Raw genomic sequence first — 71,611 nt, 5'->3', positions numbered from 1 at the left:
TGGAATGTCTCTGATTGAACAAATGTCAACAAGGTTAAAACAAAAGTCATCTCCGATTTGTTTGTTTTAAAGCCTGGATTTACTTGTTGAATATTTCACTTCTACTAGCATGACTTGTAGTAGTTTTCTTCAGGGATTCTAACTATTGCTATTAAAAATATGTGCATAGCTACATGGTTTTTTAAAAAAATCAATTTGCAATGAAAGCTTTCACTGAATAATCTGTTAGTAGTTATTATTTGAAAGTGAAATCTTTTATTTTTGATTTATTGTTCTCATACATAGTGTAGACAGTTTCCACAGGGCTCATAAAACTAACGATTCTGCCCTTGTGTGAATGTTTTGCCTTTCACAGTTAATTGCACCATTTTGTGACTGGCTTCTTGACACTGCTGTAACCAAGCTCATAATGTACATTATTTCTTATTTTACACTTACAGACATTTAAGGAAGTCCCCATTTTTTGTTTCCTGTGATAACTTTTTCATGCAGACTTTTTTTTTTTTTTTTTTTTTTAAGACAGAGTCTTGCTCCGTCACCCAGGCTGGAGTGCCAGGGCAGGATCTTGGCTCACTCCAACCTCTGCCTCCAGGGTTCAAGAGATTCTCCTGCCTCAGCCTTCCTAGTTGCTTGGATTACAGGCGTGTACCACCACATCTGGCTAATTTTTGTATTTTTAGTAGTGACGGGGTTTCACCATGCTGGCGAGGCTGCTCTTGACTTCCTGACTTTACGTGATCCACCTACCTCAACCTCCCAAAGTGCTGGGATTACAGGCAGGAACTACTGAACCTGGCCATGCAGACATTTAGGAGAAAGAATAGGATATCTGGAGCATAAAGCCAAATATGAGATAGTTATTACATTACAGAGCTGATGATAAAGTTTGTTTTTTTACAACTGTGTATGACTTATGAATCTGATAACTTTCTGGTTTTAATTAAAATGTTATCCACATTGATGCCCATAAAATAAATAAGAATATAAAATAATATATTTGTTATTTATTTTTTAAAATAAATAACATAAGCCTTTATAACTTTACAAAATCAAATTTTCAGAAATGTTATATATATTTTAAAGAATGTTTCAAAATAGGTTTCATTGAAAAATTTAAAAAATTAAGCATGCAGTAAGAAAAATGACACAAAATTTCGTTGAAACACTAAATTTCATGTTTTCAATAACTAAAAATATGAATGTTTCACTAAAAAATAAACACTTAAATCATATAAAAACAAAATTATTTCATTTTTTATTATATTTTTCTAAACTCTTAGGTTCAGGTGCACATGTGCAGGTTTGATATATAGGTAAACTATGTGTCATGGGGATTTGGTATACAGATAATTTTATCACTTGGGTAATAAGCATAGTACCCAACAGGTATTTTTTCTGATCCTCTCCCTCCTCTCACCCTCCACTCCCAGTCTGTTGTTCCCCTTCTAGTATCCATGTGTTCTCATTATTTAGCTCTCACTTATAAGTGAGGACATACGGTATTTGGGTTTCTGTTCCTGTGTTAGTTTGCTTAGAATAATGACCTCCGGTTCTATCCGTGTTGCTACAAAGGACATAATCTCATTCTTTTTTATGGCTGTACGTATTCCACGGAGTATACGTACCATATTTTCTTTACCCAGTCTATCATTGATGGGCATTTAGGTTGATTCTATGTCTTTGCTATTGGGAATAGTGCTGCCATGAACATACACGTATATGTGTCTTTACCGGTAGAATGATTTATATTCCTTTGGATATATACCCAATAATGGGATTGTTGGGTGGAATGGTAATTCTGCTTTAATTACTTTGAGGAATCTCCACACCGTTTCCAACAATAGCTGAACTAATTTACATTCTCACCAACAGTGTATAGCTATTCCTTTTTCTCTGTAACTTTGGCAGCATCTGTTATCTTTTTGACTTTTTAACAATAGCCATTCTGATTGGTGTGGGATGGTATCTCATTGAGGTTTTGATTTGCATTTCTCTAATAATTAGTAGTGTTGAGCAGTTTTTAATATGCTTATTGGCCTCATAAATGTCTTCTTTTGAAAAATGCCTGTTCAAGACCTGGATTTGTTTTTTTTTGCTTGTAAATATGTTTAAGTTTCTTATAGATTTTGGATGTAGACCTTAATATTTTCTCCCATTCGGTAGGTTTTCTGTTTATTCTGTTGATAGTTTCTTGTGCTGTGCAGAAGCTCTTTTAATTAGGTCCCATTTGTCAATTTTTGTTTTTGTTGCAACTGATTTTGTCATTTTTGTCGTGAAATCTTTACTGAGTTCTATGTCCAAATTGGTATTTCCTAGATTGTCTTCCAGGGTCTTTTTTAGTTTTAGGTTTCACATTTAAGCCTTTAATCCATCTTGAGTTGATTAGAGGTGTAAGGAGGGGGTCTGGCTTCAATCTTCTGTAAATGGCTAGCCAGTTTTCCCAGCATTATTTACTGAATAGGGAGTCCTTTCTCAATTGCTTGTTTTTGTCAGGTTTGTCAAAGATCAGTTGGTTGTAGGTGTATGGCATTATTCTGGGCTCTTTATTCTGTTCCACTGGTCTGGGCATTTATTTTTGTATCAATACCATGCTGTTCTGGTTACTGTAGCCCTATAGTGTAGTTTGAATTTGGATAATGCGATACCTCCAGCTTTGTTCTTTTTGCTTATTGTTGCTTTGGAAATTGAGGCTCTTTTTCTGGTTTATTTAAAATCATTTACTATAAAGTAGGACTGCTGGGCCAGATGCTCTAGTAGGAGTTGCCCACCTGGCTATTGGTGGTGGGAATGAGTAGGGTCACCTGCCTTGCTGTCTGGATGTTTCCTGGGACAACAGGAAGCTGTGCCTGCTGACTGAGTTCACACAGAAGTGGGGCCTCTGGGCTGGAAGCTCTAGCAGATGTTGCTCACCTGGCTACCAGTGACGGGGTGGGTGGAATGTCATGCACCCTGCTGTATGGGTGCTTCCTAGGGCTACAGGAAGCTGTACCCTCCAGCTGAGTTCACAACGAAGTGGGGTTACTGGGCTGAAAGCTGTAGCAAACATTGCATGCCTGGCTAAAAGAGGTGAGGACAGGTGGGTTGCATGCTGTCTGGGTGTTTTCCGGGACAACAGGAAGCTGTGCTGTCTAGCTGAGCTCACAAAGAAGTGGGGCCACTGGGCCAGAAGCTCTAGCAAGCATTGCCTGCCTGGATACTAGTGGTGGGTGGGGTTGCATCCTCTGATGTCTGGGTGTTTCCTGGGACAACAGGAAGTTGTGCCCTCCAACTGAGTTCACACAGAAGTGGAGCTGCTGGGCCAGAAGCTCTACCAAGCATTGTTCACCTGGCTACCAGTGGTGGGGGTGGATGGAGTGGCTGTCCAAATTTGGGCTGAAGTAGGAATCATGGGCTGGAAGCTGTCACTGAGCCTCCTCTAGCAAGGGGTGGGTGCAGAGCAATCTAACTGCTCCCAGGCACAACAACTATGGCCTCTACTGGGGGTATGGCACCTGTGCTGGTCTACTCTGGGGCCCATGACTTGTAGAGATTTTCTTGGACTCAAGAATTTCCCCTGCAAAACATCCAAGGGGCTTTTCTGTCCCAGTCTAGAAGTGGAAAAGGAGGTGTTGGGGGACAGGGAATTCTCTAGTTCCCAGTCTGGCACAGGTTCCTGTGGAGCCCGTGAATCCTTCTGGGGTCTCTCAGTCACTCACCCTGTCCATCGTTGGAGAAGTTCTCCTGGCTCTGAGCAGAGCCCAGACAGGCTGGTGGCCGGCTTTGCTCCTCTCTGCGATCAGTGTTCCCTTGCTGCTGTGATGGATCTCGACGTGGGGTCAGCGTTCACTAGCTTTTTTGCTTCCTCTCCATGAGAGTGGTGCATGTGAGCTGCTTCCAGTCCATCATCTTGGCCTTGGCCCCACAAAACTATTTTAAAAACCAATTTGCTGAAGGTACAAAGAACAAACAGCCCACTTTAATTAATTAACTAAATCTCATTTTGTTAAGTGACTTTTTACTTTCAGAAGATCTCATTGTGATATTCCGTCAACAATTAGACTTTGGCAGATTAATATTAAAATTGACAATATGCACACATGTGTGAACTGGGCTGCAATGTAAAATGTATTTCCACACTGGGTTTCGGTGAGAGAGGGGAAAAAAAAACAAGATTGAAAAGCACAGATCTATGTTTATGACAAAGCTCCTGCCTGCAGGCGCTATTCTTTTCTCTCTCTCTTTCTCTCCCTCCTTTTTTTTGAGATGGAGCTTCACTCTTATTGCTCAGGCTGAGTGCAGTGGCACTATCTTGGCTCCCTGCAACCTCCGCCTCCTGGGTTCAAGCGATTCTCCTGCCTCAGCCTCTGGAGGAGCTAGGATTACAGGTGCTCACTACCTCACCTAGCTAATTTTTGTATTTTTAGTAGAGACGGGGTTTTATCCATGCTGGCCAGGCTGGTCTCGACCTCCTGACCTCAGGTGATCCACCCACCTCGGCCTCCCAAAATTGCAGGTGCTATTCTGAGCTCAGAGCTCTGGCAGCCACAAGTCCAAGGTGTGGTCTCCAACATGCGGCCATTCAATATCATGGCGCCCTCTACTGGTCCTGGGAAGTGCAGCTCTGCCAGCAGCTCCAGCAGGGCACAGCTGCAAGTCCTGATGTTCAACAGGTGATCAAAGAGCAATTTCTGGACTCTCTAGCAGATAGGTCCTCTCTGTAGCAGGACTCAGGAGAGGGCAGGGGCTGAGGTTGGCTCTTTAAGAAGTTTGTGACGAACCAAATGTGTGCATTCATGAAACTTCTATGAGTAAGCAGGTGAGTAGAGTTGGGTCATAAAAGGTCTTGGGGTCTCACTGTAGAGCTGGACTTGCTGTGTAGATGGTGCAGAGCCACTGAAGAGTTCTACTTGGGGGAGGGTGCGATTGGGTTTGCGTTTTAGGAGGATTTCTTGGCCAGAATTAGGTGGCCAGCCAAGAGAAGGGAGTGGCTACAGGTGAGTGTGCAGTTATGGGCCAGGAATCCAGGTAATAAATGGTGTCTCCGAGCTTCAGTTGAGGGTGCCAGGTGTCTCCATCTGCTCTGTACCTTTGAGACTGGCCTTATGGGCTGCCTTAGTGGTCTCTTGTCCTCTATCTCCTGGTTGGGCTCAGGCAATGGGAGAGCAGAGGGAGGAAGGAGAACTTGGTTAGAGTGTGGCCCGTGCCCCTTCAGGTTGGCAGTGCCCACATTTCCTTACAGAAGGCCACAGCTCCTGTCAGTGGCCCTCCCACAGTCCCAGCTTTCTCAGTGGGCCAGCCATCTCCCCATCCCTTGCTCCCTTTATTTCAGAGAGGGTCGTGGATTTCCACTGTCAGTAGTGTCTGCAGGTCCACCATCTCCTGCTGCTTCCTCTGGACCTGCCTGCACTTTTATAAATAACTTCTCCTTATATTACCCCCCGTGTGCACCTTTCATGTGTATACTCTGCCCCCTGTCAGCACCTGACTCATGCCAAAGAGTTTAAATTTTTTTTCTCCAGGCAATGGGAGGTCATTGGAGGGTTTTGGACATGGCAGCACTGAGAACAGAAGTATGTTGTGAAAATATCTGTCTGACTGAAGTGAGCAGGATGGTTCAAAAGAGTGACAATTTGAGGCAAGGAAACCATCAGCAGGCTGCAGTAGAAATTCAGGTCATAAATAGGGAAGCTGAGGGTCACGGAGTTGGGTCTGGGAATGGTAGAAGGAAGCCAAGCAATTCCATAAGCATGTCAGTTGCACATATTACTTGATAACTAATTTTATTTTTATTTTTTGAGACAGAGTCTCTCTCTGTTGCACAGGCTCGAGTGCAGTGGCATGATCTCAGCTCACTACAACCTCCACCTCCCGGGTTCAAGTGATTCTCCTGTCTCAGCCTCCCGAGTAGCTGGGACTACAGGTGCGTGCCACTACATCGAGCTAATTTTTGTATTTTTAGTAGAGACGAGGTTTTATTGTGTTGGCCAGGCTATTCTGAAACTCCTAACTTCAGGTGATCTGCCCACCTTGGGCTCCCAGAGTGCTCGGATTACAGGTGTGAGCCATCACGCCGGGACGGTAACTAATTTTAAAAATAATTTGAAGTCGGGTAGCGTGATGCCTCCAGCTTTGTTCTTTTTGCTTAGAATTGACTTGGTTATGCGGGCTCTCTTTTGGTTCCATATGAAGTTTAAGGTAGTTTTTTCCAGTTCTGTGAAGAAGGTCATTGGTAGCTTGATGGGGGTAGCGTTGAATCTATAAATTACTTTGAGCAGCATGGCCATTTTCACGATATTGGTTCTTCCTAACCATGAACATGGAATGTTTCTCCATCTTTTTGTGTCCTCTCTTATTTTGTTGAGCAGGGATTTGTAGTTCTCCTTGAAGAGATCATTTACATCATTTGTTAGTTGTATTCCTAGGTATTTCGTTCTCTTTGTAGCAATTTTGAATGGCAGTTCGTTCTTGATTTGGCTCTCTTTAAGTCAGTTATTGGTATATAGGAATGCTTGTGATTTTTGCACATTGATTTTGTATCCTGAGAATTTGCTGAAGTTGCTTATTAGTTTAAGGAGGTTTTGGGCCAAGACGATAGGATCTTCTAAACATACAATCATGTCATCTGCAAATAGAGACAATTTGACTTCCTCCTTTCCTATTTGAATACCCTTTATTTCTTTTTCTTTCCTGATTGCTCTGGCTAGAACTTCCAGCACTATACTGAATAGGAGTGGTGAAAGAGGGCATCCTTGTCTAGTGCCAGATTTCAAAGGGAATGCTTCCAGTTTTTGCCCATTCAGTATGATATTGGCTGTTGGTTTGTCATAAATAGCTTTCATTATTTTGAGATACGTTCCGTCAATACCTAGTTTATTGAGGGTTTTTAGCATAAAGGGCTGTTGAACTTTGTCAAAAGCCTTCTCTGCATCAATTGAGATAATCATGTGGTTTTTGTCTTTGGTTCTGTTTATATGGTAAATTATGTTTATGGACTTGCGTATGTTGAACCAGCCTTGCTTCCCTGGGATGAATCCTACTTGATCATGGTGGATAAGCTTTTTGATATGCTGTTGTAATTGGCTTGCCAGTATTTTATTGAAGATTTTTGCATCTATGTTCATCATGGATATTGGCCTGAAGTTTTCATTTCTTGTTGAGTCTCTGCCGGGTTTTGGTATCAGGATGATGTTGGTCTCATAAAATGATTTGGGAAGGATTCTGTCTTTTTGGATTGTTTGGAATAGTTTCAGAAGGAGTGGATCCAGCTCCTCTTTGTATGTCTGGTAGAATTTGGCTGTGAATGCATCTGGACCTGGGCTTTTTTTGGTTGATAGGCTATTAATTGCTGCCTCAACTTCAGCCCTTGTTATTGACCTATTCAGGGTTTTGACTTCTTCCTGGTTCAGGCTTGGGAGGGTGCAAGTGTCCAGGAATTTATCCATTTCTTCCAGGGTTACTGGTTTATGTGCATAGAGTTGTTTGTAGTAATCTCTGATGGTGGTTTGTATTTCTGTGGAATCTGTGGTGATATCCCCTTTATCATTTTTTTATTGCATCTATTTGATTCTTCTCTATTTTCTTTTTTATAAATCTGGTTAGTGGTCTATTTTGTTGATCCTTTCAAAAAACCAGCTCCTGGATTTATTGATTTTTTGAAGGGGTTTTTTGTGTCTCTATCTCCTTCAGTTTTGCTCTGATTTTAGTTATTTCTTGTCTTCCACTAGCTTTTGAGTTTTTTTGATCTTGCTCCTTAGCTCTTTTCAATTTTGACAAAAGGGTGTCAATTTTAGATCTTTCCTTGCTTCTCATGTGGACATTTACTGCTATAAATTTTCCTCTAGACATTGCTTTAAATGTGTCCCAGAGATCCTGGTATGTTGTGTCTTTGCTCTCGTTGGTTTCAAAGAACATCTTCATTTCTGCCTTCATTTCATTGTTTATTCAGTCAACATTCAAGAGCCAGTTGTTCAGTTTCCATGAAGTTGTGTGGTTGAGATAGTTTTTGAATTCTGAGTTCTAATTTGATTGCACAGTGGTCTGAGAGACTGTCTGCTATGATTTCCGTTCTTTTGCATTTGCTGAGGAGTGATTTGCTTCCAATTATGTGGTCAATTTTAGAATAGGTGTGACGTGGTGCTGAGAAGAATGTATATTTTGTGGATTTGGGGCGGATAGTTCTGTAAATGTCTATTAGGTTTGCTTGGTCTAGGTCTGATTTCAAGTCCTGGATAGCCTTGTTGATCTGTCTAATATTGACAGTGGAGTGTTAAAGTCTCCCACTATTATTATGTGGGAGTCTAAGTCTCTTTGTAGGTCTTTAAGAGCTTGCTTTACTTCTCTGAGTGCTCCTGTATTGGGCGCATATATATTTAGGATCATTAGATCTTCTTGTTGCATTGATCCTTTTACCATTATGTAATGCCCTTCTTTGTCTCTTTTGATCTTTGTTGGTTTAAAATCAATTTTATCAGAGACTAGGATTGCAACTCCTGCTTTTTTTTTGCTCTCCATTTGCTTGGCAGATCTTCCTCCATCCCTTTATTTTGAGCCTATGTGCATCTTTGCATGTGAGATGGGTTTCCTGGATACAGCACACCGATGGGTTTTGACTTCGTATCTGATTTGTCAGTCTGTGTCTTTTGATTGGGGCATTTAGCTTATTTACATTTAAGGTTAATATTGTTATATGTGAATTTGATCCTGCCATTTTGATGCTAGCTGGTTGTTTTGCCCATTAGTTGATGCAGCTTATTCATTGTGTCAATGGTCTTTACCATTTGGTATGTTTTTGGGGTGGCTGGTACTGGTTGTTCCTTTCTATGTTTAGTGCTTCTTTCAGGAGCTCTTGTAAAGCAGGCCTGGTGGTGATGAAATCTTTGAGCAATTGCTTGTTCATAAGGGATTTTATTTCTTCTTTGCTTATGAAGCTTAGTTTGGCTGGATACGAAATTCTAGGTTGAAAGTTCTTTTCTTTAAGGATGTTGAGTATTGGCCCCCATTCTCTTCTGGCTTGTAGGATTTCTGCTGAGAGATCCGCTGTGAGTCTGATGGGCTTCCCTTTGTGAGTAACCTGACCTTTCTCTCTGGCTGCCCTTAGCATTTTTTCCTTCATTTCAACCCTGGTGAATCTGATGATTATGTGCCTTGGGGTTGCTCTTCTTGACGAATATCTTTGTGGTGTTCTCTGTATTTCCTGGTCTTGAATATTGTCCTGCCTTGCTAGGTTGGGGAAGTTCTCCTGGATAATATCCTGAAGAGTGTTTTCCAGCTTGGATTCATTCTCTCTGTCTCATTCTAGTACACCTATCAAATGTAGATTATGTTTTTTCACATAATCCCCTATTTCTTGGAGGCGTTGTTCACTTCTTTTTTACTCTTTTTTCTCTAATTTTGCCTTCTTATTTTATTTCATTGAGTTGATCTTCAATCTCTGATATCCTTTCTTCTGCTTGGTCGATGCAACTATTGAAACTTGTGTACGCTTCGCGAAGTTCCCTTGTTGTGTTTTTCATCAATTCATTTATATTCCTCTCTAAGCTGTTTATGCTCATTAGCATTTTGTCAAACCTTTTTTCAAGGTTCTTAGTTGCTTCTCATCAGGTTAGAACATGATCTTTCAGCTCAGAGAAGTTTGTTATTACCCACCTTCTGAAGCCTGTTTCTGTGAATTCATCAGACTCATTCTCCATCCAGGCTTTTTTCCTTTGCTGGTGAGGAGTTGTGATCCCTTGGAGAAGAAGAGGCATTCCGGTTTTGGGTATTTCCATCCTTTTTGTGCTGGTTTCTTCCCATCTTTGTGGATTTATCTACCTGTGGTCTTTGTGGTTGGTGTCTTTCAGATGGGGTCTCTGAGTGGATGTCCTTTTTGTTGCTATGAAGTTATTTCTTTCTGTTTCTTAGTTTTCCTTCTAACAGTCAGGCCCCTCTGCTATAGAACTGCTGGAGGTCCACTCCAGACCCTGCTTGCTTGTGGATCACCTTCAGTGGCTGCAGAACACTAAAGGTTGCTGCCAGTTTCTTCTTCTGTTGTCTTTGTCCCAGAAGGATACCTGCCAGATGTCAGCCTGAGCTCTCCTTTATGAGGTGTCTCTTTGGTTATATGGGGTTCAGGGAGCTGCTTGAGGAGAGAGTCTGTCCCTTATAGGAGCTCAAGTGCTGAGCTGTGAGCTCCGTTCTTCTGTTCAGAGCTGCTTGGCAGGTACATTTAAGTCTGCTGCAGCGGAACTCATAACTGCCTTTTTTTTTCCCAGATGCTCTGTCCCAGGAAAGTGGGGCTTTATTTATAAATTCCTGTCATTCTGCTGCCTTTTTTCAGAGATTCCCTGCCCAGCAAGGAGGTAGCCTAGTCACAGTCTGCCAGCAGAGGCATTGCTGAGCTGCTGTGTGCTCTGCCCCACTGCTGTGTGAACTTCCTTGTAGTTTTGTTTATGGGGGTATAGTTAGAACTGCCTCGGTAATGGCGGTCTGCCTCAGTAATGGCGGACTGTCTGTGTTGTGGCAGACTGCCTTCGTAATGGTGTACTGCCTTGGTAATAGTGGACTGCCTCAGTAATGGCAGACTGTATCTGTAATGGCGGACTGCCTCAGTAATGGTGGACGCCCTTCCCCCCACAGAGCTGGACCGTCCCGGGTCCAGCTGTGCTTGCTGTGAAACTCTCAATCCAGAGCGTTTCAGGTTGCTGGTCTTTGTGGGGGTGGGACCCACCGAGCCACATCACCTGGCTCCCTGTTTCAGCTCCCTTTTTTTCAGTTGAACGGGTGACTCTGTCTCCCAGGCGTTCCAGTCGCCAGTTGAAAAAGCGCCTGGATGTGTGAATTTTTGTGTGGAGACCTGCTGCGCGGGCTGAAACAGCTGCACTGGAGGCTCATGGTGATTTTCCATCTGGGAATCTCCTGGTCTGTGGACAGTAAAAATTTGTTTGGAAATGTGGTGATCACTCATCCTCTGTGTTTTCACTGGGAACTGCAATCCAGAGCTGTTCCTATTTGGCCATCTTAGATCCTCCTATGATTTTTTTTTTTTATTTTATGCAATGTATAATCTGCTATTAATCCCACCCAGTGTATATTTATCTTAAATTTTATAGCTTTCAACTCTAAAAGTTCATTTTGGGTCTTTTTGTTTCTTATACATCTCTACTTAATATGTTCAATTTTTCCTCTCACTTTTTGAACGTATGGAGTAAACTGTCCTTTTCTGTTGATTATAGTATTATTGCAAGTTTAGGTCAATTTTGAAGTGTTGATTTATCTCCTATTTATGGGGCATATTTTACTGCTTCTTTGATGGCCTGGAAAATTTCGATTGAATGCTACACATTGTGAATTTTACCTTGTTGGGTGCTAGATATTATTTTTGTGTTTTTAGATATTAATATTTTGTGTTTCCATAACTAGTCTTGAGCTGTGTGCTAGGATGTAATTAATTATTTTAATACAGTTTGATCCTTTCAGGTTTTCTTTTAAGTTGGGTTAGTTGGGAACAGTCAGCATTTATTCCTCTACTAAGGCAAGACTCTGTGTACTCTGCCAATGCTCCATGAAATATGAAGTTTTCCCACCTGATGGTGAAAACAGGTACTGCACCTAGCCCTGTGTGAGCAGTGGGACTTTCCCGTCTCTTTTTAATGTGTTTATGCTCTTCTCTACCTTCTTTAACATATAAAATAAATCATAACTATTTAATGTCTGCTAATTGTATCACATGTATAATTTCTAGGCCTATTTCTATGGATGGCTTTTTCTCTTCATCATGAATAATATTTTCTTGTCTGGTAATTTTTTTATTGGATGTCAGATATTGTGAATTTAACCTTGTTGGGTTTGATAGTATTTTATTATTTCTTTAAATATTCTTGAGTTTTATTCCAGGACACAGTTAAGTTACTTGGACACAGTTTCATTCTTTTGAGGCTTCCCTCAAAGCTTAGACAAAGTGGGAAGACTTTAGTCTCAGTTAATTTGAACTTATTATTGAGGAAATATTCATCTGAATTTGCTACTCCATATGCATTACAAGGTTGTTCCACTCTGGCTGGTGGAAACACAGATTATTCCTGTCCTTGGGTGAGCTTTGGACATCATTCCTTCTGTTCTTTTCCACATATTGAGTAATATCCTCACATGTATACACTGATCAGTAATCAGCTAGTGACTTCACGAGAATCTTCTGCAGGTCTCTGGAGCTCTCTCTCTTTCTCTGTAAAACTCTCTTTTCCCCTTCAACTGTCTCCTTTCTGATACCCTTGCCTACATATCTAACTGTGTTACTGTTCCTAAATTTTCGACTTGGATTTTCCTCAACTCAGGTGAATACCAGTCTCTGTTGGGTTCTGCTTCCTTGTGCTGCAACTGTGCCCTTACTATGCCCCATAGTAAACTGGAGCACTTCTAAGATTCACCTCATTTCCTCACTTTTCTCAGACATCACTGTCTTGTGCTGTCTGTTATCTAGTGTGTAACAACAAATGCTTTGTATATTTTGTCTAAGTTGTTCAATGTGGACAAGCATATCTAGCCAATCTAGCCTTTGCCTTTTGCTGCCTATGTAAGTGTCCACAAATAATAGCATGGTGTTTAACAGCATGGGCTCTGGTTACTAATTTGAGCATCACTTCTTCTTATTTATGTAACCTCTTCTTAATCTGTACCGTGGAGCTAATAATTATATATCTTCATATAATTATGACAGGGAGCCTTTGATCCAACTCCTAAAAATATAATTAGCCTAGTGCCAGGCCCACAGGAAGTACTCAACAAATGTCAGCTTTTATTAATAATTAAACACTTTTACATAATTGCTCTAGATATTTTTCAAAAAGCATCTTAATATGTTGGTGGGTTTTTAAAATGCCATTACTGGGCCAATGCTTGGCTATTTTTAATTTTTTCTATTCTTTTGCTTTTGGATCTTTAAAAATCTGTGGCTACTAATAGATGGCAGGCAGCCCTGCATACCTATTGTCACACTTTCACCTGTTGCCTTCAGCCAAGCAGAGGCCACGTTAGTGCTTCCACTGACTGTGCTGCTGGTTAGGAGGGAAGGGGGCAGGTGGTCCATTGAAGGACAGGGGCTGGAAAATCAAGTGTGAAACTCAGAGTCTTAAGCAAGTTTGTCAACTTGGTCATTGGAAGACAATCCTTTGGTGGTTCCCAGCCCAGGCTGCACATCAGAGTTACTCAGGGGGCCTGCCATTGGGCAGCAGTCCCATTCTAGGAAAGTCTGAGTCAGAGGTAGGAGGCAGAATCCTAGGGTCTGTGCCCTTGAAGCACCCTAGATGACAGCCAAGTCTGCCTTCTAACGATTCCTCACACCTGGTAGCACCTTGTATCTCTGTCCCCACATCCCATCTCAGGATCACCAGGAGAACTTTAAGAAATAGCAATCCAGAGGCTCCATTCTCAGGGATTCAGATGAACAAGTGCTATAGGTGATTCTGAGGAGCAGCTTGAGTTGACATCCATTTGTATGGAGCAGTTTCTCAGGCTTTAACTTCCATCAAAATCACCTGGAAAACTCTGTTGACAGAGATTGCAGGGCCCCATTCCCAGAGTTTCTAATTCATACATAGCTCTGGAGGACCTGGTGATTTGCATTTCAAACAAGCTTCCAGTGATGCTGATGTGCTGGACTGGTGGATGGCACTTTGAGATTTACTGGTCTGGAGTTTTAGAGTTCACAAGGCACTTGTACCTTCATTTTCTCTGTTAACCCTGAAGTCAAACCTGCCAGGAGGCACGATGAGCCCTGACTTATGGGAGCAAGGAATAGAGGCTCAGGTGAAGTCACTTACCCAAGCTCTTCAGTGCTTCAGCCAAGGACCCTCTCACACTGACAGGGCAGTGACAGCATCCTAGTGCAAGGAACTCAGCTTAAAGTGCTAACACTGCAGGTGGCTGTGGATGAACTTGGCACTGTTACCTGTTACCAGATAATCCAGAAATCTGCTTTCTTCCAGAAACTCAAGCTAGGAAATTCTCCAGATTACCATGTTGGTGAATGTGGCTAAATCCTGGCCACCTTCCCAAGGAGTCTGTGCTGCCACTCCTGGTATGTTCCACCCAATCCCTCCTGGGCCCCTTCAATCCTCTTCTCTGTCCCAGCCCATATTGGAGGCTCATTCATCCTTCATGCAGTTAAAAGTATGCATTGGGGCCTCACTCTGTGTGCCCTGGTCCAGGAATGTCTGTCCTGTGTACATCTCTGGAGCCTTCAGTGCAGCCAACACTGGCTCCACTCTGAGAGGTGAGAATCGCTGCTGTACCCCAGCCTAAGTGGAGGAGGATGGGGAAGGGAGGGCAAGACCCACAGAGATTTCATGCAGCAGTGGACATTTAAATTTAATAATCCTTCTCAGTTTTGAGGTTTATTGGCCATGAGTCTGTGTATTGTTTTTATAAATGTGTGTGCTATGTTGGAGGAGGAGGGAGTATGATTTTCCTCAGACTTGCAACCTTGCTGCTGCTCTCTGTCTTTGAAAATGAGGGTGAAATTCATTATTCTCTTTATCCTTATTTGCATCAAACACCCTGGCCATCCTCATCTCTTGCACTATAATTTTGATATGGCTTTTTGCATCTTCTACTCCAATTCCATCCACTTCTCTCCAACTCCAGGGGCTCTTCCAGGGTGTATCTGGAATGCTTGGTTCATCCTTAGCATGTTTCTGCACCCCTTCTCTAACCCTTCCCTTCACCCACCTGCTTTTATTGAAAACTGGCTCTGCTGGAGGGTGCTGCTTTATCTTAGTCCTTTCCGGGGGTGGCTGTCTTTTTCCCTCCCTCGACTCCTATGCCACAGGGCCCAGGGATGGAATAAGGTTTTCCTTGATGCTTCCAGATTATTCTTCCTCCTCCAATTCACTGCTGTAGCTCCAACACCCGCCACCCTCTAGTGTTCCCTCTTAAGACAGTCGTTTACTGTCTTCCTGTTCCTCCTCTTCATTTCTTGGAGGGTCACTGTCATTTGCTTCAATAGAATCCTGTCCCAGTCCTTGATGGTTCAATACATAGACATTGCTTCTAACAGGGCAGCCTCTCAGGTCTTTAACTTTCTTCCCTCCATTAACCTTGTAATGACCCCCTAACTTAGCCACTTACTGTCAGATCATTACCAGTAACTCCAGCCCTCCTCAATTCTAGTTTGTAATATCCTCATTTGTGACCTCACCTTCCAACTTCTTCATTCTTACCCCGAGTCAAAAAATCCTTTGATTTATGCAATCCATGAAGTCATCTGCCTTTCACCATTCTTCACCCCACTAGGGTTCTCATTCCTTTATTACCCAGTTGAAATTCCAAGGCCTGTTGGAATCACTCCCTCACAGCCACTGTCAACACTTCTGCCCCTTTTATTTCATTGTCCTTGTGTGGCAAAACCTCAGCCCTGATTGAGTCCAGCCTTATCCCTGCTCTCTGCCAGCACCTGCACAGCATGGCTGATGGAGGTTGTAAAAATCCACACACACACACACACACACACACACAGGGCATTACGTGTCAATATGCTTTTCCAGTCTCCAGACTTGCATATGCCCCGGTGCTGCCTGGCAACACATTATGCGTTTTCCTTAGTTCCTTCAGTCTTCTGGGTCCCTAGGTGAGTATCTCACAGCTTCTCTCCCCGCTAACCTCCAACACCGCCACGTTGCTTTCAGCTGATGACCTTGTTTCCTATTTCACTTGAAACACAGAAACAACCAGAAACAAATCCCATTTGCTGCCACCACTCTGCCCATCTGGCAGCATGGTACCCCCACCCTTGGCCTTTCCTGCTGTCACTTGGGATGAGCTGACTATGCCCCATCCAAGTCCTTTTTACTTATGCACTCATCCTGTACCCTCCCACCTGCTCAGGATGTGCCTGCCTTCAGCAAGTCCCCTCATGCTCCTGCATCATCACAGTTCCTCTCCAGCAGACCAGTTATACTGGCACAAAGCATGCAGCTGTCCTCCCATCTCCACCACCCTCTCCATCTCTCTTCCATGTTGCTCTACACCTAATTATAGCAAAACCCATGGAAAGTGTTATAGAGACCCACTTTCTGTAATTTTTCCTATTCTATTTTAAAGTCACTCCCAAAGTGCATGCCAATGTGGCTATAGTCTCCACCACTGCACCTAAATTGCCCTTGCTGAGGCCATCACCAGCCTCCGTGTGGCCAAACCCAGTGCTATCTGTCTCTGCTCTCCTCTTATTTGACTCATGTGAGCACATAAATGATCCAAACTGCAACACTCCTAATAAATGAAAGGAAGCATATTAGTTGTACCTAGACAATAGATATAAATTGGAACTGTTTTAGGAAAGCAGATGTGCAGCCATCCTACCTTTAGGCACTTGCTGTTGGATGTAATTGATCACCCTCTCTTCCGTGGGACCTTTCATCCCTTGGCTCTACTACCTGCACTCTCTGGTTTCCTCCCCTTTGGCTGCTGATTTTGCTGAATCCTCTGTCCTCTGAATGATTGCTTCTCCACCACGGGTGGTTTTGCTCCTCAGGGGACATTTGGCAATGTCTGGAGATGTCTGGTTGTGTTTGAGGGTGTTGCTACTGGCATCTAGTGGGGAGATGCTAGAGATGCTGCTAATGCCCAGGACAGTCCCCGTAACACAGAATTATTCAGCTCGTAATGTCCACAGTGCCAAGATCAAGAAACCCTGCTCAAAGAATTAGCATGTGCTGAAGGCCCTTCTCTTTCCGTAACCAATATCTACCTCCTTAGGGATCTTTCCTAGTCTCAGTGGTTTAATATTTAAAATCCCAAATTAGGCAATAAATTGGGTCCCAAACTTCATTAGTATAAAATGTAGAATTGTGTTATTAGGAGGTTAATAAAACGACCTGGTGAGCACCTGCAGCTGGCCTGTGAGCAATTCTGGGGACCACTTGAGAGGCAAATCCATCTGTTCCCTTGCTGTAATGTGGCGCCACCTTGTGGCAGTTGTTTCCTCAGGTTAAATATCTTTGGGGATGCAGCTTGACATGGTTAAAGGCTGTGTGAGGCCAGTGCGTGGTGATAAAGGAATTTATCAAGACAACATTGAATTTAGAAAGGCAGACTTATTTAGAGAAAAGGAGAGATACGTTGCAAGGGAGCAATGGGCAATACAGCAGAGGGAAGGCTGTCTGCAAAGAGGCAGGGGCTGGAGGGGAGTTTTATGACTTTAGGTTGCTTAGGCTGAATGCTTGCAGATAGGATGCTTGCGTGCAGGTGGGCTGTGGGCTGTGGGCTGTGCACTGAGTGCTTGTAACTGGATGCTTCGGTGCTAGTGAGCCATTGGCAGTTGACCCTATTCCCTGGAACATTCACTTCCTTCTACTGCTGTTTCTGTTCCTGCCAGCTGGAACATTTTTGATTTGACTCCTTAGGGCTCCACTCAACTAGCTGAAACATCTACAATTTTTCATTAATTTCCAGTGATACCCATAATCTCCCAGTTGGTTGTCATTTGTTTCATCAGCAATTCAGGGAAATTAGACCGGAACAATGCTGGAGCTGTGAAGGGTATCCTGAGACCTGATCTCTTCTGGCTACCTCTTACTGCATATCAAAGCACTTCAAAGCTCACTGGCGTAAATCACAAAATGCACCACCATTTCTCATGTTTCTGCAGGTTGATTTGGCTCACTGGGGTGGTGCATCTTGGGACCTTATGCACTTGCGGTTTGATGGCAGTAGGGCAGCGTCTCCCGAAGGCTCTGCTGGGTGGGATATCCAGGACGCTTTTCCTCCTTACCTGGCTGGTGCTTCAGTGATGCTTGGCCTCTCTCCAGGTGACTTGGGCTGCTCATTATCTGCTAGTCTCAATTACCAGGGTATTTGTGATTTTTACAAAGTGGATAGATTCTGAGGGAAGAAATAGAAGCAAAAAGACCAGAATATAAGAGAATTCCACCATGTTCCACTGATCAGAGCAGTCACAGAGCCTGCCTACATGAAAGGGGATGGAGAAAGAGGGCTCCAGATCTTGAAGAGGGTAAGGCAAGGCCATACCACAGAAGAACATGTGGGATAAGGACATCGTTTCGGCCATCCTTGGAAAATGCCGTCTGCTGCAGGAACCTATTGTGTCTAAGCTCAGCCTCCCAGTTTCCCTCCACATTTCTCGCCCAAGCTCCTTCTCTTCAGAAGATAACTTTAGCTAATCTCCCTGTTTCTAGTTTGAAAAGTAGGGTGAAATGCAGAAGGGAAACCAATTACTAAAGATGTTATATTAAAACAGTGTGATGGGCAGGGGCAGATTATCACGTGGTTTTACTGGCCACCCTTGTATTAGCGTGCAGCCAATAATACAGAAACCGCTCTAGGCTCTTATCTTAGTTCACTGGGGCTGCTAAAACAAAATACTTCAGTTTGGGTAATTTCTAAGTGATAAACATTTATTTCTCACTGTTAAAGGGAAAGTCCAAGATCAAGGTGCCAGCAGATCCAGTGTCCAAGGAAGACTTACTCTTTGCTTCCAAGATGGTACCTTCTTGCTGTGTCCTCATATTGGTGAGAGGGCAAAAGGGATGCTGTCAGTGTCCTAATTCCTTTTATAAAAGCACTAATCCCATTTACCTAATCACTGCCTAAAGGTTCTACTTCTTAATATTTTTGCACTGGGGATTAGGTTTCAACATGACTTTTGGAGGGACACATTCAACTATAGTAGTGTTTTATGCTGGGACGTCTTTACTGCAGGGAATTTAGGGTGTTGGAAAGAAGATGGGGAAGGTACCTCCCTTCCAACTCTCTGAACCTGGTCCTGGAGCTGCTAAAGAGGGGCCACCATGGCCAGTACTTAAACCAGAACGGTGTCTTATTTACCTCAGGTAGTCTCACAATGGCAAGTTCTACTGGAGGCAAAACAAAAACAAAAACAACAAAACAAAAACTAGAAAGCGACTAACACATTTCGTTTGAAGTTAACAAGTTCTTTGGGAAGAAATTAGTGAAGAGGAACAAGAAAGCTAGGGTAGGGGTACATACTCTCAAATTTCAAAAAGGTGGTGTGGGAGGCAGGAGGCTTTGGGAAGAGTTTGGCCGGCTTCCAGTGATACAGTACAGGGCAGGGTAAGTAGGACCAGGGTAGGCTGGAGCCAACAGAAAAATAACCAGCACAACTTGCAGATGACCCTAAGCCTGCGTCTCTGGCTTGGACATCTCCCTAGAATTCCAGACTTGCGTAGCTAAGGGCCCCTTGTGCATAGCTAAAGGCCTACGCACCAGCGCTCCTTGCATGCCCACCAGACATCACAAGCCAAGCCCGCCCCAAGCCACCAACCTGCTCTACCTGCTCTCATCCCCATCTTCTTAAATGCCACCTCCATCCTTACAGTTGCTCAGAGACCAGAACCCTTGAAATCATCCACTTCTTTCTTATATCCGACTTCTACTCTAAGGGCAAACCCAAGTTTTGCAGGTGAAAGACATTTATTAAGGACCAACTCCCTTATGGATGGGGAGGAAGCAGGACTGGAAGAAGCAGCTCTATGGCCATTCGAGCCCAGCAGACATTCTGGATTGGGAATTGTCCATCAGAATATTACACACCAGGCTCAAATAGCCAGATCTTTGATGCCCCACCTTGCTCAAGCACAGAGTGTGGGCAGCCCCCGGAAGGAGGGTGCTGTCTGCGGCGGAAGCTGATCCCGAGGGAACTGACAGCTGGAGAATGTCTGCTGACCTTGATGCTCCAGGGACTAGGCAGGGAGCTCTCCCTGAAGAGAGTGTGGGCAGTGGGTACCTCACCTGTTGTCCACAGCAGGCGAGCTGCTGCTTTAGGGCCTGTGCATCTGCTCTTTTCTCGGCCTGAAATGCACTTCTCCTAGTGTTCACGTGATTTTTCTCCCTCGTCTCCTTTTAGTCTTTGCTTAAATATCACCTTCTAGGGAGGCCTTCTCACACGACCTCTGAGATTTGAGAGTGCGCACCCCACCCTCGCCTTCTTATTCCTCTCCACTCCTTCTTCTCAAAGTGCTTGCTATTTTCAAATGAAATACATTCGTTATTTTCTAGTTTTCATTTTACTTTTTTGTTTACTTCCTATCCATACCCATGTAATCACTGGAAGGATGTTTCTTTTTTTTAATTGTACTTGAAGTTCTGGGGTACGTGTGCAGATCTTGCAGGGCTGTTGCACAGGTACACACATGCCTTGGTGGTTTGCTGTCTCCATCCGCCTGTCACCTACATTGGGCATTTCTCCCAGTGTTATCCCTCCCAACCTCCCTGCCCCCAACCCCACTGTACCTCCCCTAGCCCCCCGCCCCCCATCCTACCCCAGTGTGTGATGTTCCCCTCCCTGTGCCCACGTGTTCTCATTGTTCAACACCAGAATGTTTCGTTTTGTAGTGTATTTCTAGCACCTATAATAGTACTTGGCACATAGCAGGTGTTCAAAAGTATTTGTGGATTATATGCTCAAAGGGCATGGAGTCTCAGAAGTTTGAGAACACAGTTTTAAGCACAGCTGTTTAGAGACTGTGGATGATGCTAATGTCTGTATTCCCAGTAGGTGGGGCAATTTTCAAACTGACCTGGAATTCTTGCGACTTGGGGACGGTCATCAGGCAGGAGGCTCTGTGGAGAGAGCTGTGCTGGTGTTTAGAGAGGAGAATGGCATCCTGGGGGACTCGGCCCCAGAGCTTTCCCATCCCAGTCTCTTCCCAACTGAGTCCCAGAGGCAGGAGGCCTTGTCTGTGGCTGGTCAGTCCTGTAACTGTTTCCCTCCCATCTACACAGATGCAGAAGGCTAAGAAAAGCAAGCTGTCAGGTAAGCAGGGGCCCTGACTCCTCCGGAGAAAGCACTAAGAACTTCCATGGGGCAACTGGAAAAAATGTTCTACTTCCTCACCAGCAGCTGTTGCTGGGGAAAAACACAGCCTGAGCCCCTATCCTGAGCTGAGGACCTTGCTGCCATTTTCCATATGCTACAAGATTACATCTGTAGTAATGCGTTGAGACAGGCATCGTCACCATTTTATAGATAAGAAACTTGGAACTCAAGAGAGGTTTAGTAATCTGCTCAAGGTCATAGGACCCTTAAGAATCAGATCCCAGCCAGGTGCGCCTGTAATCCCAGCATTTTGGACGGCCAAGGCGAACAGATCACCTGAGGTCAGGAGCTCAAGACCAGCCTGATCAATGTGGAGAAACCCCATCTCTACAAAAAAAAAAAAAAAATTAGCTGGGCGTGGTGGTGCACGCCTGTAATCCCAGCTACTGGGGAGGCTGAGGTAGGAGAAGTGCTTAAACCTGGGAGGCAGAAGTTGCGGTGAGCCGAGATTGTGCCATTGCATTCTGCCCTGGGCGACAAGAGAGAAACTCCTTGTCAAAAAAAAAAAAAAAAAAAAAAAAAAAAAAAGGAATCAAACCCAGAGTTCAAATACAGACAGAAGTGCCTGATTCCAAGGCCCCATTTCTTGCAGACCGCTTTGGATGCTCCAGTACACACCAGGGGATGTGGAGACAGGGCTGCTGAAGCCTGGGCCTGAATGTAGAAGAGAGTAACAGCACAGGGTGGGAAGCGCCTTAACAGAAGGAGCGCCGAGCACACAGGGCACAGCAAGCTGAGGAGGTGGGCAGTGTCCCTTCCTTTGAGTCTGTGGCCTTGCCCTGCTGGTTCATTGTGGCCCCTGTAGTGGAGGCCAGCCTGCTTATGCGACATCGAAACTGGAGATCACACACAACAGTGATTGTAATTTGGATATCCTACAGCATTGAGCCCTTCTGGAGATGGGTGGGGTGGAGAGTTCATTCTAGTTTTGAACTCTCTACTTCTTAAAGTGCTTCCATGTATGTATCATCTCCATGTCATTGGCATGTCATTGGCATGCCATTGCAGGCTGGCCTGCCTTTGTTTTCTCTGATTTAAAAGAAACAAAGACTTGTATGATATTTGAGACATAAAATCTGGGATGAATATTGGGTGGGAGAAACCGATATCAGGTTCTCCAACAAACTTGGATCCAGATGACCCCCACAAGGAGTCAAATGCAACCTTGTAGCATATGGAAAATGGCAGCAAGGTCCTTGTGTGGACCATGCCCAGGATCTAAACTAAGACAAGACCTCAGAGGGGCTAAGTGACATATGTCTCCAAAGTTTCACAGCTAGTGTGTGGCTAAATCTTGACTCCACCCTCTCAGGTTTTAGCATAATCACAAAAAAGGTTGAAATAAGAAATGTTACCTCTGGGCAATTGCCTCTTTCTGTTCCTTGTTTTATCTACTGATATTCTAGGCTTACCCTCTAGTCTGTAATCCTCATTGAACTGACAGGTCCCACATGGCCTAAATGGTTTTCACACGGGGTTGATGAGGCTCTCCCATTGCCTGTCCTACTATCTGAGCTACCTGCTGCTTGACTTTCTTTTTAGCAGCTTTTGAAACTTGGTATCCATGGCAGAGGCTTAAAGGGCATGTTCCAGGTACTTTTATTTCCAGATTCCCCAGTGGCATCAAGGAAATCAACATCTCTGGACAGCTCCACTAAAGCTTAGTTCTCATTGTCGAATTTAGCTCCTGGATCATGGGAGGCATTCAGGAAATATTTGAGTGTAAGAGTAAGTTGCTTTATCTCCAGAATATCCTTCCAAGGGCTCTGAAGCAGGCTGTGGAGTTCTGCTGGCCGACAACAGTTCATAGATGGCTCCGAAACCTGTGGTCTACCACCATCCTTAGTCAGTGTCACTGCCATTGTCCCACAAACGTCATTTGAGCCTAAACCCTGGAATAATAATTGGTCTTTACATACATACACATTGTGCTTTACAGTCATAGTAATTCTGAGTGGACTTTAAACAAAATAAATTCCGTGTCAGGTCTCACCAGCCTATGGGTTACAGATGGCGTTACCTTTCAGCCCTGTAAGGTGCTCCCTCTTTGAGTGTGGACATAGACTCACAACGAGTCCACTCCTGTTGTTCCTGTGCTCTTGCTGAGGCTGCTGCTGCGGCTGCTCTGCAGAGGCTGGCCAGCTATGGGGCCAGAAGCACATTACCACCTTGCACGGTGGCCAGGGTGTAGTTGGAAAGGGATGCTTAGATGGGAGGCCAGTGGGAGCTGCTCCAGGAGGCAAATCCAAGTCACAGAGATCGAGTCACAGAGATCACAGTAAACTCAAAAATCCCTTCCTTTATTTAATAACTGATATGCTGTCACTGGATTAACCTCACCAAGCCTTGTTTTGTCTTCCCTTAGAGTGATTTCTCTCTTGGAAGGCTCTTCAGATCCTTCTGGAGAAGGCTTCTAGTGAGTCCACAGATAGCTGGACCAGGCATGTCCAGAAATAATCTGATTCTCACATTTGAGTTGGCCAGTGTTCCCAGCTGTAGCCCCATTTTGTGTCTGTATAAGTTACTGAAGCCCACAAGGATATTAGGTGGTTCCTGATGGCTCCTTAGTTTACTTTATGACTATGCCCTGTGTGTGTGTGTGTGTGTGTGTGTGTGTGTGTGTGTGTGTGTCGGAATGGGTGGATTGTACTCTTTACCTGTGAGGATTCTTAAAATTTACCTTGTGACTATACCGTGTGTGTGTGTGTACAGTGTCAGAATGGGTAGATTGTATTATTTGCCTATGAAAATTCCTTCTCTTTTGCTCTTGCCATGGCTTCTCTTCCCCATTGATGGGCTGAATTTTCCTGTCCTTTTGACTTTGGGCTTTAGTCATGTGACATTTTTGCCAAGGGAATGTGGGCAGAAGTGACTGGCAGCCAGTCCCAAGCTAAGGCCTTGGGAACCATGGCGAGCCTATGCCAGCCCCCTTGGAACTCCTTCCCTTGGCCCTGAAGAAAGAATAACCTGGACTGTACCTTTAGCCCACGTCCTAGGATACAAACATGGAGAATAATGAACTTGACTCAAAGCCTGAAGGACGGCTGAGCCTGGATGAGGTCAGTTGAACTGCAGCTACCCACAGATCTGAGAGTGAAATAAACAAGTATAAGTCTCTAACGTTTGGGGTTTGTTATGTAGCATTATTGCAGCAGAAACTTAAATAATACTGGGGGCTTCATATAGTGAACCAGAATGGTAAAATGATAAAATGGCTGCTTATATCACAACCTTCATCTCTGTTGATGAAGACTAAAATTGAAGTGGCAGTTACTGAGATCTGGGAGTTATTGAGTTGTATCATGGTTATTTAGAATCATTGACAGTTTGAGCTATAAGTGATTACAGAGATGAGCAACTCCAGTTTCCTCAGCTACAGGTAAATAAACCAAAGCACAGAGAAGTAAAGTGACTTCTAGAGGGTTTCACTCTTGTTTTCTTAATTGGGATTTTGGGAAATCGTGCAGAGAGATTAGCAGCAGTGATATGGAACAATGTGAGCCTCAGCTTCCCATCCCTGAGGCTGTCTTCATCTTCCAGGAAAATGTCTCTGTGTGCAGCCTTGCCCTCTGCACACAGTATGTATGGACACCTGAATAAGTTTCTTTCATAGAAACTCACAGATTAAAATGGGTTCTAGGGCAGTGCTTCTAAAAACTCTATGTATAAATCATCTAGGAGTCTTATTAAAAATGCATGCAGATTCTGATTCAGTAGGTCTGGGATGGGGCTTGATATTCTGCACTTCTAACACATGGGCCACACTTTGAGTAGCAATGTATTAGATCATCCCAGTGGAAATACGTATGAATGATGGAACGAACAGGTATAATTAATCTGAGTAAGATAAGAGAGGTACTGGTACATATTACATTGAAATGAATTTCATCTCAAAAATTATGGTTTCACATTGACTTTTACTGCCCCCAAATTCTTCCTTTTTGAATGGTTTCAAAATGAACTGAGCCAGCCAGGTTAAGTCCCTGGTTTGTTGTGTGATTAGAAGATTTGATCCAGCTTTTGCTTCTTCTGATTCTTTAAATATGCAATGGCCTTCTAGAAACTTGCCTCTCAGGCTCCGCATGAGCCACCTGTCTTACTATCCTCCACTCAGGTTGTTTCCTCGGTCAAGGAAGGAATCAGGGACCAGGAAAAGTGGAAAGTTTACCTGACAGTGATAAACTTTTTGCACTCCTATTTGTTCACTTCTAAAATGTGGATATTGCTGGGGCTTCTAATTAAAATCTAACCTGAGATTCAGGCATTTCGAGCTACATATGACCAAGTAGTAGGTCGAGTTCACTAGAAGGCTATTTTCAGGAGAGCAGTCAGTTAACTTGAAGAAAACACATGGGTTGGGGAGGTTACCTCATTAGCAATAGCAACGTTTTTGAATCAGAGGAGTGATTTTGAACAGGCTGTACATAGTTTTTCACTTAGTTTTATCTCTGGGTCAACCCTTATTGGACCCATATTACAGTCATTTACTGAAGAAAAGGCAGGTGTCTTTAGGAAAAGAGCCATTTATTCAAATGTTCTGTTTGACATTAGGACACTGGCAAGACCACAGAATCAATAGATACTTAAAAACAGTCTGGGTGCAATAGCTCATGCCTGTAATCCCAGGACTCTGGGAGGCTGAGGCAGGTGGATTGCCTGAGCTCAGGAGTTTGAGACCAGCCTGGGCAACACAGTGAAACCCTGTCTGTACTAAAATACAAAAAATTAGCTGGGCGTGGCAGTGTGCACCTGTAATCCCAGTTACTCAGGAGGCTGAGACAGGAGAATCAAAACAAAACAAAACACCAACACACACACAAAAACACAAAAGTGTGGTGAAAAAATGCTCTCAATAATTTGAAAGCCTAAATGAAAGAGGCCAGTACACATCAAAGAAATGGAAATGGCATTCTAGAGTCTGCTTTTCCTAAAAGCCCTAGATGGGGGTAATTTTGCAGATGATTATTATCAAGCTTTCAACAACAACACAAATTGTTTCAGAAAGAAAAGAACAAAAGTTGCTCAATTTACTGTATGAGGTGAGTATAATTTTGATTTCAGAACCAGAAAAAGATAATAGTAATAGACAATATAGTGTCATTTCACTTATGGATGTGACTAAAGATGTTCTAAATGAAGTGTTAGCTCTTCAAATCTAACAGTGTATTAAAAGTATTTTTGTGGTCCTGTAGGATTTGTATTTACCCTACAAATACAAGGAAGGTTTGGCATTTAGAAAATTGGTCCCTAATTCATTCCATTAATAAATAAGTAAAGAGCCATATGGTTATCTCCATAGATGCATAAAAAGCATTTGATAATATTTAAGTCTATTTATGAAAATTTTTAAAAATTAGGACTAGTAGTAAAAAAGTAATTCTTTAACCTGTGAAAGGCTATAGATCACAAATATATATCAACCATAAAACCTAACAGAGAAAATTTAAATTTATTCTCTTTAAGATCAGTAACAAGACAGAAGTTCTCATTACTATTTAATGTTGTAGTGGAGATCCTGGAAAATATTTTGGGATAAAGAGGACTGAGAGATGTAAACACTGAAAAGAAAGATATAAAATGATCATAATTTGCAGATTATATTATCAGAACAAAGAAAGATTAACTATTAGAACTAATAAGAATTCAGCAAGGTTGACAGAAAGAAGGTAACATAGAAACAGCAGCAGCATTTCTCTCTGTCAGCAGTAACCAACTAGAATACATGATAAAGAAATACTACTCATAATAGCAATAAATACTGCATATATCTAGGGATTAACAACCAAAAATACACAAAACCTAAATGAACACATTAAAAAATCTTATATAGATTTTCTGATATAAAAATGATATAGAAGAGAATCTGAACAAATGGAAATGTTGCAGGAGAATTGATCCCAGGACTGCTATGGATACCAAAATCTGAGAATGCTCAAGGCCCTTATATAAAGTGGCATGGTATTTGCATGTAACCTATGCACATCCTCCTGTACACTTCAAATCATCTCTAGATTATTTATAATACTTAATATAGCATAAATGCTATGTAAATAGTTGTTATGTTGTATTGTTTAAGGAATAGTGGCAAGAATAAAAAGCACATACTTGTTCAGTACTGATGCAGCCATTCTTTTTTTCTGAAATACTTTTCATCCACAGTTAGTCGAATCCACGGATGTAAAACCCATGAATACAGATGACCAACTGTATTATCAAGTGCTCATATTACTCCCAAATTAATTTATAAGTTCAATATGATCCCAGTACAAATTCCAGTTGAATTCTTTAAGAAACTCAATAAACTTATTCAAAAGCTCTCCAAAAAGCTAAGTCAATTTTGGAAAGAAAGAGTAGGTACAGAGACATATTAATTAAATCAATTCATTAAGGGGGGTACTGATAGGCTTAGGGCTTCAGAATATTATTTATTTTTTAAACATTGTCCAAAATCTTATTGCATTTAAATCTTGTGAATAGTTTAGAAATTCTATTGTTGAATTAAACACATTTGTTATTACTCTTTGTTTTTCAACTATTTTACATGATTTGCTTTGAAACATCCCTAAGAATAGAGAAAATCTAAACTTTTAGGAATTATCTGAAGCCATAAATGCCTTTATATACTTTATATGTACATAGACACATTGTTTTACAGATATTTATTTTCTGGCCAGTATAGTAGGTAACTTTTGATTAAAACTGGGGAGTCTCAGATTTTTAAGGTGACCACTGTTTGTTTTATTTGGAGAAAAACAAGAAGAAATTAAAAATGTAAATCACCAATTGGAGATATACTAAAGAATTTCTCAGTTTGGATCTACCTATCCTGATAATTCTTCTCTTCTTTAGCCTAAATATCTTATTTGCATGCAAAATTAATAAAACAATCAATGTGCCAAACCAACTCTAACAGTTTACTGTAATACATTCATTATGTTTTCTTTTTTTAAAACTTTATTTTGAAATAATAGTTACTGAAAAAGTTGAATGAACCGTGGCGTTCTCGGTGAATATACCATTCACCCCGATTCCTCTAATGTTAAAAACTTAACCATAGTATAGTGATCTAATCCAGGAAATTAATACTGGTACAATAGTATTAGTTAAACTATAGAATGTGTTTGAATTTCACCAGTTTTTCTTCCTAATGTCTTTTTTCTGTTTCAGGATCCAATCAAGACTCCCACGGTTCCATTTACGCATTTAGTTGTTTTATCTCCTTAGTCTCTGCCAGTCTGTGACCGTGGCCTGGTTTGTCTTTATGACCTTGGCCATTTTGAAAGTATTGGTTAGTTGTTTTATAGAATGTTTCTCAGAACAGATTTGTCTGATGTTTTCCTTAATTGCATTAGGATTCTGTTTTTGGTAAGAATACTGCAGAAGTCATGTGTCCTTATCAGCATACCAGATTGGGGTACAGTAGGTCGACAAGCCGTATTACTGGTGATGTTAACCTTGATCACTTGGTTAAGGTGGTATCTGCTGAGTTTCTTCACTATACAGTTATTTTTCCTTTTGTAATTTATAAATATCATGAAATATTTTGAGACTATGTTAATATCCTGTATCTCTTCAAACTTTTGCCTACTGGTTTTGGAATTTATTGTTTGATGTTTCCTGTAATGATTATTACTGTGGTTGCTTAATGATAACTTTGTATTTCCCAAATTCCTTCTTCATTTATTAATTGAAATTTTTCTGTAAAGAGGAGCTATTTCTTTCCCCCATTTATGTATTTAACTATTTATTTATATTAGTATAGACTAGTGTGTATTGATTTCCTTCTATGGGTTCTATTAGTCTATTTTAATTTTAAAGTATGAATAAAAAGTTTAAAACGTACCTGCAAGTACAAAATAAGAAACACATTTCTTTCATGAAATTGAGATTAAGATGCTGATTATGGAGTGCTACCATTAATAGCGAAAGGCACATGACAAAATCGCTTGGTTACCAGTCTGTGTGGTAGTTGTTGGTACCATGCTTGGGACCAATGAAGCAAAGGAACAAGAAAAAGGTGCCATTTTGCAATAGTGCTATTGGACACAAAGCCATCATGAAAGATGTTTATACAAGCAATAGAATTCTAACGACTGATAAGTAAAAAAATCATTTCCTGTGAATTTATGAATAAACAGATATTAGTATTACTCAGTTAATAAAACTGATTAGAATTATTGAAAAGAAATGCTTGGAAGCACATCATTTATTCTGCAAGGAAGTACCAAATAAAACTCCTGCATATGAAGTATTGAAAGTGATAAAATATTGAAACCCTGAAACGAATAAAATATTACAATTCTATTGGGATCTGTGTACTGATTGTATGGCTGCAATGACAGGAAAGTGTAACATTATATATTTCAATAAAAGAAAGGAAAGAGGTATAGATTCAAAGGATAACTGCGCCTTGGAAGCATAATTTAAATGTATCAAACCACCCAGGGTAGTTGCAAGACAGATTTTATCAGGAAAAAAGTGATCAACACCCTGCCATTTGCTACCACTTACTTGTGTGAACAAAGTTTCTTATTGATGGTGGAAACAAAGTTTCTTATTAGTAAGTTTCTTATTATCTATTCTCATCCAACAATTCGATGAGATAGATCATTGTTTAAAAGTCTTGATTAGACACTTTAAATGTAAAATCTGTTTTAAAATAAATATCTCACAGAAGCCAGCTCAAGTTTCTCCTTGAAAATTTAGAAAAGTATTTGGAATATTTATATAAATTAAATGTTTAGTGCTTCCATAATACTTTGTATTTTAATTTTAAAAAGGAATACAGTTTTCCACAAAACTTATACCACCATTCTTGAATCCCCTCCAGTTTGCCCCCATGTAGAAACAATGTGAAAAATTGGGGGAGCATTGGCCTTCAAGTTTGGAACCCAACCCTCTGGTCTTGAGAGCAAAGGTGAGGACTTCTCTTTGTGAATTTGAGTAGGAGGAAAAATAAAGGCAATAATGTTAACCATTGTGGACTCCAGACCCTTCCTCAGTTTTCTAGTGGTAGAGAGAGCCCAAGTGATGACTGAAATTGACCTTACCTTTTATAGGTCGGTCACTGTGGGGGACTCAGTGAGCAGATTTAATTTGATTTAGGTAAATGAACACTACATTATCATGGTGGCATGAGATAAAGTGCAGGTGGATTGCAGGGCAACAGGAAGTCAAGTGCTCTGGTGACAATGGTGATTTTACGGATGATGGAGCCAGCTGGCTTCTTTGGACAGGTTTGAAGGCATGCAGGAGAGAAAGACAAATTGAAAACTGTGAATATATCGTTGAGAACAAAGTGGGCAATCAGTAAGCCTTCATGGCAGGAGGAATCCCTCATTTCTTGCAGTTCCAGGGAAGAAATAAATGAAAATGAAGTTTAGTGCTTCCTGCTAAGTGCTACAGTTGTGCAGGACTGATTAATCACTTAACCTGCCAGGTCTGTTATGCCGAAGTCAGGGCACTGATGGGGAAGGCGTCGACTCTGAGACACCATATGTGGACATTTGATCAGACACATATGAATGGAAAACTTTGAACCTTCATGTGCCCTTGAGTCTCCATTGACAACCAAGGTAGACAATCATTCTCCTTTCCCACTGTATGTGAAGCATTTCAGTGTCTGCCCCTGAGCCAAGTTGCCCATAGGCTGATACGACATCTCCTCATGACCCGCATAGAGCACCGACAGGGAATTTACAAAGCTGCTGTGAAAGGAAATGGCCTAAACTCCAAAAAGGTAAAGAAACTTGCCAGCTGGGTGGTGCTCATGGAAATACATTGTAAATGTATTCGACCAAGATTGGGCTGAATTTGTCAACAGGGGTGGGCCCAATTAGGATTTGGGATGCAATTAATTGATTTGAGTGCCTAGAGGGGATGTTAGTTAATTGTCTGCTAGGTTGACTAATGGAAGCTTAGATATGGTGGTGGTTTGCAGCCAGTAAGTCTGAAATACCAACATTTCTTTGACATAATATAATGATCCTTAAACTTGGAGTTTTAAAAAAACACTGATGTTTGAGTGACCCCTTGGAGATGCTTATTTAAGTGGTTTGTGTTGCCATGTGGAAAGAGGGTTTTAAAGAATATCCTTAGGTGGCCAGGCATGGTGGCTCACACCTGTAATCCCAGCATGTTGCGAGGCAGGCGGATCACGAGGTTAGGAGATGGAGACCATCACGGCTAACATGGTGAAATCCCATCTCTACTATAAATACATAAAAAATTAGCCAGGTATACACGTGGTGGTGAGTGCCTGTAGTCCCAGCTACTCGGGAGGCTGAGGCCCGAGAATTGCTTGAATCTGGGAGGCAAAGGTTTCAGTGAGCTGAGATGGCACCACTGCACTCTAGCCTGGGTGACAGAGCGAGATGCTGTCTCAAAAAACAGAAAAAAAAAAAAAAAAAAAGAATATCCTTACATGATTTTCACATGTAGCTAAGGTTGAGTGATTTCTGTACAGGAAACTCAGTAATGAGGATGTTGGAGTACATCTATTATGTGCAGTCCATACAGTGTCCATTAATCACACACCTCAGGATGACCAAGGGACTAAGAAGAATCGTATTGGTGAGGGGCACACCAGCATCTGGGAGGGCTCACTGTTAGCTTCCCTCTCTAGGCTGGAGGTGGTGTGGGTGCTGCAATAGGTTTTCAGCTCAGATGGGAATTAACAGGATTGCAGAGTGGAAGAGGCCAGATGGTGGTACCTCTCATCATAAACAAGGTGAGTGAAGTGATCACAGTAAACAACAGGGGCAGGATAGTAACCAGAGTGTTTTGAACTTCAGGACCCTGTGGCAATAAAAAATTTATCTCAGGGTCTGTAGAAAGGAAATACATGGAAAAGCTTCTAAGGGGCTGCTTAACACATATGGGAAGAAGGTTTTCAGGTGTGGTGTACAGAAAACTTAAATTGCTGTAGTGGAAATGTGTGGCTTTTTACCCAGTTTCCAGGTCTAAGGAAGATCAAAGCTATGGATTCCTTTGACTAAGATGAAGGCCAGGTCCGTTTGAGGAGGAACTTTGCATAGTCACATGTTATGGTCTGAATTGTGCCCCCTCTTCATTCATATGTTGATACCCTAACCCCTAATGTGACTACTCGGAAATAGGGCCTTTCAAGAGGTAATTAAGGTAAAATGAGGTCATAAGAGTGGGTCCCTAATCCAATATGACCTTATAATGCAAGGAAGAGACACCAGGGATGTACACAGGGTCATGTGAGAACAGAGAGAAGGTGGCCACCTGTGAGCCAAGGAGAGAGCCCTTAGGAGACACCAAACCTGTCAACACCTTGATCTTGGACTTCCAGCCTCCAGAATGGTGAGAAATGAAATTCTGTTCTTTAAGCCACCAAGCCTGTGATATTTTGTTATGGCAGCCTGGGCAGGCTAATACATGGTGACTGGCATACAGTAAGAATCTTTCCCCAAGCCTTGCCCAGACATCTTAATGGCCATTTATCAGGGCTGCGCACTGGGAGAGTGAAATCGTATCTGGGGTTTTCAGATACTGGTTCTGTATTTATGGAAATCTCCAGGGGCAAAAAAAAAAAAAAAATGCCAAAATGGTCCATCAATCACAGCAGAGGATGATAAAGCACAGGAGACAGAGGGACCCTGGGTCTGATTTTGTCTGAAGAGGCAGCCTGAGATTGTTTCTGAGGGCTCAATATGTACAGTGAGACAAGATAAATTTAGTGACTGGCAGCATGTCCACATTGGGTTCCTCCTTATAAAGTGGAAGTTGTTATGGAGAGAGGATTAAGGGGAAGCCCCTAGAATTTCTCCTGACCCTCTGCCAAGATGATAAACCAGAAGCCCAAAGCAAAACTCCATCTGTGGGGGAGTGACTAGAGTTAGCGTCCCATCACAGACTTGAAAGATGTTAGGGTGTTAATGTCATAGCCCCACTGAATTTGCCCCTTTGCTGCTGCAGATACTACATGGTTTGTGGAGAATGCCAGTAGATCATTACAATTGTTTTCAATTTTTTTTTGTTATTTTATTTTAGATTCAAGGAGCACACGTGCAGGTTTGTTACATGGGTATATCGCATAATGGTGAGGTTTGGGCTTCTAGTGTACCCATCACCGAAATAGTGAGCATTGTACCAAACAGGTGATTTTTCAACTCTTGCTCCTTTCCTCTTCTCCCACCCCGCTCCATTGTGGAATTTTCAGTGTCTGTTATTTCCATCTTTATGTCCATATGCCCCCATTGTTTAGCTCCCACTTATAAATGAGAGTGTGCTGCATTTGATTTCATATAAATTGGCAGAAAGGGTTCACTTTACTGGCTGGGCTGATTGATCCTAATTACTCAGGGGAAAGCTGTATTGCTGCTAGAGGTAAATAGGACTATGTTTGGGGCCCAGAAGTTCCTCTGGAGCGTGTCTTTTACTCTGGGGAATCTCTTGCTTCTCCTGTGTCTGGTAGTTTCAGTCAATGGGAAATTGAAGCATCCAATAAAGAAGAACACTGAGGATCTGGATTGCACAGAAATGGAGGCTTGACTCTCCCGTAAGGTGAAGAACAGCATCCAGCGAGGTGCTGGCAGAGGGTAAGGGGAACATGGGGTGGGTGGTAGAAGAGGGAAGCTATGATTACCAAACTTGGCTTTGGTGAGTAACTACAGAATCAAGGAGTAGAGATTTACTATTTAACTGTTTTCTTCCTATCCCTGCCTTTTCCTCTAACCACCTTACTTGAGTAACACTGGGAGTGGCTTTAAGAAGTTTCAAATAGGAGTATGATTACATTGACCTAATGTGATGATTCAGAATTTCACCTGTGGGAGGGAACACAAATTTCTTACTCAGGAAAAAAAGAAATATGGATCTGAGGGGCAAGAGGCATGGACTATGCTGGGTAACTTCCAACTGCCCTTCCAAATCTGCTCTCCATGCTTCACTCCTGGCTGTCTGCCCAGGAGGCTGACCTACATTCATGGGCTTCCTTGCCTTCTGGTTTCTGGTTGCCATTGGCTTCTGGGTTTGGCCAAGGGGGAGTGCTGAAAGGAACTTGGAGAATGACAAGTGTCATATCAGGTTCAAGTCAGCATACTTGTGCTAACTCGAATGGGAGTGGAGGTGAGGGAAAGAGGTTTCACAGTGACTCAGTGGCCAATTAGTTGCTTAGGAATTAATGGCTTATTGCAAGGCTTTCATATACTAACAATCATGCAAATATCTTTTGCAGGGGAACTGGGGAGAGGTGGTTGTCGCTGCTCTTTTCCCAGTGGGCCTCCTGGTGATGATGCCAGATGGAAAAGAGGACTCGGAATTCTCATGAGCAGAGCTTCTGCAGGTGTCTCGCCATGGCCTGTTTCTCTGTGGTTTTTAAGGCCCTCCACAGGAGTGTACGTAGCCATGATCCCCACACCCTTTGGCTTTGCTTTTCATTCAGTCTTGGACTGAGTGCCTGACCACAGCAGGTATAACATTTACCCTCAGATGCATGCATTTATCACTTTGAGGGGTCAGCAATTTCACTGTAGGCTGAGTCACTTGTCACAGGTGATTCTATTTTGAGACATTTAGGATCACAAAACATACATTATTATATATCAGGAAGAAAATGAGGTCAGGGTATTTGCTACATAATGACATTTCAGTGTGCATAGATGATGGTGGCTCCATAAGATTATAATGCCATATTTTTACTGTATTCTTTCTATGTTTAGATATGTTTAAATACACAAAGCACTACCGTTCTGTTACATTTGCCTCAAGTATTCAGTATAGTATTGAGGAAGGAGACCTAAGCATCTAAGACCACTCCCCCCTTGACTTCCACACTGCATTTCAATAGGAGAAGTAAAGGCTGGCAGACCAGGTGCCACCTTAATAGCCCCCCTATAGATCGCAGGCATGGTGCGGAGGAATCTTTCCAGAAGGCATTGTTTTTACTTAAACAGGATCAAACCCCCACCCCACGCCTACTTCACGGACCAAGATCCTTTCACATGTAATTTCTAAAGTTGTAAGCCCAAGACCCTTTCACATGTAATTTCTAGAGTTGTACACCTTTAAAAGGGCAGGGACTTTCTTTGTGTGCTCAAGCTTGGCTGTTAGGCAACTATGCCGCCTTGCTCCTGGCCGAATAAATCACCCCTTTCTTCCCAGTTGGGTATTTGAGAGGTTTATTTCTTGCTGCCCTTCCTGCTTTAGTATCATGCTGTACAGGTTTGTACAGGAGCAATAGGCTATGCAATGTAGCCTAGGCGTGCAGTAGGCTGTGCCATCTAGATTTGTGTAAATACGCTCTATGATGTTTGCACTATGAAACGTCATTAAGCCATTCATGACTATGTGCCCTTGTTCCTTTCTTATGAGGTCACTGCAGGCTATTTCGTGATGAAGGTCACAGATCCTATTAAGTGGTCCTATTCTCTCTCTCTCTCTCTCTGGGTGCTAGTAACCACTTCCTCCTCTTGTCTTTTCAGGCCTAGGGGTGGCCAGAGGTATACCCCACTTTTAGTAGCCTGAGGTTCTGTACTATGCCTTGGGATTTTCCTGTACTCTACCCCTATCTTTATAGATAACTCCTTCATTACATTTACCTCCAATTGCCAAATTTGAATGTGTCATCTGTTTTTTGTTAGGACCCCGACTGACACAGCATGACTCCCAAGTTGGCTCAAACAGACCAGAAAGACTTTGATAGTTGCAGGAGAGACATTCCTTTCTTTCTACAAGATGTGAATGACTGAGCGCACAGTGTTGATTGACACGGGCAGCCATCTTATGGCCTTGGAGAAACCTGACCTTAAGTTAAGAATTAAACTTAAGGCCAGAGAGAATTAAAAAAAATGCTGACCCTTGCTGACCTCATAGAATTATCAGATCAGCAACTCTGATAATCAATAATTCTGGACTTCCAATTATGTAACCTAGTAAATATTTTTATTGTTTTAGCCACTTTGAATAGAATTTTTCAGAAAATAACTTAATTGATAGACTCTTATAAGTACAGGTATGGGATCAAGGGTACACCCATTAAAATGTTTAATCGCCTCTGCAAAATTTCTTTCCAAAAAGTCTGCAATGAATGATTCACGCAGCCATCCATGTGGTGAATGAATCTATTTCTTCACAGTATTGCCTACCATCTTTTTAATCTGTGCCTTCCTGAGAATCTCAGTATTGCTTTGATTTGCATCTTGCTAATTACCAGTGTGGTTTACTATAACTACTTACATTTATTCGACACTTATATTTTCTACTTAGTGAAATACTTTTTGTGACAATTGCTCATTTTTCTGTGGAATTAATTGCACTTTTCCTACTTCTTAGTAAGAATTATTTACAAACTTTGGATATTATTTGTTAGATGTGTTGCAAATGTTTTCTCTTGGATAGTCTGTCTTTTAAAATTCATTTCATGATGTGTTTTGTCCGAAATTCTAAAATGTGGATGACATTCAATTTATGATCCTCTTTTTTCATGGATTTTGCATTTTGTATGATTTGGGGCAAGGAAGTCTAAGGGTTCTCTGTCATTTGGCTCTTTGTCCAGGAATTTCAAACTCTAGGCATTGAACCTAGACCCCTTCCTTAAGTGTTGCACTATAGGCTGTCTGATCAATGCTTTTTATTGTCTTAGTTCTGTGTTGTTGTTGCACATAAATGACAATTTAACCAATACTTGTTTTAAATTTAGAGAAATATACCTTTACAATAGTCCTATATGGTTTGGTTCTTTTTTCTTTACTCTTTTAATGTTTCTATTTATTACTGCCACTTTAATGAGTAGCTTTGGGGTTATTTTTGTTACTCTGTCCTTCATTTTCACATGAGGAAAGGAAGCTGTTAAATTGCATGTTGGCCCATGTGCTAAAGTCTGGGATTTTGTGGAAACCAGCTTCAGGAAGATGTAATGGATTAGCTCACAGGAAGCAAGTCTTCAATGGGCTTCGGCTTTGTGGAGGAGCAGAGGCTTTGGGCCATGTCCAAGCACATCATTCCATCTACATTGGGTAAAGGCTTTAGACAGAGGCTATGCCAAGAGTTTCCCTGGCATTTTCACAAGTCTACTGGAGTACAAATTACTCCACACTGGCCTCTGTAGTTCATGGTACACACCATGTTGCCCCACCAGTTTAATTGAAGTGAATGCCAACTTCTTTCCAGTGGCAATCCTCAGGCCAGATTGCCAGCCTACTTGTAGGGAGCCCTCGATAGGTCATAAGCCACATGGCTTTGGCCCCCTGTAGAGCCCCCAAGGAAGACCTATGACTCCAACAGACAGGTCTGGATTTGGAATTGGGGTTATAGATTCTAAGTTTAGTTCTACTACAAAGTTGATTTTTTATGGTTGGCAAAGGTAGGAACTGATAACTTTTACTGCTCCATATGGCTCCCTCTGCTTTGCTATGATTGTCTGCCTGGTTTCATGAATAAGGTGTTGTAGAGGTTGAGCATCTAACAACAGATTATAGAGATTGTAGTGGGTCAATAATCAAGTTCTCTTACCCTACCTGCATTTCACTGATGTTACCTCAACTTAATAAGGTCATGAGCATGTTAAGAGAACAAACTAGCTAGCAGGGCTTATTACCAAATGAATGTAGATTGACAGTGTCATAAAGCTTGGAAACTAGAATCTGGACTAAGTGTTTTCTTACAATCATTTTCATAACTAGGAAATTTGGCCTTGTCAGTACTTATGGTAATTACATTCAAGCCACACTTACTGATAAACATCATTGTCATTGTTCCTTATGATAGTAAATCATTGATAGTAAATAAAACAATCAATGATAATAAAATATAGCAACACTCTGTCCTTTACTTTTTATAACCAGAATCAATATTGATGGTTTTCTGAAGTACAGCCAGGGTATCATGTAATCATAACACCTGTCCCTTCCACTTTTAGATAAAAGTTCTGGGCCATTTCTTCAGTAGATGTGCTCTCTGCTCTTTACTGATCAGCCGTGGTGATTCGGTTCTCCCCTGTTATCATCATCACTCCTATTCCCTGCAATTTCTCTGGCACTTATTCACACTAACAAACTGTGGACTTCAGGATGGTTGCTGAGTGCTGGAAATTCTAGGAAGGGCTGGATTCTCTGAGTGCCTGGAAGCTGTTGAAGGGTCAGGACCAAGTGGAATAGAAGGCTGAGGCTGAAAAGGACACATGTCAGCCTATTATATAGGTTTTTGCAACCTTCATCTGGGCATGGGAAGTTCTGGCTATACCCACAGGCTTTTGAATCAAAGAAAATTCAGCTGTTTGAGTTGTGTTCCTTGGATGCTCTGAGCATCTTCTTGTTGACCCCTCCCCTCCACCTTCACACACCAAGCATCCACCAGACTGCACTCTCTTTTCAGAGGTCTGAGCAACATTTTGCTGAGAACCCCCCCATCCCTGACTCATATCTGGAGATAAGTCCTACAAAAGCCCTCCTTTGAGACCCTAGGTTATTTTGTTTCCTTTTGTTTCTTTCCTGTCGTTGTTATTATCCGGGATACCACAGCAATCCCTTAATCTTCTTTGGCCTTCCAACATGCATGTACCCAGGTCCTTTTATTCAATTCCCTTTGTTTGCAATCCTAGCATGGATTCTGCTTTCAGAGAGTTCTCCATTGGAAACTCAGGCTTAAGGGATTTTCGGGGGTCAAATAATGGGGATGTTGCATGCTGTTTTGTGGTGAGCATCCCAAGAAAGGGAATATGTTGACTGATGCATAGTGGAGGGGATCTTTAAGTGGGCAGAGGCGATGCAAGTGAGGTGGCAGTGGCTCAGGCTGACTTTGAACAAAGGTGCACCTGACATTACCACACCCTCTCCTAGGGTCACGCTATAAGCCAAAAGTGATAGGATTGGGGCCACGGCAGGAAAGGATTGTGTTCTTCCAATAGCAGAAGATGGGGGTGGAAAGTAAGAGATGTTGAGTCAGGAGACTGTTTCCAGGGCTGGAAAGAGGGGCTCATGGATGAGCTTGTCTAGAAGATTCTGTCTCATTCTTTGTACTTTTTTTCCTTATAGACAGGTGAACCTGAAGCTGTTGGTGCTTCAAGTCTGTCTCCTAAAACTCACTTCACTCTAGCTAACTTGTACCTCAGCAATTTTTTAGGCTTGACTATAGCAGATAAGATGGGGTGTATAAACAGGATATAAAAATAACCATTACCACTGATCAGGAATCTAGAAATATCCTGCATACTACTAGGGCAAAGGGTGGGGGAGAAACTGGCACCTGGGGCTCGGATTTGGGAGAAATCACTGCCCAACTCTTTACTTCCTTAGGCAGCTCTGGAGTCCACTGCATTTTGGGGGTACCTGAGACCAGGCTTTCCTCAGTTAAAAGACAAGTCTACATAGTCCCTGTGGCTCCCCATGTTGATGGAGCTGAAAGAGTATTAGGTAGGGGAGCCGCACTGCCTGGCTCTCCATTCACATGCAGCCTTAGGTAGGGTATTTGGGAAATGCCATAGGGATCTTATCTGAGACATGTGGGTAATTTTGCTCTCACAGGATGCCTGTAGCCTGACTGCAGAGTGCAAGGCTCCCAGTCTCAGGAGATGGATTCCCTGACATGAGGGTGCCTGGCATTTCCAGTCCTAGCCCCAGAATGACATGGCAGAAGAGCCGAACTCCGGGGAATTCCCTTAGTCTCCCCTTTCTGAGAAACCTAGGATCTGTCATCAATCTCATTTCCTTGTGGTTGAATTTATGTGGGTTGGCTCAAGACTTATTTCTCAGGGAGCCCAGATGGGTCATACCTGTGCTATTTCTGTGATTTCGTATGCCCCACCCAGGAAGCTGGGGCCTCCCTCTCTGCTCAGATAAATAACCCAGGCTCCTTTAGAGCCTGTCACTGCCCTTGGAAGCTGCTGGAGCCACGATTCCGTCCCCTGGACTGTAAATAAAGGCCCTTTTTTTTGCCAGGTATAGTTAATAGCTGGCTCCTCCTCCACCCTCTGGAGCCTTTCCTCTTGTCTGTGCTTTGGGGCTCAATGAAGAGAAGGGCCACTTCAGGCTGGCTCTATGCCTTGTCCTGTGTGGCGCTGCTTCTCACTGGGGAGTTGCTGGGATGCTGGCAGAGCAGCTCTGGCATGGGACTCTCTCCTGTTCCTAGGCAAAAACAATGCTGATGGAGGGGTAGAGGCTTCAGAGAAAAGGAGACATGGGCATCAGGTGCCTGTGAGTTATTTGAGGTCAAATTTTATGCTTGGCTTTTGCGCTCGTAGGGGAGACACTATGATGCTAATTGGATTTCGGGGTGGAGGAAAATTTTACCTGCTCTCCCTTTGCTGATGCTTCCTTTAAGTTTTGTCCCAGATGTGACTCAGAACTTCTGACCAGAGCTTTGTGTCAGGCCAGGTTTCCCAGCTCCCTGTCTAGAATGAGGGCCCGAGGAGCTTGTGTCCTGGAAGGTCTTGGAAACATCTCCCATGTTTCATCTCTCCTATGTCTGCCTCACAGGTGCTGAGACAACCACGCTATGAGAGGCACTCTGGGACACCCTGGCGATGAAGGAAAGGTCACCCAACAAGCAGGTGCTGTTGGGATGGGGCTCTGGAGGCCAAGGCCCTCTGCACTCAGCTGTCTCCTGTGGAAGCCCCAGGCTTCTCTGCTCCTCTCAGTGCACTGACCTTCCCACCTGGTGCTGCCCACCTACCACTGGACCCTGGGCTTCTGGGGAGGGGGGGCTATTGCTTAGTCACTGCTCCAGCTCCAGTCCTCAGCATTGAGCCAAGCACAGAACAGGCACAAAAGAGGATAGCTGGGCCTTGGCACACAGGTTCTGTGAGACTGCTCATTGCCCTCTGTCTTGATGGTTTGCCCTCTTAAACCAGTGACTTCCCTTGGTAGCCTTTGCCCTCCTCAACAGAGCTCACAACTTCACTTGAAAGAAAGGCTGGGCTGATGGGTGATGTGAGTGCTGCCAGTTTGGGGATGCAAACCTTACACCTTCCTCACAAAAGGGCCTGGGTTAGATACTTTTCTCCTTGGGTCTAGTAAAGCAGCCTTGATTATAGTATTTCTTCATTTGTTTTCTCCATCCCAAAATTAGCAGCCCAACCTAAGACTGGAAATGTTAACGATTTGAATCAGCAAGTGTGGACTCTTCAGGGTCAGACCCTTGTATCACTTCCAAGGAGTAGCAGTGTGACTCCAGGTGAGTGGTCACTGTGCCTGCACCACCATTTGCACTGGTGTGGCTGGAAAGCTGGCACCAGCCTTTTGTAAAAGTGTGACTTTGCAATGGGGCCCACCTGAAGTGGGGAGAATTTCACACCTAATTGGGAAGAGAAGTCAGGGAGAAGTTTGTGTTCCACTAAGATGAAGAAGCCATAGATGGTGGAGGAGCCTCCCGGGGAATAGGAAAGATGCTTTCAGTCACCTGAAGCCCCATCTTTAGCTTGTTCTGCGTGACTTCAGGGGGTCCTAAAATGACTAAATGGGTGAATACCACAGGAAGGCAGATTTCAGCATCACATTGAGAAAAACTTGCAAAAAGGACCGAGCTCTCCAAGAATCAGAGGAGCTGCTTGGTGTAGGAGTTTCCCATCTCCATGTGCTCAGGCAGAGGCATGAGAATCTCAGGAGCAGACTCTGCTGTTTGCGTAGCTCTCTGTGTTTGCTCATTTACTAGGGCAGTGATTGGCACATGGTGTGAATGAATGAATAAATAAATGAATGAAATAGGACGGTTGGCCATTTGGTGGGTCTAGTTGGGATTACACTCTTCAGCTCTCTTCCAGACCCACTTACAGATACTGCCTTCTAAATCAAATAATCTCTGACTTCAAAAGGAAACTGACACCATCTCTCCTCTTACCTTTACAGTCATTGTCACTGCTGTCACATGCAAGTATGCAGAGGCTCTCGAGCAAGGCAAAGGGGATCCCATTTATTTGGGAATCCAGAATCCAGAAATGTGTCTGTATTGTGAGAAGGTGGGAGAACAGCCCACATTGCTGCTAAAAGTGAGTAACTAAGAAAAATATTTTAAAAGCCTTTTCTTTTAGAAGTGTTTGGTTGAATACCTAAGTTTAGAATTAAAAAAGAAATAGTCTTGTCTTCCTAAGCGTATTTATTCCCAGCTTCTTTTAAGTTATGTGTATGTAATAGACTTTTCTTTTTATCCTGGCTGTCAGAAGTTGAGGTCCTTGTCTTCCTTTCTTTCTTTTTTTTTTTTCCAAGCCAAACTGTATCCAACTTTATTAAAAATACTTTCCATAAACAATCATGGTATTTCAGGCAGGATATGGGCAGACAATGGTTAACAGTATGAAACTACTTTCAAACTCCCTTCTTCAGTGGACTACCAAAAATCAGAAAGCCACTATAAAACCCAATGAAGTCTTCATCTGATGTTCTGAACAGGGAAAGTTTAGAGTGAGGTCAACATTTCACATTTAGCATGTTGTTTAACAACTTTTCACGAGCCGACCCTAACTTTCAGGAAGTGAAATGAAAATGGCAGAATTTATTTGAAAATCCACAATCTAGAAATGGAACCACTGCTCTTTTGACAAGTGCCATCTTAGTGGCATCACTGGAAAGTCCAGATTGATTGACACACTGGTAACCAGTTATTGGGGGTCAGGTCCTAACAGATGTCTGGGCTTAAGGGAGTTAAGTCTATGCTGAAAGATGGAAAGGGAGAAGAGGGCATAAAAATGAATTTGTTTTTCCATACCACAAGGCTTTTGTGCCAAGGTGGCCATGTGTGTCAAAGTCAGAGAATCCCTCCTCCTGGGAGCCAAAAAGAAGTCTCTCAAAACTAGAAGGGAAAGGTGTTTTCCCCACATCGATCCAGCTTCAGAGACATTCTACTAGTGACATAAGCCCCTTTCCCCACAAAAAACAATGAAGTGTTCTATGTGGTAACAACATAGCTTTTTTAAAAAGTGTAACAAAATTCTGCCTTTTTATTAAACTTGATAAAAAATAGTATTTCAAACTGTACAGTCACCAGAAATACATAGTTATCAAAAATACACGTACTTCACCTGGCATCTCCAGCACCTTCAGCTTTCTGTGCCTGGTCTGTTTTGGCATCTCCATTTTCTGCAGGGTTATTCCCCTTGTTACCAGTATCAGCTTTTCCCTTCTCCCCATTTGGGTACCTTCTCTCCCTTATTTGCAGGGGCCTTTTAAGGCTTGGGCTCTGGCTCTGGAGGAGCAGGTTTAGCAGACAACCTTGTGGATCTTCTATGTGGTTTGTCCTTCACCTTGGCTTTATCTCCTTTAGCATCCTCTTCAGCCTTCCTCTTTGGCATGGTGGCAATGGCGGAGGGACGTAGGCGCTGGGCGCAGGATGCAGCGGTGTGCGGCTTTGGTTGATCCAGGGGTCATTCTCGTCTCTTCTTCTTCATACTGCTCTGTCTTCCTTAACTTTTGATATATTCTTGGCCATGATTTCTTCAAGTATATTCTCACCCTTATTTTCTTATTGGAATTCCTATTCATCCATCGTTGGAAGTTATGGATCTTACTTCAATATCCCATCTAATTTTTTATGCTTTCTATCCTTTCATTGCTTTTTAAAATTTTGGTGTTGCAGCTGGGAGAATTTCTTGCTTTGCTCTGCGAGCTCATGGTTACATTTTCAGTGTTGTTTCCTCTGGAAATCATCCTTGAACAGCATTTCCTGAAATTTAAACCTTTACTGTTTTAATTTTCAAGCTCTCTGGTTTGTTCTTTTATTTTTTTAATGACTGTTTGTTCTTGTTTTACAAACTTCAGTTTAATTCAATTTGATTCAACCCAATCCAATTCAATTCAGCAAATGTGCGGGCACTTCCTGGCCTCCAGCACTGTGGAGGTGCTTGAGATATATCTGTGCACAGAATGGCAAAGAGCCTTGATTACCCAGGGCTTTGATTCTAGTGAAAGGAGAAAAATGGCAAACAATAAATGTAATAGTAGGTATATTTGTGCTATGTTAGAGGTCTTTACTTCTCCTAGAAAAATAAAACTGGTTAGAGCAGGATAGAGACCAGCAGTACCAGGAACACAGGCAGGGTCAGGCTGCAGTGGTGAACAGTGCAGTAGGCATCCTTGCCTAGGTGAGATGTTAGCAGGGAGTAGAAAGAGCTAGAGAAGTTAGTCAGCAGGTGTCCGGTGAGGGCACGTCTCAGAACCAGTGAGGACAGGTGTGCAGAGTGAACAGAGGAAGGAGTGCAGAGTGAACTGAGGAAGGAGTCCAGAGAGATAAAGGCAGACATGAAAGCCTCGTTGTCCTTTGCAAGGACTCAGCCTTGCAATTTGAGTGAAATGTGAAATATTAAAATGTTTTGAACAGAGGAATGGCGTGAAGAGGCTTAGGTCTAAAAATGATTGCTCTGGATGCTCTTTGATTGCAGACTGTGGCAGGCAAAGGTGAAAGTCCTTCAGGGGACTTTGAGGTGATTGAGGTATGATTTGATGGACAAGGAGATAGCAGCAGAGATAGGGAGAAGCAGGTCAGATTCTGGAGGTATTTTAAGTGGAGGAAACAGGATTGTGAGTGTGACCAATAAGATCAGGACTGAGAATGACATTTTCTACTTTGTCCTGTCAGCTAAGTCACCCTTATGTTGTGCCTTTGTTCTCAGATGGGGACTAAGAATTGCAAAATTGCATTTGGCAAATGGGTGGGTCTTTGGGGACCTTGGTAGGAGCAGTGCTGTTGCTGTGGTGGGGGCAAAAGGTTGGATGGAGTAATTTTAAAGAAAGGAATTACGAGAAAGAAATCAGAGACAGTAAATATAGACAGTGATTGCAAGAAGTTTTCTGCAAAGGGGAACTGGCAGTGGTGGTGGGTAAGCAAACAAGTTATGTTGCTTAAGATGGTAAAAATGACAGCAAATATGCTGATGGGAATGACTGAGCAAAGCAAGCAAAATTGATGGAGCACAAGAGAGCAGGGAGAATGGCTAGAGGGATGTCCTTAAGTTGCAAGTGCAGATGGGACCTGTCACTCTGTCCTACTCAAGCAGGGAGGTGCGGGTATGGGTGCAGTGGGCTGGGAGCCCATGTTATGGGGTGGTTTGTGCAAGTTTTCTTCTAATTACTTCAATTTTCTCAGTGGGTAGGAAGTTGAAGGTGATGATGGAGGAGGTGTGGGAGCGTGAAATGAGGAAGCATTCTTCCATTTATTAAACAGCAAATCTCTATTCAGTAGAATGCTGGGGGCTTTCCTCTGTGTTGAGGAATACAGTGATGAACAAGTCTAACAATAATTCTGGGAATGATAAATAAATACACTACGTTTAGATTGCAATTGGTACTAATGAAGAAAGTAACTCAGGAATGTGATTGCAATGAGTGGGAGGGGAAATTCCAAACCTATTTTGGCTGGGATGGGATGTTCAGTGAAGCTCTCCCTGAGGAGGTGACATGAGTGATGGGGAGAAGCTGGCCATGGGAAGATGTGGGGGTGGTGTGAGGTGCAGGGAGAGTAAGTGCCAGAACCCTGGGTGGCAAAGAAGAAGACAGATGTGGTGGGGCAGAATGAACATGCAGGAGAGTGGGAAGAGGGCAGTGCAGCAGGTAGATAAGAGCTGGGTGGTGTAGACCCTGTGGGCTTTGCTGAGGAGTTTCATTTTAATAATGGAAAATCACGCAAAAGCGTATCGTAATCTTATTTATTTACTTCAGTTTAAAGTTCGGTTACCAGCCTTGTGGAGAATGATTACTAGAGAATAGAGTAAGTTCAAGTAGAACACTTAGAAGTTTGCCCTAATAGTCCAGGTGAGAGAATGATGGCCCGGTTTGGGGTTGACACTGTGTGTGGAGTGCAAGAGGTGACCCGATTCAGGAAATATTTGGAAATAGAGTCCATAGGCCTTGCTCCTGGGTTAGATGTTATGGAATTAAAAAAGAAAAGAAAAGAAAAGAAATGTCAAGAATGAGTCCTAGGTTTCTGTCCACCCAAAGAATCAGACTAACTGGAAGTCATTAAATGAGTAAAGGAATCCTATGGGAGAAGAACTTCCCACTCACAGTGGAATGTGGCTGAATTACAAATCATTTCTGTGTCTCTCTTGAGATCTTGAGCACATGTAATTTATTTAGAAATACTTATTTTACCTAAATACATAATGCATGTACATACAAATATACAGACATATAGAATATAGTTTTATATACAATATAGAAGGCATTTTCTGATTGCTCTATTTATTTTCCTCCTTTGACACAAATCCTTTGATTTGTTAGACCCTTTTGTGTCTTTTTCATTCGTGTTTATCTTTCTCATATATTTGACAATTAGTCAGAAATTCATAGCCTAACCTGGCTGTCCTTTGTCATACCAGTGGTTCTTGTAGGGTAGTGGCTCTTACTGTTGTGGTATTGGTAAGGGAGGTAATTTCCAACTTCTTCCTTTTCCGAAGGGTTCCCTCAGCCTCTTGTGTATGAAGAGTTCTAACTTGTTGTTCAAGTGTGGCTGCTTGTTCCTTAAACTCTTCCTTGTAAACTTCCCACACCCACTTCCAAGGGTGAGGGCTTGGAAGGTAACATTTCATGTATATTTATTCTGCTGCTCCTTTAAAATGCGTGTTTCTCTAGGTCTGATGGATAAGGTTTTCTGGAACTTTGGAATATTTATTGAATTATTTTGAATAACACTGAATATCTCAAACAGCTTCTGTTTCTTCTCATGGGTGCTTGTCCTCACATTTCAGGAGCAGAAGATCATGGATCTGTATGACCAACCCGAGCCCATGAAACACTTCCTTTTCTATCGTCTCAAGACTGGTAGGACCTCCACCCTTGAGTCTGTGGCCTTCCCGGGCTGGTTCATTGCCTCCTCCAGCAAAGACCAGCCCATTTTCCTGACTTCAGAACTTGGGAAGTCGCACAACACTGCCTTTGAATTAGATATAAATGACTGAACTTAGCCTAGAGGTGGCAGGTTTGTCTTTGTTTTAAAGTTTCTGGTTCCCAATGCGTTTTCTTCTACATTTTGTTGGTGTTATTTTTACACTGGTGCTAAGATGAGGGCAAGGCTGCTGTTATCTCATTTTATAATGAAGAAGAAGCAATTACTTCATAGCAACTGAAGAACAGGATGTGGGCTCAGAAGGAGGAAAGCTGGGTGGTATAAGGCTCGTCTCTCAAGCTGATGCTGCGTAGCTCACAAGGCATCTGCATTAGTGACTTCGAGACGCAAAAGACCAAACCACTGGGCTTTCTCCTGGGGGTGAGTATGAAGATGCTTCAGAGCTCATGTGTCTTACTCATGATGGCATGACTAGCATGGAGCTGATCTCTGTTTCTGTTTTGCTTTATTTCTTTTTGGGATAGATCATCCATAGTCTTTATATGTTGCCAGTATACCTCATTGTGCATAATAGAACCTTCTCAGCAGTAAGACCTTGTAAAGAAAAAGAATTCTTGTGTTAAGCTTTTGTCCTAATTGTAATCTGTGATCTTAAAGTTAAAAAAACTTTGTATATTTATATAACAATAAAGCTAAAACTGATATAAACAAAGAGTAAACTGAAATTAGCAAGAGTAGTTGAATAAAACCATCACGTGGTTAAGCCTGGGACTGGGGCTTAGCTGGGGACAAAAGGGCCTTCCTTGGTGGTTAGTGATGGGGTTGGGGTGAGAAATTCAGTATGTAACAGGGCTCCGCTATTTGGCTTTTTTCTTTATGGCTGAATAGCCTTGCTTTTTCCCGGCTTCCTCTAGGCTTTTCCTTTTAGACCATCTCACCATCCACATACTTTCTTTAAAAACTTCAGTAAAGGAGTCCTTTTTTTTGTAAGAGAAAACCTTGCTTTCCCAACAGCCTCCTTTAGACAATATCTCTGAAAAATTTAAATAGCTGACTGATACAGTTTGGATGTTTGTCCTCATCCAAATCTCATGCTGAAATGTAATCCCTAATGTTGAAGGTGGAGCCTGGTGGGAGGTGTTTGGGTCACAGGGGTGGATCACTTATGGCTTGATGCTGTCCTCACCATAGTGAGTGGGTTCCCACAAGATCCAGTTGTTTAAAAGTGTGTGGCACATCTACCCTCACTCTCTCTGCTGCTCCTGGTTTTGCCATGTGATGTGTCTGCTCTCCTTCACCCTCTGCCATGATTGAAAGCTTCCTGAGGTCTCTCTAGAAGCCAAACAGATACCAACACCATGTTTCCTGTAAGGCCTGCAGATCTGTGAGCTAATTAAACCTCTGTTCTTTATAAATTACACAGTCTTGGGTATTTCTTTATAGCAATGTCAGAATGACCTAACACACTAACTGTGGGTATAATTGTAGAAATATATACCTCAGATATAATAGATTTCTTTATTGTTATTCTAACAACAAAAATGCAGAACATTCTGTTTGCTTGAGTACATTCTCCAAAATAGCATAAACAACTTAATTTTTTTTCCTACTTTTGGATAATCAGACTGCATTCTCTACTAAGAATTACAGTAAGTGATCAGCAAGCATGGATTTAATGTGATATCTCTCTATTCTTTAACTTTTTCTTTTTGGGGGTTTAATCATTTTAAATTAAATTTCTAAAAGGAGTTTTTAAAGCTCAATTTTTATGTATCTTTTTAAATTGATAGATAATAGTGTATATTTTTATTGAGTATCACATGATGTTACGAGGTATATATACATTTGTGGAATGGTTAAATCTAGCTAATTAACAAATATATTACCTCACACAGTTATCATTTTTGTGGTGAGAGCACATAACATCCACTCTACATTTTTTTGAGAGAATATATCATCATTTACTATAGTCACCTTGCTGTACAATAGGTCTCTTGAAATTTATTCCTCCTATATAACTGTGATTATGTAGCCCTTGGCTGACACCCCCCATCCCTCCTCCTGTCTTACTACACCAGCCTTTGATAACTACCATTTTACTCTCTAACTCTATGAGATCAACATTTTTTGATTTCACATATAAGTGAGATCACGTGGTATTTGTCTTTCTGTGCCTGGCTTGTTTCATTTAGCATAATATTCTCCAGGTTCATCTGTGTAATCACAAATGATGGGATTTCAATCCCTTTTTTGTGACTAAATGGTATTCCATTATGTGTATGTACTACATTTTCTTTATCTACTCATCTGTTGATGGACACTTAGGTTCACTCAATATCTTGGCTATTGTGAATGGTGTTATAATAAATGTGGGAGTGCAGATATCTCTTTGACATAAGGATTTGAATTCCTTTGCATAGTGGAATTGCTGTATCATATGATAATTCTATTTTTAATTTTCTGAGGAACTTCTATAACGTTTTTCATAGTGGCTGCACTAATTTAAATGCTCCCCCAACAGTGTATAAGAGCTCCCTTTTCACTGCATCCCTGACAACACTTATCCTTTGTCTTTTTGATAACGGGCATTCTAACTAGGGAGAAGTGATATCTCATTGTGATTTTGATTTGCATTTCTCTGATTAGTAATATTGAGCATGTTTTTTTCATATACCTATTGGTCATTTGTGTGTCTTCTTTTGCGAAATGTCTATTCAGGTATTTTGCCTATTTTTCAACCAGGTTATTTATTTGTTTATTTATTTCAGCTAAGTTCCTTATGTATTTTTGATATTTACCCATTGTCAGATGCATAGATTGCAAATATTTTCTCACATTCTGTAAATTTTGTCTTCATTCTGTTTATTGTTTCCTTTTATATAGATTGATATCACATTTGTCTATTTTTGATTTTGTTTGTTGCCTGTGCTTTTGAGGTTTTATCAAAAAAATCCTTGCCCAGACAATGTTTCTCCTATGTTTTCTTCTAGTAGTTTCATAGTTTCAAGTCTTACATTTAAGTATTTAATCCATTTTAAGTTAATTTTTGTATATGATGAGAGATGAGTCTAATTTCATTTTTCTGCACGTAGATATTCAGTTTTCCCAACATAATTTATTTATTATTATTTTTATTGTTTTTTAAATTGTACTTTAGGCTCTGGGGTACATGTGTAGATCATGCAGGATTGTTGCATAAGTACACACATGGCAATGTGGTTTGCTGCCTCCATCCCCTCGTCACCTACATCTGGCATTTCTCCCCATGTTATCCCTCCCCAGCCTCCCCACCCCCCCACTGTCCCTCCCTTGGCCCTCCACAACAGATTCCAGTGTGTGATGCTCCCCTCCCTGTGTCCATGTGTTCTCATTGTTCAACACCCACCTATGAGTGACAACATGCAGTGTTTGATTTTCTGTTCTTGTGTCAGTTTGCTGAGATTTATTTATTTATTATTTTTTGATAGTAATAATGACAATTATAGGATTTACTATAACAATTTTTAATACTCTTAGGTGGATGTTTGTGTCTGTGTTTTAACATTTTGCAAATTACCACAAAGGCACTCTAACACCATAGAAGATGTAGTATTTTCAGTGTAAAGCAATTTTTATAGTCTTGACAAAGATTCCTTAAAATTCTGTCAAAAAGCAAATTAATTTTATATTTCATGAATTAAAAATTAAAAGAGACTTACAAAAAGCTTTATTTGTTTTAAATCATGTTTCCCTTCTCTTTGGGGGGACAAAACAATATCTACTTTATTTAGGTAGATCTTCCTCAAACTTTGATTTTGTATTATATCATATATTATAAGCTTACCAACTATGTTTAGAGATCTTCTTTTTAATTAAGTATGCAATAATGCCCACACCTTTAATAACTCTGTTCAGCAGCATTAGTTATGATGATGCTAAAATCTCTCATATTTCACTTTTTCTCAATGTTATCTCATCAAATCATTAAGACTTATGGTTAAAATATAATAAATATATAACAGAGGGATATATTTATTTGACACAAAGCTTGTTGCCTAGTATCACATTCTCAATGATGGGAACCATGACTAATTCATCAGTGTCCCCAGTGCCTTGGCAGTAGGTCTTCATCATTAAATCTCATGGTATTACTTGATCACTTGTCTTAAGTAGTGTCATTTGTTTAATAATTTGCTTAAAGTAGTGTTTACTATTGGTGTATAAAAATGCTACTGTTTTTTGAGCAAGGACCTGGGACAAACCCAAATGCTCATCAGTGATAGACTGGATAAAAAGAAAATGTGACACATATACACCGCGGGATACTATACAGCCATAAACAGGAATGAGTTCGTGTTCTTTGCAGGGACATGGATGAAGCTGGAAACCATCATTCTCAGCAAACTAACACAGGAACAGAAAAGCAAATGCCACATGTTCTCACTCATAAGTGGGATTTGAACAATGAAAACAAATGGACACAGAGGGGAACATCACACACTGGGGCCTGTCAGGAGATGGGGGGCAAGAAGAGGGAGAACATTAGGACAAATACCTGGTGCATGTGAGGCTTAAAACCTAGATGATGAGTTGATAGGTGCAGCAAACCACCATGGCCCATGTATGTAACAAAACAGCATGTTCTGCACATATATCCCAGAACTTAAAGTAAAAAAAAAAAAAAAAGCTACTGTTTTTTGAAACCTGAAACTTTACTGAATTAGTTTATTAGTTCTAACAGATTTTTATTCAATGTTTAAGATTTTTAATATATAATAGCACATCAAAAGCAAACATGGACAATTTAACTTTCTCCTTTATAATTTGGATGCCCTTTCTTTCTTTCTTTTGCTGAACTTGCTCTGGCTAGGACTTCCAGTACTATGTTAAATAGAAGTGGTTAAAGTGGACATCTTTTTTTTTCTCCAAATCTTAGAATAAAAGCTTCAAATATTTCCCCATTCTGTATGACATAAGCTGTGGGTTTGCTGTATATGGCCTTTACTGTGTTCAGATACATTCCTTCTATACCTAATCCATTGAGCGTTTTTATCATGTGTTGATAAGAGATGTGTTGAATTTTGTCAAATGTTTTTTCTGCATCTATTGAAATGATTATATATTTTTTTCTTTTATTGTGTTAATGAGGTATATTATATTTATTGATTTGTGTATATTGAACCATCCTTGCATACCTGAGATGATTCCCACTTGGTTATGGTGAATAATCTTTTTAATTTGCCATTGAATTTCGTTTGCTAGGAGTTTGTTAAGAAATTTTGCATCTATGTCCTTTAGGGATGTTGGTCTGTAGTTTTCTTTTCTGGTTGTGTTCTTGTCTGGTTTGGGCATCAGGATGATGCTGGCCTTGTGGAATCAGTTTGGAAGAATTCCATTCTCTCCAACTTTGTGAAGTAGTTTGAAAAGGCTTGGTGTTAGTTCTTCACTAAATGTTTGATAGAATTAAGGGCTGAAGCCATTAGGTCCTGAGCTTTTCTTTGATGGGAGACTCTTAAACTGCTGATTCAATCTCCTTTCCTAAAGCCTGCTCAGTCTTTTATTTCTTCATATTTCAATAGTGGAAGGCTTTATGTGCCCAGGAATTTATCTATTTCTTCAAGGTTTTCCAATTCACTGGCATATAATTGTTCATAGTAGTCTCTATGATTCTTTGTATTTCAGTGATATCAGCTGTAACATCTCCTCTCTGATTTTATTTATTTGAATCTTCTCATTTTTTTCTTAGTCTAGCTTACAGTTTGTCAATTTTACTTGTTTTAAAAACCAGCTCTTCATTTTATTGATCTTTTTTTAAGTCTCTATTTTGTTGATTTATGCTCTGATTTTTATTATTTTTTCTTCTACTAATTTTAGGTTTAGTTTGTTCTTGTTTTCCTAGTTCCTTGAGATGCAACATTAGGTTGTTTATTTGAGATATTTCTTTTTTTAATATAGGTGTTTATCACTATAAATGTTCCTCTTAGGACTGCTAATGCTGCATTCCATGTTTTGGTATATTGTGTTTCCATTTTCATTTTTCTCAAGACATTTTAAAATTTTCCTTTAAATTTCTTTATTGGCCCATTAGTTGTTCAGTAACATGTTTAATTTCCATGTATTTGTAAATGTTACCAAGCTTCTCCTGTTAATTCTTTCTAGTTATATACCATTGTGGTCAGAGAAAATATGTGATATGATTTCAATATTTTAAAATATGTTAATACTTGTTTTGTGGCCTAATATAAAATTTATTCTGAAGAACGTTCCATGTACAATTGAGAAGTATTCTGTAGCTGTTAAATGCAATTTTTCTGTAAATTTCTGTTAAGTCTATTTTGTGTCTATTTCAACACAAACAAACTATGAAATGCTTTGTTTGTTTGTGTTGAAGTCCCTTACAATTATTATATTACAGTCTATCTCTTTTTTAGATCTATTAATATTTTCTTCATATAGTTAGGTGCTCTGATTGGTGAATATATTTTTATAATTGTTATATGCTCTTGCTAAATTCACCCTTTTACCATTATATCCTTCTTTATGTCTTTTTTACTTAAATACAAAATTAAGTTTTTAATTTAAAATCTGTTTTATCCAATATAACTATAGCTACTTCTGCTCTCTTTTGGTTTCCCTATGCATAGAACATCTTTTTCCACCCTTTCACTTTCATTGTACAAGTATCCTTATAGATGAAGTGAGTCTCTTCTTGGCAGTGTAAGTTGGGTCTTTTTTTTTTTTTTTTTTGTATTCAGCTGCTCTATGTCTTTTTATTGGATAATTTAGTTCATTTATATTCAAGGTAATTATTAATGGTAAGAGCTTACTCCTGCCATTTTGTTAGTGTTTTCTAGTTGTTTTGTGGATCCTTTATTCCTTTCCCTTTCTCTTACTGTCTTTCTTTGTGGCTAGTTTTCTTTAGTGGTATATTTTTATTCCTGATTTTTATTTTTAGTCATAGGTTTTTGCCTTGTGGTTACTATGAGCCTTACAAAAACTTTTTATGGTTGCAACAGGTTATTTCAAACTGATGACAATTTAAATTTGACTGCAAAAATTTCTGCTTTTTAATTTCACTTCTCTCTCAGTCAGAATTCTGAATTTTTGATGTCACGGCTTATATCTTTTTATATTGCATATTCTTTAAGAAATTTTTATAGTTATTATTTATAATAGTTTTGTCTTTTAACCTTCATACTAAAGATATACGTGATTTACAAACCACCATTATGTTAATAGAGTATTCAGAGTTTGATTATGTACCTACTTTTACCAATGAGTTATATTCTTTCAGATGTTTTTGTGTTATTCATTTGCATCTTTTTTTTTTCATTTGCAGAACTCCCTTTAGCATTTCTTGTAAGACAGGTTTGGTGGTGACGAATTCCCTCAGCTTTTGTATGTCTGAAAAATCTTTAACTCTCCATCATTTTGAAATACAGCTTTGCTGATTAGAATAATCTTGGTTGGCAGGTTTTTTTCTTTCAGCATTTTAAATATATCATTCTGTTTTCTCCTGGTCTATAGGGTTTCTGTTGAGAAGTTTGCTGTTGTGCATATAGACTCTATATTATGTTATTTGCTTCTTTTCCCTTGCTACTTTCAAGATACTCTTTTTGTATTTGACAGTTTGACGATTATATATTGTGGGATAGTCTTATTTGGGTTGAATTTGATTAGAGATTTTTGACCTTCCTGTACTTGGATATTTATATCTTTCTCCAGGTTTGGAAAGTTTTCCATTGTTATTCTCTTCCTTTCTGTTTCTTTACTCCATCTTGAGTACCGGTAACATTTGCTCTTTTGATGTTACCTTATAAATCCTATAAGCTTTCTTCAAATTTATTTTTATTCCTTTTTCTCCACTGACTGTCTATTTTGAATTACCCTGTCTCTGCGTTCACAGATTCTTTTCCTCTTCTTGACCAATTCTGCTATGGATGGTCTCTATTGTATTTTTGTTTTTTTCTCTTCTTCTCAGCTCCAGAATTTCTGTTTGAGTTTTTGTAAGTTGTTTCACTGTCTCTGTTAAATTGCTCTGACAAAGTTTTGAACTGTTTTTCTGTATGTTCTTTACGTTTGCTGAGCTTCCTTTAAACAGGTATCTTGAATTCTTTGTTAGGCAGTTCTCCAATCTCCATTTCTTTAGGGTCAGTCACTGGCACCTGGTTTTGTCTGCCTGGTGAAATAATCTTTCCCTGATTAATCTTGATTCTTGTAGCCATTTGTAGATGTTTGTGCATTGAGGTAGGTACCTTATCTAGTCTTTGCAATCTGGCTTTGTTTGAGAGCTTTCTTTAGCAGTAAGCCTTTCTGGAGATTCCGAGAAGTTTGACTGGTGAAGTTCCTTAAGACTGTGACCACTTTAGCAATTGCAGCACTAGGAGCTGCTCTAAGTCCAGGACCACCATGGCCAGAATCTTTTGGCAGCAGAGGCTGAGGCAGCATAGGTCACATCCAAAGCTTATAGTCTCTGAGGCAAGCATACCACTAGGGAAGGCACGCCCAAGAACATTGCCACTATGCCATGCTCACTGCTGGCAGTGACTTGTGACAAACTCAAATCCATCTCACTTGTGCCGGGGTAGATCTAGAGGCTCCATCTACAGGTAGAAGCCTGGTGGTAGGGATCAAGTGGTTTGCCCAGTGGTGGGTTTTACTGTGGCAGGCCTGGTACTGAGTTCCAAGGTAAAGTCTTAATCTAAATTCCTTTTACTTTCCTTTACCCAAAGAGATAATGTCTCTCTCTGTACTGCACTGCCTGATGTTGCAGAAGGGATGATGTGAGTAATGTAAAACTAACCTTTCTGTTCTCTTCAATGCATATCTTATATTATCATGCTAAAATCAAGTACTGTGATCTTTCATCTGGTTTCCTTTGCTCTTGTGATTTTTTTTTTTTTTTTGTGCATGGATAGTTGATCAAATTGATGTTTCTGTGTGGGATGATTAATGCAAAGTCCTACTTTATCTCCTTGCTCTGCTACTCTCCTCTAATGTTTTCTTCCTCAATTGAATATAATGTTGGCACTGTAGTTTTATAAAAATCAACATTAAAATAGGTATTAAAGCTAATTAATTCTGGAATATTAAGTAGAAGAATTAGTCATTGGATATTTACTCCTATACTCACTGCTAATCAATGGCGGCATGTCATTACAGCTGCCAGTTTACATTATTAATTGAAAGCTGATGACACATTTGCTTGCAACATGATTATGGTTGTAAGTGTTACAGCATCTCCATCCTGCTACAGGCTGTGTGATGATTTGGTATTACCACCTTTTTTCCCTACTGTGAAGTGCTTTGTTTGTTCAGGAACTGATACCTCGGACTTTCACTTGGCACAAATGTGAGCTCAAACAAAGCTCAAATATGGGTCCTAACATAATGTGGCTGGGCTCAGGCATAAGATGTTCATTCTGGTGATACAGAAGAGGCTCTGATGACAGAGTATAATCAAAATGAAAACACTAATTTGTAATAATCACATAGAAAGCATGTGGAACCTAGAAAACAGAGATTTATGTGGGCTCTCTGCCTTACCCATCACATGTGAGAAATAGTGTATTATGACATGGTATATGAAATCATGGAGGATCCCTATGAGGAGCAATAGCCTCATTTTCAGGTGAATAGCCTGGTCCACATCTGGTTTTTACACATTTGTTATAGCAAATACTTTTGCATTTGAGAAGCACAAGCTGTAGGCTATTACTCATTGAAGAATTTCATTTCTTTGGACCTTTAGCAATTGGTGTTATAGAAGGTCTGATGCACTAGGAGAAGGGGGATTCCGGGGCAGAATTAATAGTCTTATAACCATGCCACCAAAAATCACAATTGTAGATAAAACAGCTGAGTGGGATGTTTCTCTGTCAAGTCGCTTTGGGGTTGATATCTTCTCAGGACTGCTGAAGGGTAATGGCTGTTTCCTGAATCTGGACAGGAAGACATTGTCTCATAATGCATGAATGACTGGGCATGGGGACTGAAGATGCTTCCCACAGTGTGCTGAAAACAATGATCGTAAATAATAATACATGTTAGTAAAATATTGTCTTGTTTCTTAGACTGTTACTGCGAGAAATCAGCAACAATTACTTTGAGCAAGATGGCAGAGCAAACTTTGAGACATGTCAACATTAGGGCTGTCCCTGTCTAGCAGGGTGTCAGCAAATGACCTACCCATGGGGGAGTCACCCAAGGTGGAGCACCTGTGGCACCCAAATGTCGTTATGTATTGACACAAATACAGAAATGTTTGTACATCTGTATTTTCCAAACTTGAAACTACATTAGAATCACCTGGATATTCACTGAAAACCTAGGGCGCTTGTGCTCTCCCCATGCCTAGTAAATTAAAACCCCCTCCTTTAGCAATTGCAACTTATTAGGTTTAGGGTTGGACCTAAGAATTGATATTTTACCAAAGACCCTAGGGAGTGCTAATTATTAAGTAAACATGGAAAATACTCTTCTGGACTGTCCAGTTGAATTTTTGTGTGTAAAAAGACACAAATTAATCATGCTTGGAATGACTTATGTGCTTCTATAGAAATAAAGAGATATGTAAAAATATATACCTCCTGCTGTTTTTTGACATTTACTTCTGTAAAGTTGTTCTCTCTTGAGTGATTTAAAAGCAAATTGAACAAAAATGACTTGTATAAAAAGTTCACATCCTCAAATAAAACTTTGTAATATCCCCAAATTGGAAAGAACCTAAATTTCCATCAAGCAACAAATAGCTAAACAAGTTGTGGTGTATTCAATGCTACTTGGCAATAAAAAGAAAATAAGGATGTGGGTGGTGGCAAGCACGGTGGTGGCAGCAGGCGGCGCAATCTACAGCCTGGAGACATAGAGGAGGACACTTCACAGCTCATCTTTCCTAAAGAGTTTGAAACAGCAGAGACACTTTTAAATTCATAAGTTCACATGCTTCTGGAACATTGAAAGCAACAAAACGAGAGTGCAGAGGATGAACAAGAATTCTCAGAAGTCTTCATGAAAACATGAAACTACACAGGTCGTTTCAGTGGTTTTGAAAACAGAGAGACCATTTCCAGTGTTTATATCTTGTTACTCTAGGAAAAGCTTCATAAATTTGAGTTGGTCTGTTTGGCTAACCTTTGTCCAGAGATTGCTGAGGAGTCCAGTTTCAGGCTCAGAGGGGTGGTTTGAAGATCAAGAGCTGCAGCAGCTTCTTGTTGGTATTCAGACAAAGCACAGCTTTTAGTATTAATCTCCAAACATCACTGCTGCTTGGAGAAACTATGTCCAAGCTGGGATCTGGGGCTGACTTGCACAGAAATTCTATTGCAGACGACAGTTGGAATTCCTTTGGAGAAAACAGCCCAGCTTGGAGTTGGGTTAGGTTGCTGTTTCAGATAACTCTTAGGTTCAGGTGATATGTAATCTTGGAGCAGCCTTGTGCAGTGGCTGCCAGTGGCTTCCTGAGTGTGCCTCTGGGAAGTGTGAGATGGTGGGGGTGAGAGTCATATAAGCCACAATCTTGACTACCTCATTCACGGTTTTTGGCCCCTGCATCATCTTGTATTCTTAATACTTCATGTTTTAATTTCAGTGTGTTTATACTTTTTGAAACTAGACCAGACACAGTAGACTTTATAGAGAAAGACCAGTTTTACCTAGATTCCAAAATGCCAAAGGAAGAATTAAACCATGGTTATTGTTTTGAGTTGTTGTTTTTGAGAGAGGGTCTTACCTCTGTTGCCCAGGCTGGATGAGTGCAATGGGGCAATCATGGCTCACTGCAACCTTCTGGGCTCAAGTAATCTTCCTGCCTCAGCCTCCCAAATAGTTGGTGCCACAGGTGTGCACCACCACTCTCAGCTAATTAAAAAATTTTTTTATTGAGACAAGGTCTCACTATGTTGCTCAGACTGGTCTTAAACTCATGGGCTCAAGTGATCCTCATGCCTTGTCCTCCCAAACTGCTGAGATTATATGTGTGAGCCACCGTGCCTGACCTGATGGAGTATGCAAAGCTCCTGGGTCTCTCTGCATGCCTGAGCAGCTACTGTGTGGAGGCTTCACACAGCTCTGTGTCGGATCCCAGGTCCTGGTGGTGTGAGCTCACTCCACCTCCTGATCTGAGGGTTGCAAAGATTCATGGAAGAAGCGTAGTTTCCAGCTTGCCTTGGCTCTGTGTCACTACCAGGTGGACCGACACCTCGTCCGGCTTTCCTTTGTTCTTTTCCCTGATCAGCCCCACTGTGAGTACCCGGGTATTTCAGTTGAAGGTGCTGTATTTACTCACCCCTTTTTGTTCTTTTTTACGAGTGCCACACATGGCAGCTGCTTCTAATTGGTCACCTTGGCCCCCACCAGCAGTTCTTAATTCTAAAGAAAACATTAAGTGATTCAGGAGATGAAATGTAATCATAATTTACTATATGGCCTAGTTGTCAGTAATGTTTATATTGCAATAATAGTGTGTACTCCATCCAAAATTATGATGTAAATATTTTGGAAGGATGCATGGATGAATGAGTGTGTGTATGTTTGTGTAATAGGGAGTTAGACGAGTTGTGTATGATAATTAATACTATTTTCCTTGGAAGGATGTTTATACATAGTGGCTCAAACTGAAAAATCAAGAAGTAGCACCAAACTCATAGTACTTCAAAACATGGAAGTAAATATCAAAAACAATTAAAAGAATAAAAACTGGTTTTCTCTGAGCAGCAGGAAATGACTATTCTGTTTTGTAACAAGACTTGCTTCCTTCACTGACTTTTAAAATTATGTGCAAGTACAACTTCAATGAATCTTTGAAAATTATGCTTCCATATGGGCTGGGCTGTCTTCCAGTGGCAATATAACATTTCTCTAATTACATAAGATGCCATGAGCCGGAGTCCATGTACAAGCTTGTTTCTTTACTACTCTGGAATCTTTCTCTATTATGTGGATTGGAAACCAAATGTAGTTTCCAAGGTATAAGAGGTACAGTCACATGCCATTCACCACAGGGAGGCATGGGGGTTACAGAAAGACCAGCTTACCTCAGCATGATGAACTACCTCCCACCCATGATGGTGTGAGTCAGCTTACAGGATAAGTCATCACTGTTAGTCTAACCCTTCCTAGGAGGTGGTGAGGCCTGAGAAAACAGAATACATTTATGTGAAGCTTTTGTTTCTGGAGATGAAAATAGCAGAACCAAGATGATTGATGAAAAAGTTTGTTGTTGTACTATATGGAAAACTCAGGCTGTGGTGATGGTCTTTGGGTGAACTATTTTCAAGTAAGTTGTCTACCCCTTGATATTTGAGTTTAATATATTTTCATTTTGTTATTAATACTCTTTCTGTTTTAAGCAAATTGTGATTTTCAGTTTTGTTCATAGGTTGGAAGCCATAGACTGGGAAAGCAACCCTCCTTTTTTGTACTGAAAGGATGTACCATCACTCTGCCTGTGGGACCTTACTCTGAGGTTGCCTTGGATTAGAATCGAAGTCTATGAAGAGGGACTACATGTTTTTGTTCTTTGTGGGTCCATGTCTTTAAATTTTGATATAGTATATTTACACTTAAAATGGTCATAAAGGATTTTATTTTATTTTTTCTTTTTGTAATGTTTAGATAAAAGAGTTTCTGGCTTTCTCATATGACTGACTTTATTTTTTCATCTTTGTTACTGATGTCTGATTTGTTTCTGTCTTTTAAATATTTATTATTTTGGTTTATTTTGTTTTGTTTAGATTTACATGTGACTTTTAAAAAAGATTCTATAAGAATTTAATTAAGTAATGAGATTATGTAAACACTCGATAAATAACAGTAAACTCAATAAATATGGAGGTAAATATCAAAAACAGTTAAAAGACAATAAACAATAACACTTATTGTATTATCCTGATTATTTCTAGGAAATTCAGGAAATTGCTTTAGGACCCATTTTCTTTCTATGGTCTAAAATAAATACTGAGTAGGTAAGAAGGAATATTTGTAAGAAATATATCTAAGGTCTGAATAAAAGGGACCTATATAAACTCATCGCCCAGCTGAATAAACAGAACTAGAAGCTTTGGAAGAACTGTGTGCCCATCCTCCATTTTATCTTTTTCTCTTCCTCACACAGATGTAACTGTCATCCTAACTTTGATGGCAAATATTCTCTTAAACTTTGTTATAGTTTTATCATCTATGTATATGCCCCTAAAATAGATATTATTTAGTTTTGTATGCTTTAAACTTTATATAAATGAAATAATACTGTATGCATTCTTTTACATCTTGCTTATTCACATCCTTGGGATTCATTCATGGCGATATGTCATGTCAGTTTGAGTGCTTTGATGAGAAGATGTCAAGAGATTTAATGGGAGACATGCCTGAAGGACACACACACAAAAAAAGAGGGATCAGGAGTAGGCAGGGAGAGCATTTAGATTGTGAAGCAAGACTGACACCAATGATAGAAAAGAGAGAAGGAAAGCCTGGGTGCAGTGGCTCATGCCTGTAATCCCAGCACTTTGGGAGGCCAAAGCAGATCACTTGAGATCAGGAGTTTGAGACCAGCCCGACCAACATAGTGAAACCCCACTTCTACTAAAAATAAAAAAATTAGCCGAGCTTGGCAGTGTGCACCTATAGTTCCACTTACTTGGGAGTCTGAGGAAGGAGAATCACTTGAACCCAGGAGGCAGAGGTTGTAGTGAGCTGAGATCATGCTGCTGAACTCCAGCTTGGGCAACAGAGCAAGACTCCATTTGAAAAAAAAAAATGAGAGAAGGGAGAAGCAGTGGTTAGGAAGAGCTTCAGACTGCAGGGCAGCTGTGAAGCTCTGAGAAAGTCTCAACCTGGCAGATGGGAAAGCCCTAGAGCAAAGCTTGGCTGTAGAGGCATTCCACATCAGCAGGAAAGGCTGCCATCTTTGGCTGGGAGCAGTCCAAGAAGAGAGCATCCTTGGCAGGAGCACTACCAGGGATGCAAAATTGTTACAGCTGGAGATTGTCTCCCAACTGCTATCCTTGTAACAGGTTCTCTTAAAGGGAAGTCTGAGAGTCACACCTCCCTGCTCACAATCCATTCTTGTGCTTCATGGACCCCATCCTCTATCTATGTTTGGGAGCAGATCCTCCATGCTTCCCAAGGGTGTCTTCCTGAAGGGAAGCTTAGCAGAGGAATGTTAGTGAATGGACTATGGCACCCATTTCTATAGTTGGACCAACAATTTGTTCTCATCATCTATTGCCTCCACTGTCTATTCTAAATTTCCTTTACCCTAAACTCATAGCTTGGCAGGTTTTAGTGGCTTTCCTGGGGGTGTGATCAAACCCCTTGCTCTGGCAGTCATATGCTTCTTGAGCTGAAGTTGCTGCATGTCTATTCACAGTTAGTTAGGCAAGGGAATACCAAGAGGTGTCCAATGGATTACCTGGGTTCCACAAATATTACACACATATTCCTTCCCATCTTTAGGTGTATAAGCAGCTATATCTTCTCTTACATATACTGCATTCTGATGGATAGCAGCCCATCCTTCCAGAGTATTATCACTTACATGGTGTTCCAGGTATACCTTCAGTAGTCCACTCAATGCTCCATCAGGTTTGCTACTTTTGGGTTGACCAGTGAGCCCAGGGAAGTAGTGGAGCAGTAATTGACTTTCAGGGGTCAATTACTACTTTTTCAGGATTTTTTGAGCCAGTTGGCAGCTTGAAATTGCCCATTATAGGAGTATTTACATCAAGGAAATTGATAAATACTACAAATCCGGGTTTTTGTTTTGTTTTGTTATTTTTTTCTGGAAAGACAGTTATTAAAAATGTACTAGCATTCTGTTAAATGAACGTAATGATCATGGACCTGTTTCAGTTCTTCCTTCACCATAGGGTTAGTGTTTTGGTTAGATGCTATGTTGATTTGGAGTCCCTGGTTGGATGCTGCATCATATGGGATTCCATAGGCCCCTGGATAGTGGTTACAGCTGAGGCCGAATGTAAAAGAGCAAACCCACACCCAGGCTATGTATTTATCCCTGTGAGGGCAAACTGCTTTCCTTCCAAGAGGGAAGGGGCCTGATATACTTAACCTGCCACCAAAAATTTTTATCTCAGAACATTCTTAATTTGCCCTTAATCTGGAAAACTTAAGAAATTTTTCAGAGTATGAAATTTGATTGGAAGATTTTCCTTTCTGCATTTTGAGATATCATTCTACTGTCTTTTGACTTTCATTGCTGTAACTGAGAAGTCAGTTGTCAGTCTCTTGCATCCTTTAAGGTAATGAGTTTTTGTTATCTGCTACTTTTGCCTTTGGTTTTATGAAATTTCATTCTGATTTGTTTAGAAGTGAATCTTTAAAAAACTTAGGTGGGCATGGTGGCTCATGCATGTAACCCCAGCATTTTGGGAGGCCGAGGCAGATAGATCACTTAAGGTTGGGAGTTCGAGACTCATGGAGAAACCCTGTCTCTACTAAAAATACAAAATTAGCTGGGCATGGTGGTGCATGACTATAATCCCAGCTACCCAGGAAGCTGAGGCAGGAGAATCACTTGAGCCCAGGAGATGGAGGTTGCGGTGAGCTGAGATTATGACATTGAACTCCAACCTGCAACAAGAGCAAAACACCATCTCAAAACAATAACAACAACAACAACAACAACAAAATTATGTTATTTGAATTTTATTGTGTTTTTTAAATCTGTGAATTGGTATCTTTATCAGTTTGAGAATATTCCCAGTCATTCTCTCTTCAAATAATTACTCTGTCTGACTTTTAGTTTTCCTCTTAGGAATCCAATCAATATCTTAGACCCTCTCACTTTCATCTTCACATTTTTTCTACCTTCTTTTGTATTTTCCTGCTTTCCTGTGCCTGTGCTGCAATCTGGATTTCTTCTCGTTTGTCTTCAAATTCGCTAATTCTCTTTTCTGTGTGTGTGATGCCTACTGCTAAATACAGCTATTGGCTTATTTAATTTAATTTAGTTATTATATAGTTATAGAGGCTCTATTTGACTCCTTCAAACCTGTCACCTTCCATAGTTTTCTGTTCTAGAAAAATATTTTTATGTTTGACATTTGTTTCTTAAACATGATTAGGATGGATGATTTGAGCTGTGTGTAAAAAAATTACAAAATCTGAAGTTCGTGTAGGTATTTTTCTGCTGTCTTGTTTGTTTCCTTTGTTTCTTTTTTCTTGGTGTTCTTGTTCTTGTGATCTTGCTTACTCATATGCCTGGTAATCTTCAACTATGTATGGCTTGTGCCTTTGAAAATGAATTTTGGTGATTCTTCTCCCCTCTAGAAAGACTTTCTTTTTGCTTTTTGTGAAATGAGTTTAGCCTACATTAAACTGAATACAGTTTGAGTGTTTTTAGTTCAATGGAGCTATGAGTATTCAGGGTGAAAATCTTTGTGAGAGTCTGTCCCTGGCCATAGACCTCCAGGAATGGACTCTTTTCTTTTTATCTTTCCTGCTTCTCCTTTGTTTAGTGCCAAGATAGCCATCTCCATGGTTCTTAGAGATTGGAGAAAGGCAGTCTAGATTTCATGAGCTTGTTACCCTCCCAGCCTCAACCCTGTGCCCTGACTTTGTTCTTTTTGTGCTGGGGTGACTACAGTACTGAGCATAAGGTACTGTACTGTAGTCACACCAGCTATATTGTCAAGCTTTGCCCTAGTCACTGTAGTCACTACAGTACTATATCATCAGAAAACATGCAGTGGTTTTAATGTTCCTTTATTTTAGATCCTGATTCTGTAGGTCTGGAGTAGGGCCTGAGATTCTGCATTTCTGAAAAGCTTCTAGATAATGCCAATGCACCATCCATAAACTACATCTTGAGTATCAAGAATGTATACAACATGGACAATTTTATCTAATGATTTGGCAATATGTGAATAATAGCAGCCAAAATAAATGGTATAAATTTTGCTATAAGATTTGAGAAAAATTTGTAGGGTAGAGGTGACTATATCAAACCTTGAACTGAGTAATGAAGGATAGATAGGGATGGACAAAGGAATGAAATCCCAAGACAGGTCTAGTTCTGGATAGCTGAAGAGAGAGGGAAGGCTGCAACTCTAGGCTTTACTCTTATGGATTTCTTTTCTTGCAGAGTGAGAAGTTTCCTTCATCATATTTGTTTCAGACTCATTTCTCAGGAGCATTCACCATTTTGGCTATAGCGGATGTTACCTCCATGACAGAGAGAAATAAGCACAGGTCTTGGAAAATCTTGAGATGTCAACCAACACCTGCAGAGGCCTGGCCTGCAGACCTTGACTCAAGGAAGGCTGGATGAACGCGCTTCATACCATTACAGTGATACAAGTGGGCTAGGGATGGCCCTTGGTTACTTTCAGAGGGTAAAATGCAACCAATCGACCAAAACTGCCTGTTTATCCACACATTTATTCATAACAGAGGTTCTAAATCACCACACTTATGGCTAATTAACATGATTAAAAGAGTGGTTATACAAATAATAAAAGCTTTATGATTCAGGCCCAGAGTAAACCCTATTAACAGGTAATTCCCCTTTGATCTCCCCCTGAGAGGACCACCTAGCACAAAGTTTACATGAGTAAACAGTTAGAATGGAGACAAAGGGATGTGGGGTAAACAGGCTTAAATTGGGAAGGCCTTTGATTGTCCCTGTCTTTTCCCTAACTTAATGAACTGGCCAGCCACCTTCAGCTTGCCCCAATAAAGCCTTTCAGCCTTCCAAAAGTTTTGAGACTATAATCTATAACTTTCCCTAATATGCTCCTTAATGTTTTGCCAGCCACTCTGAGTGAATAACAACACAATCTGGTATCACCACAGCCCTCACCACTTTCATTGATGGCACTGTGGTCTAAGTATCCAGACCATATAGAGCTCCATGTTATCTATGACATGAAATAAGCATTTTAAAGGACCTACATCTTAGCTGTCGTCACAGCTGAGTTTGCATTAGTATGTGTGGCATCCAAACCAATATGTTTTGGCTGTTTGCATCTTCATGCCTATGGATAGTCCTTGGGCCTCTTCCCCCAAGGTATTTATGTGATTCAGTTATATGTAAAGAGAGTGGGGCTGATGTCATAGGCTCTGAATTTTCTTCTTTGAGTATAGAAATCATCTTATGGAAATGGAGACCTGAGGAAGCTCCTCTATATAAACTCAGCTTGATTCCAAATTCTAATTTTGACTCAGTGATGCCTGCTACACATTTAAGTTTTGGCTATTCATGATTTCACACTCCTCAGGGGATGACTGTGGGGCTACCTGGGACAAGATTTCAATGGCCTTTTATTTATCATACCATGCAGTAAGAATATCTGGGAAGGAGATAGGGCATAAACAGGAGGTAATTCTCCTTTTGGCCAGGTAGGCCATTGATGAAGTGGCACAAAAGTCACGATCTGAGATGATCTATTGCTAGTCACAGCAAAAATGCTGACTGAGCTAAACAAGTCAATCTGGGCACTGGTGACAGACATAGGGGACTCATTAGGTCAGTTGCTCCAGGAAGTTGTCACTTATAGGGAGCTTTGATGCTCTTCTTTAACCTGAATAACAGCCCAGCAAGGTGCAATGCATTTCACGTGAGTCATCTGAGGATCTGGGATGTGACAGAATTTCTCCAAGGATACAATTCTAAAAGTTGCAAAACCTAATTTTGAATGCACATCTTTTGAATACAAGTATCTTACTTTTGAACACTGAACACTATGTTAGTTTGGGTTCTCCCCAAGAGAGACCCTGGATGCAGGGATCTCATTTAGGAAATTATTCCAGGAAGTCCAATAGAGGAAATGCTAGTGGTCTTGTTACTATTATGGGGCAATTCTGAGAAACCTTAGTGTTATCCTATCAGAAGATGGGGAGGCTGAACATTTGTCTACCAGTTTCTTTCCTCACTTCCTGAAGTTGCCCCCGAGATGGAAGCCCTCGGGGTGTGAAGCTGACAGGTGCTAGGATTTCCCACAGCAGTTGTGAACTCGGGTTGTTGAAGGTATGGAGCAGAGCGTCAACAGTATTACTTTAGCTTCCTTTTGTTGAAGACCTAATGTCAGGTACTGTAAGTTCAGAGCACTGGGGCATCTGGCAGCCAGGCTTCCATCCCCTCTTATTAGTTAGGATTTGTCAGAATCAGTAGGATGTGTGTTTATGTGTACTCTCTCTCCCACTTTCTCTCTCTCTGTTTTCTCTCTCTCTCTCTCTTTTTTTTTCTCTCTCTCTCTCGGCGCTTTGTATCTGCAGGTTCAACCAACCAGCATTGAGGGATGCTGAACCTGTGGATAATGAGGGCTGACTTTTTGTACAAGTGGGTTCTGCAGAGTCAACTGACAAACTTGTATATCTGCAAATTTTGGTTTTGGGGATGTCCTGGAACCAATTCCCTGAGGGATGACTGTGTATATAGATAAGCAGATATACAAGGAAACTTTTAGAAGTTTGTGGAAATTGAATTAGTAGATAAAAATAAAAAATATAAACTTTATTTCTCAACACAAGCTCCATAAACTTTAACACATTTTTGCAAACAATAATACTAGTCATTTAATCAATCCCTAAAGAATTGAGAGTCCACGAATTTAATATGTCAATGTCTTTTTTTACATTATTAACTAAAGATCATAGACATCTCAGTTGGTTCAGCCCACACAATTATGACTAAAAAATTAAAGTTGAGGTGTTGTGGCTCATGCCTGTAATCCCAAAAACTTGGGAGGCCGAGGTAGGCCTCCTGACTTTGAGGTCAGGAGTTCAAGACCATCCTGGTCAATAAGGCGAAAACTGTCTCTACTAAAAAAACAAAATTTAGCCTTTCCTAGTCTTAAAAAATATTAAAAGAACACCCATTTTCCTTTAGTCATATAAAAGGATTCCTATCCTTGGCAGTTCTGAAACAACACCACCACAATGGAAAAAGGTAAATATCCTCATAGAAGGGCAAAAAGTTGACAAGGGGACAATATTCTGTGCTCTCATTCTTACTAATTTACATTTTGACTTTCTCAACAGTGTTAAAAAGTGTCAGACCTCAGTTGAGGAGCATTCAGGATATCAGTTATCAGGTATGGATTCTTCAGGATCAGATCCTCATAGAAGTCCCAAGGAAGCACCATATGACTCCAGGTGAGTAGCCAGGATCTGTTAAAGGCAGCCCCTTTGACCAGTGCAGTTGGGTGTTTGGTGCTCAGCCTTTATTCCACAGTGGGCTTATTAACTGGGCATATCTAGAGAAAGGAGCATCTCAAGGACAATAATGAATAGAGGGTGAGCAAAAGGTTGTTCTGGGACTATGGTCATGAAGTCAGAGAAGAGAGAGAAGGCTTAAGGGAGACCGAAGGGTCAGCCTGTGAAAAACAGTGGAAAACAAATTCTGAGAAGCTTCAAGGAGCAAGACTAAGACAAAAGAGTGTAAATTATGGGAGGACCAGTTTTTGAATCCATGAAAGACTGACTTTTGTAATGGAAAGTGTTCCTCAAAGATAGGATGGGTGTTTGGGTTAGGTGGTGAGTGGCAGGGTGACCACTCTGTGAGTGTACTGTGAGTGTCAGCAGATTCCAGCCTCTGCTGCCCTTAAAACTCTGACTCAGAGATACCACCCTCGAAATGGCACCTGAATACCACTTTTCACACCGTGTTCCCAGTCACTATTGCCTTAATCTCATGCCAACATGTGGAGACCCTTGTGAAAGACAGAGGGAACCCCGTCTACCTGAGACTGAATGAGCTCAAGCTCTGCCTGATGTGTGCTAAGGTCAGAGAGCAGCCTGCACTGCAGCTGAAGATGAGTGTGTAAGACAGGTCCTGCCAGTGCTTGACCAGGAGAGGAGCTCATTTATTTGATAGAAACTCAGATTTTAGGATCTTTTAAAAGACAATATACTTATTATGCTATACATATTTATTTTTGGTTTCTTTGGGGTTGAATGTGTTATGAAAGAATAAGAAAAAGTTTCAGGGATGTTTTGAAACAACCCTACTAAAATGACTTATTTTAACTTACAAAAATATTAATAATTTGGCAAGGATGATGTCTAACTTCAATAGAACACACACACACACACACACACACACACACACACACACACACACGCACACGGTAAAATCAGCAAGGACATTTTAGCAGTTAATTATCCCAAAGTAGATGAACTTATTAAAACATCTTTTCAGCAAAAAGTACATTGCAATTTAAAATGAACAAACATAATTCTCTGTAACACTTTAATAATTGCAATTTTCCATTATTAAAGAAAAGATAATTAAAGCAGGCCTCTGTGCACTGCAGGAACACTCTTGATCATTTTCAGTAAACAAGCATAGGCAGCCACTCAATTTGATGACAGGATATAAAACAGTGGCTTTCAACCAGGGGTGATTTTGCTCCATGGACATTTGCCAATATCTGGAGATGTTTTGGTTGTGACAACCTGGGATGAGGGTGTGTTACTTGCATTTAGTGGGTAGATGACCAGGATGCTGCTAAACATCCTATATTGTACAGGACAGATCCTGACAACAAAGAATTATTTTGCCTAAAATGTCAATAGTGCTGAGGGTGCAGAAACCTGACAGAAAATAACTATGTTTTAATTTGGAATTCACAGTAACTGTTACATAAATATTCTTTAAATTTCTATTTCTGAACAACAAATAATGGCTCAATCAATGCTTTGTTAGATTAGAAAAGTATTTAAGTTGTGTGTGGTTTTTTTTTTTACTTTACTTTAGGTTCTGGGGTACATGTGCAGATCATGCAGGATTGTTGCATAGGTACATACAGGGCAATGTGGCTTGCTGCCTTCATCCCCCCATCACCTATATCTGGCATTTCTCCCCATGTTATCTCTCCCAAACCTCCCCACCCTTTGCTGTCCCTCCCCTAGCCCCCCAATCCTGTAATGTGAAACAGAGGTCTCCAAGCTGCTTCAATGAGTAGGGAATGCTGTCTTGGACATGGCATATCAGTGCGTAGAGAATATGAAACATTCAAACAGTTATGTTTCTTGCTGGTGTCTCCTTCACACCCTTCAGGAACAGGATATAATGGATTTGTATGATGAACCCAAGCCTGTGAAGCTGTTTCTCTTCTACCACAGTCAGAGTGGCAGAAGCTCCACCTTTGAGTCTGTGGCCTTCCCTGGCTGGTTCATTGCTGTCAGCTCCGAAGGAGGCTGTTCTGTCATCCTTACCCAAGAACTGGGGAAAGCCGACACCACTGACTTTGGGTTAACCATGCTGTCTTAAGGTTAGTTTGGGTTTGAGGTTGGTCTTCATGCAGAGGAAATCTTAGTATAATCTTAGCCTGAAATGGGTAGGGAGGATCTGCTATTGGACTTTCCACATAAGGGTATCCTGCTGCCTCCCAATATATTCATGCAGTGACCTAAGTGCTGGACTGGGCGACATGCCCTCTCCCTGGGTCCGTGTGGAAAATAGTCCAGGGAAATTGAGTGTCTTGCCATGAGCATGTGGCTGAACTATGGCACCATTACAAGAATAATAAAGAAAGCTCTACTTAACATACTTGGTAATAATACACCAAGTAAAAATGAGAGGGTGACTCTTGAATTTTAAGTCCAGGTCTCTGGATTTTCAGATACATTCCTCTGTGATAGTGTATCAAGACCTATTGGATTCTGACAAGGAGAAGCAGATATGGATGTTCCATCAGAAAGTGGAGTCCCATAAACAAGGCTGCACCGCTCCTGGGCTTGGCTCATGTCTCAGTGAAGTGATATACGCTGGTGCTGGTTTGGGTGAAGAGCTGCTGTTGTTTATGAAGCTTTCACCTAAAGTGTTATCACTGGATCTCAGAAAACATTAAACTTGTGAAATAAAAATTTTGTCATCTCAGTCACTCTTTTATGAATCAAATGGCTTTAATGGAATACCGTGGTAATAGTATTGATTCCTTACACTTATAAGGAGTTTTATAGTTTGTGAAGCAGGCTCACATAAAGGCTCTCGTTTCTAAGAGGAACCTGGAAGTTTGTTGGGGAGGGTGGTATCTTCCTAAACTTGGGTTTCTCAATGCCTCACTAATGGGGTGCGTGGGACAAATAGTGCTTCACCAGTAGAAATTTCACTCCATATTTCAGTGCACAATGCAGGTTCACAGCTAGCTGAAAAACTCCCTGTCCCCTCTGGCAAGGATTTCTGAGAGTCTCCTGTGAGTTTTTCGTGTGAACTCACACACCTAAACTGTCATGGCTCCCACTCATCTAGAGAATATTGTTTTTAATCCTCTCTTATTTTGAAGTAAGTTTTCTTCTTACAGAATATTAGTTGAAACTTTATTTCTTGCCATATTATGATTCCAAAATGGTTAATCTGTGTAGTTCTGTTGTTACGCTTACTTTCCATTATATTTTTACTTGGCCCTCAGCTTTGGAGGAAGATGTGGAAATACTGTTTACCTGAGCACGTGGATGACTTCCAGGGCCCTGCAGGCATTGCCCCAACCTCCTCATCCCATCCTGGTGCTTTCTTCCTTTCAGCATTTGAGTCACTACATTGCTGTCAGAGATTTCATTTTTTCCTGGTGACAGCCTAGCGCAGCCCAGGTTTTTCATTTCTCATGGTTCCTACAAAAAAGTACAACTGTTTCTCCTCTGCCTTTTCCTGTGTCTGTAATTTCTCTAGACCTGTGGGATATCCAGGACACTTAGGAGAGTGAAAGGGGCCTATTAATAATTACATTGGGTTAACGGACCTAAGCTGGGAGAAATGGACCAGCTCTTAGACCAACTAGGGTATCTGATTTCCTAAACTCAGGGCTGGGGAGGAATCTGGCCATCTTTAACATTGCCTGGATGTTTTCTGGAAGAAGCAATTCAAACTCTTTAGAAATGTGTGCCTACTTGTTTTTTCTCTTCCTTCCTTTCTTCGTTAATCCCTTCCTTCCTTCCTTTCCTCCCTCTCTCCCTCCCTCCTTTCTTCCTTTCTTTCTTTCTTCCTTCCTTTCTCTTTCTCCTTCCTTCTTTTCTTTTCCTTTTTCTTTCTTTCCTCTTTCTTTCTTTATTTCTCCCTTCCTTCCTTCCTTCCTTCCCTCCCTCCCTCCCTCCCTCCCTTCCTCCCTCTCTTTCTCTCTTTCTCTCTCTCTCTCT

At 41.0% G+C, this 71,611-nt stretch overlaps 2 protein-coding genes, 1 long non-coding RNA gene and 1 pseudogene across 3 annotated transcripts; 3 read left to right on the top strand and 1 right to left on the bottom strand.

Moving 5' to 3' along the window:
• Positions 1-23,188: 23,188 nt before the first annotated feature.
• On the bottom strand, positions 23,189-42,292 carry LOC116526917. Its single transcript, XR_004258318.1, has 3 exons — positions 42,174-42,292; positions 33,567-33,572; positions 23,189-23,200 (listed from the first exon to the last, which is right to left on the bottom strand). It is a non-coding gene; the product is annotated as an uncharacterized LOC116526917 (long non-coding RNA).
• IL36G (interleukin 36 gamma) lies at positions 39,306-47,955 on the top strand. Its single transcript, XM_032243660.1, has 5 exons — positions 39,306-39,705; positions 40,243-40,316; positions 40,835-40,939; positions 41,611-41,750; positions 46,440-47,955. Exons 2-5 carry the CDS (start codon positions 40,262-40,264, stop codon positions 46,647-46,649), a joined length of 510 nt encoding a protein of 169 aa, XP_032099551.1. The 5' UTR covers positions 39,306-39,705; positions 40,243-40,261; the 3' UTR covers positions 46,650-47,955.
• Positions 47,956-56,340: 8,385 nt separating this feature from the next.
• LOC116526962 lies at positions 56,341-57,758 on the top strand (annotated as a pseudogene).
• A 9,656-nt stretch (positions 57,759-67,414) lies between these two features.
• Positions 67,415-69,749, top strand: IL36A (interleukin 36 alpha). Its single transcript, XM_032243715.1, has 4 exons — positions 67,415-67,424; positions 67,517-67,630; positions 68,150-68,295; positions 69,543-69,749. The coding sequence occupies exons 1-4, from the start codon at positions 67,415-67,417 to the stop codon at positions 69,747-69,749; spliced, it is 477 nt and encodes a 158-aa protein (XP_032099606.1).
• The last annotated feature ends 1,862 nt before the right edge of the window (positions 69,750-71,611 follow it).

This window comes from Sapajus apella, unplaced genomic scaffold, assembly GCF_009761245.1.
Source record: "Sapajus apella isolate SASKATOON/1434 unplaced genomic scaffold, GSC_monkey_1.0 scaffold52, whole genome shotgun sequence".
Taxonomy (NCBI): Eukaryota; Metazoa; Chordata; class Mammalia; order Primates; family Cebidae; genus Sapajus; species Sapajus apella.
Note: the sequence above shows the minus strand (reverse complement) of the source record. Positions and strands in the feature narration are given on the sequence as shown.

Excerpts from the sequence above, each read along its gene's own strand:
- IL36A (XM_032243715.1), top strand. Across the intron at positions 67,631-68,149 it reads GAAGCACCATATGACTCCAG|TCACTATTGCCTTAATCTCA; the intron begins GTGAGTAGCCAG and ends CCGTGTTCCCAG. Across the intron at positions 68,296-69,542 it reads CACTGCAGCTGAAGATGAGT|GATATAATGGATTTGTATGA; the intron begins GTGTAAGACAGG and ends CTTCAGGAACAG.
- IL36G (XM_032243660.1), top strand. The coding sequence starts at position 40,262 with ATGAGAGGCACTCTGGGACACCCTGGCGATGAAGGAAAGGTCACCCAA. Across the intron at positions 40,940-41,610 it reads GAGTAGCAGTGTGACTCCAG|TCATTGTCACTGCTGTCACA; the intron begins GTGAGTGGTCAC and ends TTACCTTTACAG. Across the intron at positions 41,751-46,439 it reads AGCCCACATTGCTGCTAAAA|GAGCAGAAGATCATGGATCT; the intron begins GTGAGTAACTAA and ends CTCACATTTCAG.